This window comes from Adiantum capillus-veneris, chromosome 4 (assembly GCF_014529385.1).
Source record: "Adiantum capillus-veneris isolate H3 chromosome 4, ASM1452938v2, whole genome shotgun sequence".
Taxonomy (NCBI): domain Eukaryota; kingdom Viridiplantae; phylum Streptophyta; class Polypodiopsida; order Polypodiales; family Pteridaceae; genus Adiantum; species Adiantum capillus-veneris.
In genome coordinates, this window is record NC_140934.1 from 45303499 (window position 1) to 45375587 (window position 72089).

At 41.6% G+C, this 72089-nt stretch overlaps 2 protein-coding genes and 1 pseudogene across 2 annotated transcripts; 2 read left to right on the forward strand and 1 right to left on the reverse strand.

The window, feature by feature from the left end:
- The first annotated feature begins 4890 nt into the window (after window positions 1–4890).
- On the forward strand, window positions 4891–6921 carry LOC147459077 (UDP-glycosyltransferase 85A2-like). The gene is made up of 2 exons (XM_086509765.1): window positions 4891–6038; window positions 6393–6921. Exons 1-2 carry the CDS (start codon window positions 5507–5509, stop codon window positions 6782–6784), a joined length of 924 nt encoding a protein of 307 aa, XP_086365891.1. The 5' UTR covers window positions 4891–5506; the 3' UTR covers window positions 6785–6921.
- On the forward strand, window positions 6829–7302 carry LOC147459078 (UDP-glycosyltransferase 73E1-like). Its single transcript, XM_086511539.1, has one exon. It carries the CDS (start codon window positions 6829–6831, stop codon window positions 7300–7302), a length of 474 nt encoding a protein of 157 aa, XP_086367665.1.
- An 8757-nt stretch (window positions 7303–16059) lies between these two features.
- On the reverse strand, window positions 16060–25409 carry LOC147459079 (uncharacterized; annotated as a pseudogene).
- Between the last annotated feature and the right edge of the window lie 46680 nt (window positions 25410–72089).

A 72089-nucleotide genomic window follows, 5' to 3' on the forward strand; every position in this document is an offset into this window, starting at 1 on the left:
CAGGGCAGCAGAGCGAACTCACACCTTGCCCCAAGTAGCTCACTTAATCCACTGTATCAAGCTAGTGCGTTGATTCAAGGTTCAACGAAAGTTGTTCACCCCCTGTCTTATGCATCCATGGCTGGCATGCCTCCACGAAGCCCAAACAGAGGATGTTATTCCGTCTTCGACCATCAAAAGACTGTTGCAGTAGAGCCATTGCTACAGGAGCAAGGAGTAATGGGTGGGCAGCAAGGCATACTCAGAGATATAAATACAGTGGAGAACGTATGCCCTGACTTTAGGGATTTCTCTCAGCGCTTGGAGTTCGAAGCAGGCCTGAAGCATTTTGATCCTCTCCTAGGGAGTAAAATCGGAGGGCCCCAAGATTCTGAGTAGCACGAAGCCTCAGATGAAGCACTTGAGAGGAATAAGAATATGCATAGTGAGAGAAGTGGGGACAAAGATGGTGTCACCATCCCCATAAAAGAACTTGACCAATGGCTCTCTCAACTCCAAGGCAAGGTGATCATAGGCCTTCTGCATGGAGTTAGACCTTCAATTGAAGCTCTTAAGGCCTGGATGAGCCTCAACTGGGGGAACAAAAACATAAAGGTAAGCCATGTTCAGTATCTTCCAAACAATTATTATTTGTTCTTCTGTGAGGATGAAAGTGATGCATTTCAAATCGTTAGCCAAGGGCAGTGGATCATAAGGAAATCTCCACTGTCGGTCTTCAACTGGTTTTTAGGGCTCAACCCTAAAGGTCCAAAACCTACTAAGGCCCCCATTTGGATTGACTTCCCTGACCTGCCAGTGGAGTACTATCCTTGGCTGAAGAACATTGGCTCTTGCATTGGGAGGGTTCTAGGGCAAAGATCAAGGGGGAACATTAACCCCAAGTGGGATCCCCAGCTTCTTATAGAAGTTGACCTTAAGTATGAATTGAAAAGAGTTGTCCCCATTAAGGATTCAGAAGGAAAACTGCTTCATCTTCAATCTGTGGCTTACAAAAATCTCCCCGATGCTTGTTTCCAATGCCTAAAGCAAGGACACTTTATTAAGGACTGTCCTGAGCTCAACCCTCAACCAGTACAAGAAGCTCAAATTCCACCTGAAAAAAAGTATTTTCAGCCTGTAGCCAAGAAGAATAGTGTGAGGAACTTCAAATCAAATAAGCCTTCCTCCTCCAAGAACAGAAACAGCTTCATCCCTCTTCTTGAAGAAGTCTTTGACCCTTTTAGTTATGATAACAGTGAGCAGGCAGAGGGCATTAAAGACCAGAAGTCTGAAGAAGCTGGAAGGAAAGACTCTACCCAGCATAACCCTGGAGTCCCCCATGACCCACCCTCCAAGCCCTTTCAGAACTTAACCTCTCCTCTAGATAGTCCCATGAAAGAGGAGAGAGAGATGCACTCTACCTCATCAGATTCAGATGAAATGGAAATCCCTAACACTCAGATCAGAAATAGGCAGGAGGATGAGGACAAACTTTTTGAAGCCCAACTATTAGAACAAGATACAAGTGCTAAAGGGAAATTTGGTGTGGGTGCTACCAAGTTTGTTGATGCTCAGATGACTCTCTTAGATGAGGAAAGGATACCTCTTCCACCCAATTTCTCAATTAAAAGAAAAAAAGAGGTATCTAAGGATCCTACAAGGGCCTCTCTGACATTGGCCAAACCTACCAAAAATAGCAAGAAATGAAGTGCCCCGACATAAAAATAGTGTCGTTGAACTGTAAAGGATTAACTGATCCTCTCAGAGCCCAAGCTATTAAAAACTGGTTTCTAGACTCTAACCTCAAGCCAGATTTTGTATGTTTGCAGGAAATAAAAGTCAAGGGTCAAGCTTTGATTTCTAATCTGCAGAGACTGGGTGCAGGATATAAGTGGCATGTCACCTCTCACACTCATGGAAAAGGAGGAGCTGCTCTTGGAGTTTCTGGTAAATATGCTAACCTGGTGAAAAATGTTCAAACTGATGCTAGAGGTAGCTGGGTGGCTGTAACTATTGATAAACCTTTTGACTTCACTCTTGTGTCCATCTATGCTTCTAACTCTACTGTGGAAAGGTCTGGCATGTGGGAGGATCTGTCCAAGTTGACAAGTCCCTATGTGTGTGCTGGTGATTATAACATGGTCGAAACTGTCAAGGACAAATGGCAACAGATGGGGCAAGCCCTAAGTGGTAAAGAAAAAGTCAGTTGGGATAATGCAGTATCCAAGCTACATCTTGTAGATATTTCAGAGGAAACTGGTATGACCTGGTCTAATAGGCAGTATGGCAATTGCTTCAGATCAGCTAGGTTGGACAGAATCTATGTAAGTACCGAGGTAATGGATACTATGTGGCAGGTAACTTGCAGTAAGGACAATTCTCTATTACTCTCTGATCATGCTCCTGTCATTGTTGAAATTCAGAAAGAAGCATGCATGTATAAAGCTGGGTGGCCCCATCTTGATCAATCATTGTTTGCTATAGATGTAATCAGAGATTTTTTTGATCATGCTTTTGCTGTCAATGCTTCTGCTTTTAAAGCCTGGGACCAAGCTGTGAAACTCTCTCAAAATCTTTTAACCGAGTATAAAAAAAAAGCTAGAGACCTAAGGAGTAAAAGAAGGATGATGATAAGGAGAAAAATTGATACTTTAGAATCTGGCCAAGTCCCAGGGAGTCCTCCTAGCCCCTTCCTAAATGAGCTTAAAGACAATTTGAAGGAAGAGGAGCTCTTAGCTGCCAAGGCCTCACTCCAGTGGACAAGGGAATTCTGGGCAGGAAAGATTGACAGACCTGATAAAAACATGTTCAATCTGCTAAAGAAAAAAAAACTAAAGACTTTATTCCCTTTTTGAATAATTCTGAAGGGAATGTGGTGGATTCTCACTCTATGAATCTGAAATTTGCTAAAGACTTTTACTCTGACATTTTCTCATCTCCCCCCAAAAGAGGTGTTGATCAGACTTCTGCAAGGGCTAAAATAGCTGGCATAAGGAAGAAATATGTTCCTGTGCAGCTAGCCAAGCAGATGGATCAACCTCTGTCTGAGGGGGAGATAATTGAGGCTATTGATTCTCTTAAAGATGGCAAGTCACCTGGTTCAAATGGTTTACCAAATGAATTTTTTAAAACTTACAAGGACTTTCTGGTGCCACATCTCTTGTCCATTTGGAGTGAGGCCAATAGGGTAGGAGCTCTGGCTACTTCAAGGAACACTGGTATTATTAGGCTCATTCATAAAAGGGGGTGTAAGGAGGACCTTGGGAACTGGAGGCCAATCTCCTGTCTGACATCAGTGTATAAAGTGTTTTCCCTGTCTCTGGCCAAGAGGTTGAGCCTCATTATGCATCAGATCATTTTACCTGAGCAAAAGGGATTCATAAAAGGCAGATTTATCTTAGATGCTATAATCACACTTTGGGAGGCCATTGACTTCTTGCAGGACAGTGAGCTTGATTACATTTTCTTCAAAATAGACTTTGATAAGGCTTATGACAGGATGGAATGGGACTTTGTTTTTCAATCTCTGCATGACATTGGTTTTGGCAAAAGGTTCATAAAATATGTGCAGATTCTTTTTGGCAATGCTTTTGCTAGGGTTTCTATTAATGGAGATCTCTCAGACTCTTTCCCTCTTATGAGATCCATTAGACAGGGCTGTCCTATAGCTCCTTTGTTGTATGCCATAAGCTCTGATTCTTGGGGATGGCTAATGCAGGATGCTCTAGACAAGGGCCAAATAAAAGGCATCAAAATCCCTGGTTCTCATAAGGACTTGGTCCTCCAGCAGTTTGCAGATGACACCAATTCTCTCATGAGTAATGATAGTGAATCAGTTGAGTCCTTTTGGAAATGCTTAGATACTTTTTGCCTGGCAAGTGGCTCTCAGATCAACCATACAAAAACTGGGTACAGATGCTCCACAGATCAGATCCCATAGATCATTATGGATGTTGGATGTATGCAAATAAGAGAAGGGAAAATCTTCAGGCTCCTTGGCATCCCAATGGGGTTCAGAGTCACCTATGCACAGAGATGGGAATGGGTTGTCAATAAATTCAAACAGAAATTGCAATACTGGCAATACCATCAGTCTTCAGTTTCATCTAGAGCTGTTGTGTTTAATCATTATTTATTACCTTCTCTTGTTTTCTTTTTGTCCTGTTGGTTTCCAGCTCAATTTCAATTGAAGCAAATAACTAGTATGGCTAGGAACTTCCTGTGGGGAGGAGGCATAGGTCAGCACAGAGTATCCAAAGTCTCTTGGGACATTTGTTGCCTACCAAAGGTGAAAGGGGGTCTTGGCATTCTCAACCTTAAACATCTTGCTGTAAAAATGGCAGCTAAGTGAGTTAACAACGCAAATGCATGTGGTTTGTTGAAAATCATGTGAGTTCATACTCCTTGCGTTTATAAACTCCCTGGTTACTTCTGCCTCACGTCCTTGTTTATTTTTTGTGTCCTTCTTCACCTTTTCGCATTCAACCCTTTCGTGCACCTTCATTTTTGTGTCCGGACTTCTCAATCATCGATCCCATCGCCTAGACTTCATTTAAGATACAATGTCAAATAGTGTTGAGGAAGGTAACACCCCCAATTTTAGGACAATAAAGATGAGCGCTTTGGATCACAAACGTGGGTGGCTCGTTTCGTGCGCTGAGATATGGCATGCTCCAAAAAGAAAGTCGTGCCACTCTCCGACGAAGGATGCACAAAATGCGGTTGCCTTTCTCAAATGCCTCGCAACAAAATACTAAGGGTATTGCAAGGCGTACCCAAACGGTTATTCGGGACATCTCTCCAACAAGCATCGATCTCGGATCGGAGACGCTAGGACACTTGTATACGCTTGTATAGTGTTAGAAAAAAACTGGGGTCTAGTGTATTTTAATCAGTTGAAATTATAAAATCCCGGTAAGATTTGTAAATGTACACAAGTTTTAGTGTAATTATCGGCAAAAGCTTCAAATTTTGACTTGAAAACCGGGGGAATTTCAAGTTACCCCTTATTTTGTTCGGTTAGAAAAAATGTATTTTTCTAGCCCTGCGCTTGTACTTCTCCCAACTTAAGGCCACCTAAGAAAAGCGATGAATTGCGACCAGTCTGATGCACTGTTTTCAGCTTGGGAGGGTGCAATCAAAAGCTGAGCGCAAGGGCTATTAGCTGTAGAAGCGATGTCGCGAACACTGAAGGCTGCAGGACGCACGAGATGGAACAAAATTCCATGTGTAACAAAAAACGCCATGAATAGGGAGACGACCATGGGGCATAAGTAGAGCCAACGAGCCACCAAGGCTAGAACCCGAGATCCAGCAAGATGCATTCAATCGTTGCTTGCCCTAACCAACCCAACACCCGCTTGATTGTGTCTCAAATCCGGAGCAAAACGGCTTTATTTTAGGCAGTCCACGAGTCCCATTAAAGGGGGCCGGTTTTTTATTGGCCCCTTTACCCTAAAGCTTCGATTTACTTTTTATTGAGAGGGGTGCGATTCGCCCATAGTCCCAGGTGAATGCCACAGTGGAAATGTCAGGCCATCATGGGGGCTCCCCTGCCTCTTCCAAGCCTCACGTGCTGGTGCTCCCATTCCCTTTGCAAGGCCACATCACGCCCTTGATGCAGCTCTCCAAGCTGTTGGCGGCCCGCGGCTTCGACATCACCTTCGTCACCACCCACTTCAATGTGGCCAAAATGCTCAAGGCCAAGAAAGCAGGCCTCACTCACCTCCACATGGGCATCTGCCTGCAAGGCATTCCTAACGGCCTCCCCCCCTCTCATCCGCGCGATTCCTCAGGCGATGCCGAAGCCGCTATGGCATCTTTGCTTGCTCTGCATGCTCCCTTAGATGAGCTTGTGAGGCAGATGGTGCAAGAACAGGGCCTTCACATCACCTGCATCATCTCCGACTCCTTCCTGCTGTGGAGCCAGGATGCGGCCAACAAATGTCGTATCCCACGCATCTCCTTCTGGCCGCAATCGCTCACCGCCTTCACCTGCAGCATCAGCCTTCCCCAAATCAAGGCTGCGTATCCCAATCTCGACCCTTTCAACCATGAAGGTGGTTTACCTACATGCACACATACACATATATGTATTGCTGATCTTGAATTCATGTCCACAACATACCCACATGATGTATATTTATATGATGCACACATACACATACATGTATTGCATGTACATAAGGCAGATCTTGAATTCATGTATATAGATATGATGCACACATACACATAAGGCAGATCTTGAATTCATGCCCACATGATGTATATATATGATGCACATACACATTTACCACATACATACATCTGGTAAATCCCAAGACATACTCATGCACATGCATCTTGTTTGTATGTATGCACATGGATGTTTCTTGTACATATTGATCCCTTTCCGACTTCCTTTTTGTTTTCAGTCTACAGAAATGAAACTTGTAGAGTGCAGAGTTGTATCCCTGGCATATCGGACATTGCTGTATGTAAGCTTCCCTTTTTCTCTCTCGACGGTGACCTGGGTGTCAATTGGCTATGCTGCTATCTTCAAGTGCAAATGGATCGTGTGCACGAGCCCCTTTGCATAATTTGCCACACTTTTCCTGATTTGGAACAAGAGGTTCTCACACAACTCAAGGCACCCCTTCTCTGCAAGCCAATCCTCACTTTGGGCCCCCTCCTACCGTCCGGCTTTTTGGGCGGACAAGACGGCAACGATGACAACGGGACTGGATCCAGCTTGCACGATGAGGACGAGGAGTGTTTACAATGGCTTAATGGCCAAACCCCACGTCAGTCCTCTATATCTCTCTAGGGAGTTATGCTGTCCTTGACAAAAGAGATTTACTTGAGATAGTAATGGGTCTAGAGGCTTGCAATGTGCCATTTTTATGGGTGATTCGATCACTTACTTTTGAACTAAACTTAACCTTACAAAAAGCACGAGGCAAGATCATAGAATGGGCACCTCAATTAAGGGTTCTTTCACATGAGGCGGTGGGTGGCTTTTTCACTCATTGTGGATGGAACTCTACCATAGAGAGTCTAAGTTTGGGAGTGCCAGTAATAGGATGGCCACAAATGATGGATCAAAACCTGAATTGTTGGTTTCAAGTAGAGAAGTTGAAGGTGGGGCTGCAACTAGAATTAGATGCATCAGGAAAAATTGACCATGTGGGTGTGGAAAAAGCTATTCGCATTATTATGCAAGAGAAAGATGGCCATCATATGCGGATGCAAGCCTCCAACTTTGCATCTTTAGCACAACATGCATTTAAAACTTGCCTTGCCTCTAACTTGGACTCCCTTGTTCAAACAATTCTTTCTCCCTAGCCGATCTTCAAGGCTATATCAAGTGAAACAATTCTTCCTCCCTAGCCAATCTTCGAGGCTATATCAAATCGTGATATAAAACGTTTGCTAGTAACTGTGGGTGTTCTAAATGTAGTGTAGTTGAAGGCCATGAGGTGAGGAACCTAGTACCTACCACAATTTCTCAAGATGAAGATTGATGTATTTTTCATGTTGAAGAGTAAACCTTATTTGAGAGTTGATTCAAGAACATATTTATTATACCACCTCCCTAATATAATTATTCCTTGTATTATCAATGCCACTCTCACCGCGCCAACTTTTGCATTTCTCACCTCTTCTAAGAACTGGTGAACTGGTTATGGAAATGTTCACTTCATAAATTGTTATCCTTTTGATTATTCCTTAACATGTCTTTCTAGAGCAATTTTAGTTGCTAACTCTTCTTATGATATATATGCATTTACTCTCATGTTTGCAATGGCCTCCTTTTGGTCCTTTGTAAAAGAGGTAGACACTACTTTTCTATATTATAGGGAGATACCCCTCTTCACCCACAATCCAGAATCACTGGGAATTTTGTATGTGCATAGACTGTCATGGTCTAACTATGGTTAATATTAAGAATAAGTGATCTTGCCAAGGATACATGAGGTGTTTGATAAACTCACACATGCAATAGACATGTGTGAGTATCTTACAAACAATAGACATGTAGTCCGTGCATCATTGAGTAAGAATAAGACTTATAGGTATACCTAAAACCACATGCAATAGACATGTGTGAGTATCTTACAAACAATAGACATGTAGTCCGTGCATCATTGAGTAAGAATAAGACTTATAGGTATACCTAAAACTACTTTCTGAAAAAGTTTTGGACATTATGAGTTTTTGGTTTTGTCTTTTGGTTTAACATGACACTAGTGGGTCCACAGTGTTTTGAAATTGTATATGGCAAGTTTATCGTTGTTTTTCTTTATGAAATTTTAGTCTAAAGTGCATCTAAGGATAACCGCTTACAACATTTGAGGAAGGTTTTTTATCTCTTTAGGCAACACAAATTATATGGCAAAGAGTCCAAATGTGATTCTTTGAAGACAAAACTTCACTATTTGGGGCATATAATTTTTGTTGTTGCAAGCACTTATATAAATCATTTTAAAGTGGAAGCCATCTATAAGTGACCTCATCCTATTTTTCTTTAAAGATCTACATTTTTCTAGGATTTATAGGCTTTTATCACATTTTTGTTAAAAACTATACAAAAATTATTGTTCCCATGATAGACAAATTGAACAAAATAATTTAATTAGGGAGATGCTCTATTAAAAAGTTTTTAAGCAATTAAGGTTGCTCTAGCTACCAATACCCATATTAGCTATTGTGGATCCAATGAAATCTCTGTACTTGAGAAATATGCCCCAACAATCAAGCCACTGAATAATCCAAATAGAATACGGTTACAAAAATGATATTGTAACCCTAATTGCAACATGTCAAAAACATCGCTTAAGATACCCTATGGCTTAAGAATGAAGAGAGCTAGTCTATGCAGCTCAAAATTCATCAATCTGATACCTAAATCTCAAGATATAGCATTAAACAGTTTGTGGATACTCATCAACAACCTTATGAAAAATGCAAGAAACTTGTATAAACTTCAAGAGCCTTCACTTGATAATGCATAGAAGTAATTAGAAGTGAAATGTGACAACTAACAAGAGATTAAAGAGCAGATAGAGTTTACAAATACACAAAAACAGAAACATATGCTCAACACAGTTTTCTCATTCATTAAATTTTATCCAAAATAGTTACAAAATTGATCCTCATACTTGGGTCAAAGTTTAAGGATTCGGTACATGTCCATAAGTGTCTTACACTTGGATTCATATACATACCACTTTATGTGATTATCAACTTTAGTTGGACTCATGAATGCAAAGAGTCATTTCAAAAATTGAAAAATGCATTTGTATGTGCTCTAATACTGAAGACACCGAATTGAAATAAAATATTTTATATATCTGTTGATGTATCAAACTTGATATTGGATGTGTTTAGGCAAAATTGGGTGAAGATACATGGACTTTCTAGTTTTCTATGCAATTAAACAATTGGATACGATAGAGAAAATTTACACCTATACAGAAATTTTTCGTGATGCTTTGGAGTCTATAGAGATGACTCATTGGAGATGGAGTTCTTGTCCAAACTAATACTTACATTGTTGGCATTGTCGTCACACAAGCCACGTTAGACATCAACATATGAGGAAGCAACAATGACGTATGCAAGATGCAGAGAGAATTTCAATATATACCAGAGACATGCATTAGTATGCTAGTATTGATGATGTCACGTTTACGTCTAGCCTTTCCCATGCTTATATGTTTGGAATGGGTGACATTTTCTCTCATTGCTTGGTAGATGAGGGTGCAATCTTCCACATCACACTATGTCATGAGTAGTTTAGCACTTTCTCTAGTGAGACTCTTGGTCAAGTGCACTTGGTCAATGGCTCAATCTTTGAGATTTCAAGAGCAAGAGATATGTGTGTGTCATTGTCCAATGGTGCATCATATACACTATGGCATGTGCATTATATTCCTCAAGTAAGATAGATTTCGATCTCAGTGAGACAATTGACAGATTGTGGGTGCTATATACAACTTACAAAACAATTTTTCAACATGCATTGAAAATCACTAGTAATTGCAAGGGGAGCCCATAGTGGCTTGGTCTATTCTATGCATGTATCTGAGGTACGAGATACCATAGTCTTGATTTTGTTATTGGCATGTGATGAGCAATAGATGAGATATTTCTCATTCGTGAAAGAGCTCCATTATGCTCAAGAGATAGAGATTTCAGTTATGCAAGACGCGCCAATAGACTCTATAAAGGAAAAGGTAAAAAGACAGTGCTCTAATGAGACATAGTAGGTGTCATCAGAGTATATGCGGACAGAGGTAGAGTGGGCTTTCACCCTAGAGACCCACACAGTGATTACAAATATAGAGTCCTTTGATGTGCTCATGCTAGAGGCTGATGAGGTGATGCCAGGACACATATTTCCACATATGGATGATAAGGATGTAGCCATCCTAGTATTGGTGATGGCACATCCATACATGATGAGTAGATTCGATGATGCAGTGTATGCAAATAGCATCAAAGTTGCTAGTGTAACTTTGAATGTGCATATTTTATCAGTATTTGGGAGTTACATAATGACCTAATAGTATTAAGGCATGAGTTAGAAGACCTAAGTTAGCAACTGCAATGGAAGCATTTGTAGTAGTCATACAATGCCTAACACTAGCATGATGCATTGTGAACTTATGCATACCATATAGGGATGTCTGTGGGATTTTCATGTAAGCAATAGCATGGATATGCATGCTCACCTATATGAGCCAATATGGATGCATGCAGATTGAGTGAGTGAGCTAGTGGGCTATATTTCTTATATATATACTAGTAGGTATCTAGTAGGACCCACTTATTGGTTCATTCACCTCTTTAAGTGGGAATATGTTGTGGGATGGGCGTTCGGTGTTTGGTTTCCCACTGACTCATCCCCTTTATATACAAAGAATAAGATGATAGAGCTTGTGACTCTACTCTCTACCTGCACAGGTTGTCCATTTCCCTCATCTTAATTGCATAGCATCACACATCATGCTCTTCCATGTCCTACATAGGCCATGCTGGGAGTAACAAGTTGTATCATCTCCAAGGGGCCTCCAGCTTGCTAGCTAGCCAACAAGAATGGCCAAATCAAAGGAGGTAGCCTAAGTTAACCAAAAATTACTTCTTGTTTCAACAAGGTTATATAAATGAGTTAAATATGTTGATCTGAGTGACTCTCTAGTAGCTTGTCTTTTGAGAGGTTTTGGAGGTCACTACCCTCTTTTTGTTTGCATGATAAGTCACAATTGATAGTTTGATGGAGAGACATTAGAATTTTAAGGAGGAGCTTAATTCATAATAAAGCATCCAATATCTACTTGGTACTACCTTGTGGATACATAGAGAATGTTTTCACATGTTGAGACCTTGGAGTTAAGGTGAGCACGAGTAGAGTGCCAAAGAGTTGGGTCTTCTCTGAGAACCCAGGGAACTACATTTTGGAGTCTCCACCCTATCACCCTCTTATATAGCCCTTGGCCTTATATACATTAGGAAAAATATAAACCCTCTAGGGGCCCTTTGGGATTAAAGTTAATTAGAGGCCAGTCAATGAGAAGAGGGTAGTGGACACACTCTATGCTCTCAAAAATGTATGGGGACAAAGTAGTCTTACACTTCTTAATGGGCTCTTACCTAGTGAGAAGATGGGGTTAGGGGGGGGGGGGGGGGGGGGGGGGGGGGCATATGGAACCTCCAACTTCCCTCCTTTTTTATCCGGTTATGAAAAAATCCCAAAATTTTGAAATTTTTCAAAATTTTTAAAACTCAAATCTTATCTTCTTAAAACCCTCCTAAATCTATTTTATGGTCAAATAAGCATTTTTTTTATCTCAAAAAGTCAAAACGTGTACTTAAAAACCCTAAAAATTTAAAATTTTAAAAAACTTTTAAAAAAACTTTTTTTACTATCCAAAGCCCCCCAAAAGTAGTCCTTAGGCAACAAGTGATTTTCTCTCTCTAGAACCCCTTTTCCAATCCCTCCGTGGTCGCAACCATCACACTCATCGTCTACTCCAACACTCTCTCTCTCTCTCTACACCATCTCCACTTAAGATTTGCTATGCATTTATAGTCATATTTTCATCCACGTGTGGAGGAGCAGCCACTATATAGTCTCTCCGGCACATTCAATGCTATACATGCAGATATTGGAGCAACAATGTTCGCACATCTTTACCCAACCAAACTGGTCCAAAGAAGGATTTTCTTCTATTCTCACTCCTATATTGTGCCTACTTCTACACAAGAGTTTGGAACGCTTAAACCCATCAAAGTAACTTCCTTATTAAGTACGGAGTGGCCGATGCGAGATTTTTGGTCGATAGCATCTTTCAAGCAAAAGATGATAATAGATGTCCAAAACTCTTTGAAATACTCTAAAGCTTCAGGTCTGTGGGCTTGAGTTGGTGTTTGCCTATTCATTGTTTTGTGCACATTTTTAAAGAGTTTGGATTTGTGGAGACTACCACAATGCTTGTATGTAAACATGTGCATTGTGAGGAATTACGAAGGCTTTTAGGAGAGGGCTGGGGTTTTGTGGAGGGCATGCACAATGGGGACCGGTAGTGATGTAAGGTTGGAGCTTCAGGTAATGGAATCTGCTATTTGAAATCCCGCACCTCCTTGTACATACATTTCCACTACGATCGTTGGATGTGCAAGCTTGGAGTGTGGACGCCCTTACAGAGTGTAGACGATGCTACTGCAAGCTTTGACATTGCAGTGAGGATGTCCAACGATGCTTTGGAGGCAGCCCAAGTGAACAAGCATTGAACTCTCCGTAATGTGCAAGAACATTTGGTTATTATGGATTTTGAGGCCCTTCAACAAGCACAATTTTGTTTACAAGGTCACAAGGTGAGAATCCTTCCACCACATTTTCAATACATCATAGTTTGTCGATCATTGGATGCTTATTGTAATGAATGTCTACAAATTGGGAAGAGAATGGAAGACAAATTGAAGGTCGAGGAGGACTAGGTCATGGATGGAAACTATGCTATCGCTCTTATAACTTTGTAACTCTTGCAATTTTGAAAACAATCGCTGATGTAATCAACATGATTTGCTTTTGGCAAATCATGTCTTTGAATATAATTTTCTGCATTGAGATGAGAGATCATTTTTGGTGAAAGTGCCTTTTTTTTAATGTCTTTAAAAAAGGGACCATTATAAAAGGGGGACTGCATAACTCATTCACACTTTTCACTTTTGCAACTCTTGAGCTCCTCCACTCTCTATCTACACCCCAGGCTAGACATGGATGCCTCCACAGCCTCTACATCTGCACTCACATCCACCCCTTTGTCACGCTTCATCCTCTTCCTCGAGGACACCAAATACAAAGGGAAGTTGGACCTCCACACCTTCTTTACTCGTCTCCCTGACCTTGACGCCACAATTTCCCTTCACATGGATGCATTTGTCAAGATCTCTGCGTTCATGGAGGAGCACATCATAAAATATTTTATATCTATCTCCCCACATGCAGGGATCTGGGTGCCTTGCAATCTTTTGCGCTACATACACAAAGATGATTGCCCATTCTCCAAGCGTTTGCAACGATTCCAAGAAATTGCCACCGACGCAGGCCATTTCTTGGACGAGCAAGCCCCAAGGGTGTCAGCGCTCAAGAAGCACAAGTTGGGGGTGGAGTACCTTTCTCGTCTCGCAACATTCATCTTCTTGGTGAGCAAGGAACCTAATTTGGAGAGCTACGCCTACCACACCTTGAGGTTGAGTCCTTCATCAAGGACACCAAGGAGCAGGTGGTTGAGCCGATGAATCTTGCAGATGAAGGACAAACACTTCGGCTCGAGTACCCCAGGGGGCTCGAGGAGGTGGTAGAGAAATCCATCATCGTGGCTGGCCCTAATGACATTATAGTTCCACTACCATCAACGGATGAGACTATCCCAGAGGTGGAAATAAGCCACTTCTCCTTAGTGGTAGTGGATGGGGAGGAGTATGTGTTTGTGCATGATTTGGAGAAATCATTTGGCCTGCGCATGGATGAATGCTTGATCTTGCTATGCAACAACACCAAATGTCCCTTGGAAAATACACCAGATGCCCTTAAAAGCAAGCTCTTGCCACTTGGGGACTCTGTTGTTGACACTATTGCAGTTGTATGTGCGGAGGCCCTGGCAGTAGAGCAGTTGCACATGGTGGAGGAAGAATTTCAAGCCACGCAAGCCAAGGTTGAGGCTTCTAGGATGCGTATGCCACTACGCAATCTCCCATATGATGATCCAAAGCTCGTAGTTGTGGTGCATGCGAGCATTGACTTGGATGGAAAGGGCAACAGGGAGGAGGACGACAAGGAGCAGGATGTAAACTCTATCCTAATTTTCATATTATTATTTTATCCTTCATTGTCTTTTTCTCAACCTTGATTGGTTTATGACAGGACATCGTGGAGGTTAATGATTCTGCAGTAAGGATGGGTGGCAAGCAGACAGGCTTTGGACCTTAGTCTTCCCTTGCGCATTACCTAGGACAACTCCTCCCTGGCGATGTGGCCATTTTCCATAATGAATTTACTCCCCAAGCCCATTTTATGACTTGGTCATTGAAATATTTGAGCAAGGTTTTGTGTTTGAGCACCATTGCTCAAACTACGCATCTTGTGTTCCTAGTGCGTAGATCCCTTGTATGCACAACATTTGGCACTGGCTTCCGTGGTAAAGTGCTTGCCCAGATAGGGATACATGCTTCCACTAACTCAACTAACCCAGAGGCCATAGTGCAGTCCCTCTTGACTAAGGAGTTGTCTTACGCGCAAGAGAGGCACCAAGAAATGGTCAAGAAAATTATGAACTCCTCGAATACATGATGTAAAATCAACTTTTTAGAAGTAATAAAAAATATTTCGAATTGTCTCTCTATCTTGTACATTCTTCTAAATGTGATCTATCAATCTTGAAAATTGTTGTAATTGGTGATATGTTTCAATAAGCTGTGTCTTTTTTGCTTGAAGTAGCAACATAGAGAAAGTTGGCTGCACATGATACTTCTTTCAACTTACCTTAATTTTGGGGAAAGTAAACACATCGGAGTGAAAAGAAGTGGTTTCTCTAAAGTAATTCTGCAAAAACAATTGCTTTCACTTAATCTATATTTTTTAAGTATCCTGAGGGGAAAAGAAGCCTACCAAGTGCAAAAAAAAAGGGTGGCAACAAGGGCATGAAAATGGCCCATCCATCAGTTTTGGCCAATTTGCGCACCCTTGTGGCCACCCTTTTTTTGCATATTGAACCTATGTTTGCACTCAAGGACACTAAAAAAGATGAGATCAACTCAGAATTTAAGTTTTCAAGCACACTATCACCTCCTTCAGCTCTACTTAATACTTCCCTGCACCAAAAGGCCCAATTACATTGGACATTTAATTTAATGCTGCATGGACACTTGGTTTCACAATATGTTAACTTTTTTGGTATCCTATGGGGTAAACAAATCTTGAAAGTGCAAAAAAAATGGTGGCCACAAGGGCGCAAAAATGACCCATCCAAAACTGATGGATGGGCCATTTGTGTGCCCTTGTGGCCACCATTTTTTTTTCATATGGAACCTATGTTTGCACTCAAGGACACTAGAAAAGGTGAGATCAACTCAATATTTTAATTTTCAAGCACATTATCACCTTCTTCAATTGTACCTAATACTTCCCTGCACCAAAAGGCCCAATTACATTGGACATTTGAAAAATCTAATTTAATGTTGCATGGACACTTGGTTGTACAATATGTTAAGTTTTTTGGTATCCTATGGGGTAAACAAAGCTTGAAAGTGCAAAAAAAATGGTGGCCACAAGGGTGCGCAAATAGGTCATCCAAAACTGATGGATGGGCCATTTGCGCGCCCTTGTTGCCACCATTTTTTTTGCACTTTCTAGGCTTGTCTACCACATAGGATACCCAAAAAGTTAATGTCTGTTTTATATTTAACTCTTCATGTTCAAAAACAATAAACTCAAAACACATGGATAATAGACACAATTGTTAATCATATTGCAATTGCAAAGTCATCTCATTACAAAGATAAGGGTGTGCAATACAAAAAGAGGGGTAACTTTGGCTAATGCTTGAAGTCCTGTCGTAATCGATGTGCAAGTTGCATATCTTTTGGTTGTATTGTCACTCGCTTTGCATGAATGGCACAATATAGGTTGGTATCTTCTAACACCCAAATGATGTGGGCTTTTGTAGGTTCTTGAATAGCCTCTAGCGCTATTGCTTGCATTCTATACTGATTTCCATAACTTTGAAGCACTTACTTCACTGTGCGAGCAAATGGGGCGCGTCAAATTAAAAGCTCTGTATTCTTCTGGTAGTGCCGAATTTCTACAAATGCCCTTGCTATTTTCCGGCACCGCTACGGTTGTCTTGGGGACACTTGCACATTTGCTGGCTGGCGGCGTTTATGCTTGTTGAAAAACTTTGACTTGCACATGTTTACATGCTTATGGGATGGATCTGCAACCTCTTATGATTTATCCACTTCCCTTGGATCCCGATCTTGTCGTTTGGGGAGAGCCCCCTAGCCTCGAGGCAGTGTCTTCCCCACAACGAGCACCCGGTGTGTGCGCGGTATATCAGCTCACTGCCATGGTGGATCTGATTCAATGTCTGTATGGACCACTCGAGTCCTGGATGTCCTACTTGTGATTTCTTGCACGATGGAACCTCCCTATCAGACTCTGGTGTTTGCTGGGCCTCTTCGCACTCCATAGCTAAGCGTTTGCTTCATTCTTTGTCTAGGTGTTTCTTCTTGAGGACGGAAAGATTCTACAACCCCTCGATGACTCTTGTGCCCTACTACCATGCCCACTGCTAGAAGAGTGCCTGGAACGGCCAAGTGTTCGTGGCCGTTTTCTTGTGCCTTGAAGCCATGCCGGCTTCTCACATCCTTGGAGGGTGTTTTTGTTGGCAGGCAGATGCTCTTTTGCGGTTTTTTTGGTGTGCGCCATTTGCTATGGTAAGAGCTCACATGTGTTAAAGAAATGAGTGGTTTATGAGAGCATGCAATATTTATAGGGGCCCATTTAAAAAGAGCCATGTTCACACTAATTTTGAAAAAAACTATTATCTTTTAAATCAACATGCCGTTAAGAGTTGGACTATGCGTTCACGTGTAGTGACTCGCACAGAATCCACTTTGACCCTTGTCGCACTCTGCATTGGCTCCATGCAACATGCTTGGCAGGGCCTTGCGACATTTTCCACTTGCTACTATGCTCTTGAAGACTCCATTTCCGCACTTCAATAGCAATCTTGGATTGTTGCGCATGCTCCATTGTGAGCTTACGAGCAAATGTTGTGCGAAAAAACCAGTTAAACATCTCCTCCAAATAATTGGATTGCACCATTCCACCACCATGTCAAGTATTTTTTAAGTACACCCCCCTTGTTCAATAATGGGACTTCTCTATGCCTTGAGTGTGAAAAATTTCAAGCGATCCATATTTGTGCAAACAAGATATGATGTTCACATGAGTAAACGATCCAAATTATTTAATGGAAACAATCCCTTGTAATAAGTTCACCACGTAACATGGATTACCATATAATGTGTGATGTTATTTTCACCCCAAGAAAGGGTGAAGACCTTGGTAAAATCCACCAAAGCTTCTTGAAATGATTGGAGTTGTTCTTCTATTGTGTTGTTAAGGCCCATAAGCTTGACCATTTTATCAAAATGTGCCCAAACTTGCTTGCGCTTGTTTGCAAGCTCGCCATTTGAATCATTGTCAGTAGTAGCTTTGCATAACTCCTTCCAAAGCTCCCAAAGGTTACCTGCCTGCTGGTTGAAGATGTTTTGAGCAACATATCGACCTGGCTTTCCTTGGGAAACTTTCTTCAAAAATTGTCTGGCTTTTGTCCACTCATTGACACTTGTTGAGCAATTTCATGGGCCTCCCTTGTGTTCTTTGCAACAATGATAGACACATTTCCATCGTGACAGCCAATGTAATTTCAAGAGTACCACCACTCTTTCGATCGCTTCCTGGGACTTTTCCAATGGTTTCATTGTGAAATCATAGTCAATGTGGAGCATAGTCAATGTGGATCTTCAATAGCTTATCAAAAATGCGCATGAATGCGTGTAATGTACAAAAATGTACATTTGATAGAGGAAATGGAAAGATTGGATACCAAGCGTGGTCCTTTTGATCACGGTCTGGGGCATTGAGCATGGGACACATCAGAATAGACACTTCCCATTCTCTACCTTCATCTCCGACATCACGACAATCCAACCCTTGTTCTCCATGCCCTTGCCATGGAAGCATGGAACCGACGTTTGTAGTGCTCTTGTGTGATTTTTGTCCGTTAGGTTTGTATCCTCGAGTGAAAAATGGACAAGGCATGAGCAAAGAAGCCCCTTGTTTGCAGCCAAGCAAACACTTTATGGTCTTCAAGTCCCCACCTAAGTGCCACTCCACATCATAGCTACCAAAACCCTCAACCTCCAACTTCTGACCTGCAATTTGGGAGGTGTATTACTGTTGTGATCCATGGAGTTCTCTCAAAAATCCAAGAAATTACTCCATTGGTCTGTTTGGGCACCTCAATAGAACCCAACCACCAAATGTCTTTCTCTGATTTCACGCTAAAAGATGGGGTGGGAGATGCCAAGACCTTATACTTCAAAGTCTATGATAAGAACAAAACCAAAAGAAAAAAGTATAGTGTGTCACCTTCTTCAGGTAACTCGTAAAATCTAAGCATCGCTTGTTGAAGTCTTCTAAGGTCCACAAAAATATTGTTCCACATTGTGTAAGGAAAGCCCTTCTCCGGAAAGTCTTATGAGATTGTTTCTAACCTTTTTCCCTTGCCTTTGTTGTGCACGAAGCATAAAGGGAAGTTGGCATTGTGTCCTCAATGTGTAGGTATGTTCTAATGGGGGAGAACACATCTTCGTTTGTGGCCTTCTTTGCGAGGTTGACCTTGTGCGGAACGGGAAATGGGTTTTCCACAATGCCATGATCTTTGAGGGAATCCTTTAGGAGTTGAAAAATAGCATGATAGGATTTGGTACTGATTCTAGCCTCATCATAAGCTTGTTGCACGTCAGCATCACTAACCACATTTTTCAATTTATGCATAAGGTCCTTGGTGACTGCATCCTTAATATGCTTACCTCTAGGTGATTGTAAGATAGAAATCACATCCTGGGTATTGAGACAATGTGAGAAGGTTAGCTCGATCATCTTGGCTTGTTCCACCGCATGCCTCTTGGATGAAGTTTCTAGCAACCAATAAAAATAAACATTAGAAAATAGTGTGAAGTAAGAATGCATCATGCAAGTAAAGACAAAATCACCTTCTGGCTGTCACTCGTTGTTTGTGTACTCCACCCAAATGTGCAAGAGTTTCAATGGATGAATACGCGCATTTGTGTTCCCTTGCACCAAGGGGTGTTTCTTACAAGTCTGTGATGGTGTTGGCAAGCTTCATAATGTGGGATTTCTTTTCTTGCATTTTTTGTTGAAGAGTTTCAACCACCCTCTCCGAAGAGGCAACATTCTCTTGTAATGCCACCGTCTTGAGGTGAAGAGCTTGACATTTGTGCATCCACATATGCAAAGAAGCACCTGCACCCATACACAAGCCTGCTTCTCCCCTCCCAAGAAATTGAAGAAATGTCAAAAGACTATTAAAGGATGGATGGAAGCGGCTTATAGGATCGTAAGGGTACAAATGGCCGTCCACCCAAATGTCAACATTGGTCTCACCAGTGACGCGACGTTCTTGTGATGACCTTTGATCACCCTCACATACGGTCTTCGATGCAAATGTCGTGGGTAAGTGAATATGTATGTTTTTGGTGTGCGGAGTACGTGGTGGTGGAAGCAAACGATTTGTGATGTCCGTGAGCACCATTGCAGCTGTTGCGTGAGGAAGCAAAGGATGAAAAGATAGAGGGGGAGGGGGGGAGTGAGGAAGATGGGAAGAGAAAAGGAGGGAGGGGGGGGGAGGGAGAGATTGGGGAGGAGGAGGAAGGTAGGGGCAAGGAGGGAGAGGAGAGGGAGGGAGGAGGAGGAGAGAACAAAGTATTTTTTACTTTTTGGGAGAAAAGATTTTTGAAAATTGAACTTTCTAGGCTTGTGGGTTAAAAAATGGGTCCCATGTGCTCTTTTTGGATATATATATATATATATATATGCTGGGAGGGAGTTTTAAGTAAAAAATAAGTGAAAATGAGTTTTTTTTTTAAAGTCAAATTTTGACTCTTAGTGACCCACGTAATATGGTCACACCCCTATACTTTCTTCACTTTAAAAAAGCTAGAGAGAGAAAGTAACCCCTTACATCCACATCCTACATTTGTTTAAAACAAAGGCTAGAAAAGCTTACTCAAACTACCTTCTTCAATGCCCTACACAACATTAGCCTTAATCCCTAAAAATAAAATTCCTTACAAGGCCTATGCAAGGTCCATATTTCTCCTAATGATCTAGAATCCTCTATCCACATCTAGCAATCAGCCCTTGGCTTGGGTCGGTGACCCCCCTGGGTTTTTCCTTGGCCTTACATCACTCCCCCTTGGAGAAGTGCTTTTGTCCTCAGAAACAAAAGTGGAAAACTTCTTCTTAAGAACATTAATGTTTTCCCAAGTGGAACCTTCTTCCGGTCTGTCTTTCCACTTGACTAAAACTTGTTGCCGCAGATGATGACGAGTACGTAAATCATGATAGTCTAAGACGTGTTCAGGCTCATGCAATTGGGATGGAGGCTCAATGAAATCAACCACAATTTTTTGGTCGATGACATTGCCGTACTTATGTAAGCACTTACATAAACAACTCACATAAAATACCAGATGAATATGAGAGTATGCACGTATGAGGGTTTGTAAGCCCTTGCACCAACTCGCTTGAGTATCTTGAAAGGACCATGATAGCTCGGAGATAATTTAGGAGTTGGCCCAGTCTTCAAACTTTTGGAATGCTTTGGGATACGTAAAAATACCTCTTCCCCCTCTGTGAAGGTAACTTGCTAACGTTTTTCATTAGCATACTTCTTATACCAATCTTGTGCTTGTCCGAACATTTTGACAAGCCAGTCTCAACATTTCTATATGATCTTTGAGAAAATCCTTGACCTGTTGGAGCTTTTCCATTGTCAACCCCACCATAATCGTGACCTAGGTTGAAAACCATACATGTGCATGAAAGGACTAAAACCGTTAGCTACATGATTAGCACTATTGTAAGCAAATTCAAGATTAGGGATATAATCTTCTTAATTTGATTGATTCTTGCTAACGTATGCTTGTAGCATATCCGCTAAGCACTTTTGATCGACCCTTTCAATCCAACCATCCGTTTTAGGATGATATGTTGTACCTAGGTTGAGTTTTGTACCAAATTGTTTAAATACATCTCTCCAAAAGTAGCTGTTAAACTTGGGATCACGATCACTCAGGATGTTACTTGAAAATCTATACAAGCGGTATATATTATCCGCAAATAACGTGTTTGACTCTAGAGTCTTAAAGATTGACTTGGTTGGAATAAACTTGCAAAGTTTAGTCAACCGGTCTACTACCACCCATACCGAATCATGACCTCGTATAGTGGTTGGTGAATCCACAATGAAATCCATAGAGATACTTTCCCATTTATTATTAGGAACAAGAGACCTCCTACCTTCAGAGGCTCTGCTTTATTAACTTGACATTTCTAGCAATGTAAGACGTAGTCTTGAACATAGCCATATAAACTTTCCCGATAGAACTATCATTGTATGAGAGTGTAAGTCTCACAGGGTGCACTATGTAAACATGTTAATGTATAGCGTGAGTTCAGTAAGAGGGATTTTTTTAAAAAAAAAGTTTTAGGTGAATTAACAGTGATACATTGACAAAAGGGGGTTTATATTCCATTTGAAAAAGTTTCCTAAAATTAGGACTCTTTTTATTCATTGAGACATGTTTAAAAGGGTTTTTTTTAATACCCTTCGAACTCACATTATATAGGGGGTTCTCAATAGTGCACCCCCCGAGGTGTAAGTCTTCTTAATGCTCGGGTGCCCTGCACTTGGACTATTGTGACATTCATAAAGTTTTTGGTGCCAAATGTCCATGTCTATTGGTACACACACTCTCCCCTTGTGGAGTAAGTACCCATCATCTATGAGAAAATCCTTTCATCTCTGCAGCTCATCACTCAAAAGAGAAGAATCAAGTGTGGAGGTTAAAGAGGCACTATCAGCATTGGAGTGAGAAGGATCCCTCATGTGCACATAGATCCACACTTTCAAGTATTCTTCATCGTGCTCACATTTTCCCTTAAGAGATTTCAGAAACTCGCTTTGTGTCTCAGTAAAGAGAAGAGAGTTGATCTCATGCCTTTGACTAAGATCATCCACTACCACACTATATTTGACCTATACGATGCTGGAGCTTTGTATCATACTCTCAACCCACCTGTCCTTTTGAGCCTTCAAATTGAATTGTTTTGTAAACCATTTTATGCTTTCATGGTCAAACACGATCTCAAACTATCTCCAATAAAAATAATTTTTCCATGTCTTCAAAGTTGATACCATTGCATAAAGTTTTCTCTCATAAGCAGAAGAATTTTGTTGGGCTGAATCAAGCTTCTTGCTTTTGGATGCAATTGGCCTTCCCTTCTCTAGAAGGACTAGTCCAATAGCACAATTACTAGCATCCATTTCTAAAACAAATGGCTTCAAAGAATCTACAATAGCTAAAATAGGAGTTGTATTCCCTTCGGGTTGACCAATGCCCTAGCTACTTTCATAACACTTATAGACAATGTCTTGAGACCATATTTGGGCAAGTTTGTAATTGTTTTTCTTGACTACATTATCGTGTATAGTGTGTCTAAAGAAGAGCATTTACAACATCTGAAGCAGGTGTTTGAATTGTTACAAGAATATAAGTTATACACCAAAGAATCGAAGTGTGATTTTCTCAAGGATAAGATCACAATTTAGGGCATGTTATTTCAGTTGATGGTTTACACATGAATCAATCCAAAGTGGATGCCATTAGGTGTGGCCGTCTCCCAAAAATCTAAAAGAGATTCAGATGTTCTTGGGATTTGCAAGTTTTTATCAACGGTTTGTTAAAAACTATGCTCATAATGTGGTTTTGATGACATACCAACTAAATGCCAAACGCAAAACTTTTCAGTGGGGTACATCTCAACAAAAAAGTTTTGATGCTCTCAAGGACGGGAATGTAGTCTTGGGTTTATCTACAAGACTTATGTATACTTGATAATACTCTGACTGTAAATCTATGTTGGTAAAGATGTGAGCATGGGTGAGCTTATCAAATAGCTCAACCACTCTTGGAAATGGATACTCATTCTTAATAGTAACCGCATTCAATCCTTGAAAGTCTATACACATGTGCATGCTACCATCTTTTTTCTTCACCAATAAGATGTGAGAAGCCCATGGTGAAAAACTGGGTTGTATAAAACCTCTATTAGATAGTCAACAAGCTGACGTTCCACCTCAACAGCCTCAAAATGACCCATTCTATAGGGTGGTTTACTTACTAGTTTATTGCCTACAACCACGTCTATGCCAGGTTGCACAGCCCATGTTAATGATAGCCCTAGTGACAAATCATCTGGAAATACGTCTTTATGTTCCATTAATAATTCTTTTAACTTATTAGCCACATTTTCTTATTTAGGAGAGAGTGAAGTAGCCACATATGGATTATCAGCATTTAGAAAAACATGACACATGGAGGAACACAAAAAAACGTCTTCTATTTCATTATGAGAAGTGAGCTTCATAAACTCTACTATATAAATGAGTGGCAAGGAAGGCACATATTTCTCTCCCAATAGCAGAACGTGTATGCCATTGGATTTGAACATCATATTGTTGTGCTCACAGCTACGCTTAAGTGATGGTCCTAAACTATGTAACCACTCTTGACCCAGTACCACATTTGCCTGCTCCATATTCATAACTTGGAAATTCAAGGACATGCAATACCCCTAAATTTCCAGTGGCACATCTTTCACTTGAGTGTCTCACACCTCGGCAACATGGTCGTGCATCATCGCTGCCTTGTAACAGTGGGAACTCGGATCCTGGGGCAACTTGAGCTGTTTCACTAACTTATAGTTGATGAGGTTATGTGAAATACCATTTTACACCAAGATCTACACCTTGTTCCCTTGGATGGACCAATGCATATGCACCAACTTCATGTGAACTGATGATCGGTTGCCACATGGAGGCCGTGATATAGTGTTAATGCACCACTTTGGTGTCTACTACTTCCACATTGGAGACATAAGAAGAGGACTCAAGAGGCAACAACTGCACCATGTGCACTGCTCTCTCTTTTCCTTGGTTGGCAGATTTTCCCTTGGGACAATGTCGTGCCCACTCCTTAAACATGTGAAACATAGTTTTCCATTTTTTAGCATGTGAGGACCCCTAGACCCCTTGGGTTTTCTGAATGCCTCCAACGTATCTACTATAAGCTTTCTTTTATTGTGCCCATGTTATGTGTGTGTATTTGCATGTGTTGTGGCAAGCAGATGATTATTATGCAGTGTTTTCTTATCGGGATCGTCGTGTTGCACTATAGTCTCCTCAAGCATCTTGGGATCTTGGAGTCTTGACATGCTTCTTAATCCTTGGTGTCAGACCACAAATAAACCCACGCACTTGTTGAAAGGTATATAACCCCTCAAGCTTGAGAATGGCATCATGGTAGTGCGATATATACTCCAACATTGGTTTATGCTGACGCATAGAACATTTATCCCAAGCAGACCAGCTTTTGTCCGCTTCATTTGTGGGCAGAAATTCTTTTCTAAATACGGCCTCAAATGCTTCCCAAGTTTGTGGTATGATGCCCTTCTCCTTGAGAGCCAATCCACCATTTGTAGGCCTTGCCTTCTAGCATCAGACTTGTTTGCAGTGCCTTGACTGCATCCGGGGTGCATCTCAGATCGTGTATCCCATCCCATTTACTAAGAAATATATTCACTGTATCTTTTTTTTTTCTGACTCCTTTCCCCTAAAAATTGGTGGTTTTTTATTTTTCAACAAACCATCCACCATTTTTGGAGTGAGAGAGTGCAAAGAATCTGGATTGGGACCCTACCCTTGATTGGAGCCTTGCTCCTGTATATGCATGCGAATAGAGCTCTTGGTGGGCTACTGCATATTATTGCACTCCTAAGTCTTATAATTTAGTGACATTTTCATTCAAACATGCAAAATTATTCTCTAATATAGACATGGGTGTTGGAAGTGCACGAAACTCTTGTATGTCAAGCAGCTCATAGCATCATCCGGCCCTGGTACCATGCAGGTACCTTCCATGAGAGTATCCGACTGCGGATCAACATCAGGTGGATTTGGTGCAGGATGCTCAAAATCAAGCGTATGATTCATGTTAATGTATGAATCCATGGAGGTATGTGCTATGCTAGAAAGGTAGTAACTTAGCTTAGAATTAGGTGAATAAAAACCAAAGAACACCCACTACTAGTCGATTACTTGGCTGTGCCGATCTCAAAACCACCAATTTGGTGTCGATGTTGAAAACAAGTCCATAGCCTTCATCAAAACACCTTGATGCTATGCAAAAAAACAAGGCCATAGCCTTCGTCAAAAACACCTTGATGCTTTGCCAAATTGCTTTGAAAACTCATCAAATTCTCCATGTTGTCAAATCCTTGGGTGTGTCACTAGGCCGATTTTGGCTTTTGGAAACTTCCTTGAACACACGCAAATGTGAAGAACTTTTATGACTATTGGATCCGTTAAAATTATGTACTTTGTTGAGTTTTTGCATCCAAAGCTATGCACTCTGCCAAGCTTTGTTAGCTTTGTGGCTGCAGGGTGTGTGTCAGGGGTGGGTATGCACCCTTAACTGATTTTTTAGGGTGGCCAAGGTGCCCAAAATTGGGTGCCTTGGTTTGAAAGAAAAGCTTCCCAAAATCTATGGTAACATGCAGGCAACACAAGAGAGTAGGAGAGAGAGAGAACTCACAGGGTGAAGCTCTACTGGCCACACCACAAAGTCGAGAAGTTTTCATCATATCAGCACGAAGCTTGTAGAGGGATTTTGCACTTGGTTTGGTGCGGGTCAACCTACCTCTCTCTGTGTGTGTTAGCCCTCTCTCCCACACCATGCTCGGCCAACTCTTCTTGTCTCCTCTTCTTCTCCTTCTTCCATGGCTTTGCATGCTCATGCAAAGTCATGCAACCACGCTCCCTTTGTTTTTTCCCAAAAAGCTTAAAGCTCTAATACCAGTGTGAGAACCCAGGCAACTGCTTTTTGGATTCTTTTCCCTAACACCCTCTTCTATAGCCCTTCGTTTGGGTGCGTGACCCTCTTGGGTTTGCCCTTGGCCTTACATCTTCCTTCATCTTGGATTTAGCAAAGCACATGTCACATACTAGAGATTTTATAAAAAAATTATGAGTCATTCCAGATGAAAAACTAATGTTTCCATGTGTGCCCTATGGAAGGAAGATACATAGCATAATCAGAAGTCATCATGACACAATTGAAAAATACGCATATCAGAGGTGACTATTTTGCATGCAAGTGTTGATTAGCACAGTATTTGGTTGATCATGCATCATTTGTGTAGTAGAATAGAGGTCAAATCTTCCTTTATGCATGGAGACAATGAACCCTAGCTATGGTGATAGGAATCAAAGAACGAGATGGTAGAAATCAAGTTTTGGTGCAGATTCTCTCTTTGGAAGAGGATTGATGCTGGGAAGCTCCAATTTTTGTGATGATTTCTTTAGTAGTGACCCTTTTTATGATCCATTGTTTACCAAGCCCATGGTTATGGGCATGGGCATGGGCAACGGTTTTATTTGGTAGGGGTGGCTTCTTTGGCTATGAAAATCCTTTTGGCATGGACATGGACATGAAGCGCCTTTTTGATTGCTCAGAATTTCTCACATGTTCTGATGGCACCTTGTTGATCATCAACCCTCTCAACCTCCACCTTCTCAACTTGTAAGTACTTCTTATTAACGCCTAGGTAATTTTTGCCACAATTGAAAAGTGATGTGAGTGAGAACACTGAGCCTACATTTGTATGTATTTGCACTAACGAGATGTGAGCTACTAGAGAGACTGAGTGCATTAATACTCGAATCTCCCTCCCTCATAATCAAGCACCAACCTTTGCATTCCTTGCCTCTTCTACACTACAAGAGGTACTTAATATTAGCGACGCTCGCAGTGCGACGCTCAAATGTGAAAACCCACGGCATTGCTATAGGCGTCACTATGGGTGTCGCTAAGTTATAAGTAACTTAGCGACGCCCATAGCGACGCCGACAAGGGTAAAAAAATAACCGAGAGCGTCCAAAAACTCAGATCGCAGATCTGAGTTTTCGGCGCTCTCTCTCTCTCTCTCTCTCTCTCTCTCTCTCTCTCTCTCTCTCTCTCTTCTCCACACACACACACACGCGCGCGCGAGGAGAGGAAGGAGAGCAAGGTATGCTCCTTCCCTCTCCTCACTCTCATGTTCCCTTCCCCTCTTTCTCTCTCCCTCTCTCTCTCTCACACACACACACATTGTGTTTGTGTGTGTGTGTGTGTGTGTGTGTGTGTGTGTGTGTGTGTGTGTGTGTGTGTGTGTGTGTGTGTGTGTGTGAGATGGAGAGAGAGAGAGAGAATGCATAAACAGAAAGAGAGAGACACATGCATAACAAAAACAAAACGAGAGAGGAGAACACAGAGAGAGAGAGAGAGAGAGAGAAGATAGAGAGAAAGAGAAGAGAGAGAGAGAGAGAGAGAGAGAGAGAGAGAGAGAAGAGAGAGAGAAGAGAGAAGAGAGAGAGAGATATAACGAGAAGAAGAGACAGAGAGAGAGAGACAGAGAGAGAGAGAGAGTTAACGTAGTCGCGAGAAGAAACTATCCCAAGACCTAAAGATCTAGTCGCGACGAGGAGTTGAACTCAAGACCTGTTATTCATGAGGGAAATGGCATAACCAATCTATCACATTTGGGTGATAGAAAAGTTATACCATTTTCCTCCTTTTATTGGTGTGCACACACACCCACACACACACACTCGAGAAGAAGAGAGTTTAATTTAACGTCGTAGGAAACTAATTCAAGAGACCTTAAAGATCTAGCCGACGAGGAGTTGAACTCAAGACCTATTATTCAAGAGGGAAATGGCATAACCAATCTACCACACTTAGGTGATAGAAAGGTTATACCATTTTTCTCTCTTTATTGGCACACAGACACCCACACACACACACGAGAAGAAGAGAGTTTTAACGTCGTAGGAAATTATCCCAAAAGACGCTAAAGATTAGGTTAGATGTAGACTTACGTTAGATTAGATTTAGGTTTATTTAAGTTAGATTAGATTAGATTAGATTTAGGTTTATTTTTAGTTAGATTTATGTTTGATTATATTTAGGTTTATTTACGTTAGATTTAGATTTACGTTATATTAAATTAGATTTAGGTTTATTTTGAGTTTAAGATTAAATTAGATCTAGATTTATGTTCGATGAACTAGCTTTTTTTAGATTTAGGTTAGATTTTAGTGCATGTCAATGAAGGTGCGCTCATGATGGTAAGCATCGTATGAAAAACACTTGCTCATATGAAAAACACTTAAAAAGACTCCATTTTCCTACATGAGAAAATTTATTGCGCTCACAGCCTCGACAGTCCATGCGGACCAGCAATTCCACCTGCATATTTGACTGTTGCTACCATACAATAAGCCATCATGATCAGCCAATGGAAGAGCAAATTTAGCCTAGACAAAAATTAGTGATGCAAGATGACGATTCCAAGGGTCTCTCTCTCTCTCTCACACACACACACCACAGCCCGTCAAATCTAGAGTAAGAATTAAGTGCTTCGAGCAGGCATCAGCTACATTGCAAGAATGGCGTACCTGCATGCTACAGACAAAGATCTACTTTTAAAAGATGTTAAGATGATGTGAAATGCTACAGCTAGTGAAGAGGCAAAGGGGTTTTTTCCACTACATACACTATCATGTAGTGGGTTTTTTCCACTACATGCACTATCACGTCTACATGCACTATCATGTAGACGTGGGTATGTAGATTTCTTGTACCCACAAATATAGGCATTGAACAATAAAGATGAGATTATAACCCGGTGGTTCTGATCTCCGTGCACCTCTAGACCGAGGTGTGCGGGGATTGGATGTAACATTTAATGGCCTAATAACTTTTGTGTAGCGGAAATCAGCATGAACATAGTGGGCATTTCATTAGAATAGCTTCCTAATGAGAATTACAAGAGTGCTTGGGTGGAGAGAGCAACAAAAAGCATAACACCTAATTAGATAGCATCGACAATACTTTCAAAAGAGAGAGAAATTAAGCTATTGACAACAGTTGAGGACCGGATTTGCATGGAGCCGGTCCCCCCTCCAAAAGGCTTTGTATTATAGTTTCTCCCATCAAGAGAGACATTGTACAATACAATTCTTTGTGTTCCTTCAAGACTAGCTAGTGCAATGAAGATGGAAGCTTCATACACTAAGCAAAACACTAAATCAAACACAACTTGAATTATCCCCGTTCTCAGACCCAAGACCTCACACACCTTCGAAGATGGTGAGAGCTAGCAGGGTATGAGAGTAGATTGAGAGGAAGAAGGAGTATCTTACGAGAAAGATGTACATCTCCTCACATTATCACTCATATTAGCATAGCTTAGCTTAGTAATTAGCTTGGTAGAGAAGATGAGCATGCATTGAAGCTTGGCTCTTGGCTGGATTTGCATCCACATGCCAAGAGAGTGTTGATGTAGGCTTCTATCTCACAAGCTTGGAGTAGGTGATGAGCTCTCCATTAAAGCTTGGGAGGAGATAGAGTATTCTTCCTTCACACATGGTCAAGTGTGAGTGTGTGTGTGTCAATGCCAAGCAAAAATCAGCCCTCCCTCTCTCTTGGGCGAGCCCTAGCTGCTAATTAGGTCTGGCTTTTGCCTCATTGGACCTCCCCAGGTCAAACCAATAGGAATTAAGCAGCATAAGTGATAGCCTTCTGACATGTGTCCCCCTTTCCCCTTTTGTGAGAACTTTAGGTAATTAAATAATTAAACAAAACTCTCATTGGACCCCTTTGTCTCCTGGCCAATAGAAATCAGGCAAGCCATGAGGCTTCTGAATGCTCATTGGACCCTTTGGGAGACTGCCCAATAGTCTTCTAGGAGACTTAATTCTCATTGGTTTCTTTTATTAAATGTTTTTAAATTAATTAAACTACATTTACTCTAGCTTAATTCTCATTGGTCCACTTCAAGGGTCTTCCAATAGGAATTGGGCACACCTTGTGGGCATCTGGCCTAGGGAGTTGACATGTGTCCCTCATTCCCTTTGTGTAAAGGGAGCTGTGTGTGTGTGTGTGGCTTTCTCTCTCATCCCCTACCTTTGGGGCTCGCCCCCTCCCATGTAGGGATGTGAAAAGACTTTTAGGGCACACACTAAGCATCCAATTTTCCCTAGGGTTGACCTTTGGACACAACCTTTGAATTTTGGAACCTTAGCATTTTGGAAGTCTTAATGGGCTGAACCTTAGGGTCTTTTTGGCCCATTGTTTCACATGGCTCTTTTGCAGATGGCCCCCCTTTGGATCCCTATTTTCCCTCCTTTGGATCCCTACTGTGGCCAGTCTGCTAGCTTAACCAATATTCTAGCTTTTTCTCCCTTGGCACTTCCCCACATTAAATGATCAGTTTAATATGAGAAAATCATTTAGGAGAATTAGATATTGATTATTATGACATTACCTCTCTCTTGAAATCATAGTCGTCCTCGACTATGGTGTAGAGAAGATAAAGCATATGCATGAGTCCTTTTCTTAGCGGGTAGAGGATCCCTATGTTACCCTATGACATCATTCCATAATGGATGACTAGTCCATTTGGCGCTTGAGAGCCTGAGGCTGCCGCAAGCATGTCTGCACATTAGTCCTATCAATCTTCCATAGTAGAGTGACAAGCTCTACTTGGTGTTTGGGAGACGTCGTCTCCACAAACTTGATCTAAGCATGCATACTACTTCATTTTTGTGCACAGAAAAAGAGAAAGAGAGTCTTATAAGACAAAAATTTTGTTCATTTTTAACATTTTGTACATTTGCTTACTCTTGGGAAGCATTGTAAGCATTGACAAGGTTTAGGTTATCCTTTAATTGTATGCCTTGCATCCATCTAGCATCTTCAAAAGGATAATTCTTAAACTTAATAAGATATCGTCGGATAGTCTTACCGCCTCTTAATACCTTGTCTTCATGTCGGAGAATGGACTCGGGCTGCAGCACCTCCTCGTGGTCCTCGATCTCCGGTGGGTCTTCAATAGTTGGTTCTTGAGGTGGCTCTCCTTTGTAAGGCTTTAATAGGCTCACATGAAAAGCATTGTGTATGAGCCAATGATTGGGCAACTTAAGTTGATAGTCCATCTCATTGATTGGCCTAAGAATCTGGAAGGGACCATAATACCTTTTTGCTAGTTTAGCATAGTACTTTTGGTGGCCCGTAGGATTCTTGCCCGTCGTGTGCCTTAATGGAGCCTTGGGAAACTTTAACAAGACCCAATCGTTTTCTTTAAAGGCTTGGGCTCTTCTGTGCTTGTCAGCAGCAGCCTTTTGCCTTTGCTGTGAGATAGAGATAGCATCCTTAATCTTTTGGAAAGATTCTTGTAGGTCTCGGCTATACTCATCTGCAGCGAAGATCTTCCCATGTACCTTAAGTAGCAAGGGACTTTTTGATCTTCCCTCAATTACCTCAAAAGGTGCTTTTCCTGTGGAAGTATGTACAGTGTTATTGTAAGCATACTCTACTAAAGGTAAGTACTTCTCCCATTGGGATCTTTGATCTACTTCCGTTACATAGGCTTTCAGTAGATCAAGAATGGTTAGGTTAGCTATTTCACTTTGGCCATCAGTTTGTGGATGATAGGCCGAAGAGAAGTTTAGCCTTGTTCCTAAATTCTCAAAGAGACCCTTCCAGAAATTACTGGTCATTCTAGGATCTCTATCCGACACTATGGACATTGGCAAGCCATGGTACTTGAAAATTTGTGAAATGAAGAGGGTTGCCATTTGATGGGCTTTGATAGTCTTTTTGACAGGTATAAAATGAGCTTGTTTACTGAACCTGTCTACTATCGTCCATATTCCCGTATTCCCATGGATAGACTTAGGCAATCCAAAGATAAAATCCATGGATATGCTCTCCCAAGGTGAATTAGGGATTGGCAAGGGTTGAAGCAATCCAAGTTGCTTCCCTCTATCAAATTTTGTCTTTTGACATACCACACATTTGGAAACATACTCATGTATGTTCACTTTCATGGTAGGCCAATAGAAATATGTTTCAATTCCCTTTAGGGTAGACTGAATCCCTCTATGCCCCGCATATGGGGGAGCATGAGATTCATACATTACTTTCTCACGTAGTGAGTTAGTAACGCATAGTCTATTGCCATAGAGAAGATAACCATCTTGTAAAGTAAATGGTTCTTCTTTCTTCCCTAATACAAGGGCTGAAATCACATCTCTAAAATCGGGATCAATAGCATACTCATCTATCATTGAAGATAGATCATTGTGAGTTGCTATGGAAACCGCATTCACTCTCGGTCGTCTTGAGAGTGCATCGGCTACTTGATTATGCTTGCCAGCAATGTGAGCAATATGAAAATGAAATTGCGAAAGGAAATTTGCCCACCTCATTTGTTTGTCGGAAAGCTTGGTCTGCGTCATGAAGTACTTAAGACTTTGGTGATCCGTTCGCAGAATGAAAGGAGTCCCCAATAAATAGTGCTTCCATGAGTCTAAGGCATGTAGAACTGCAAGGAGTTCTTTTTTGTATATGCCTAGAGCTTGCTCAACAGGGTCGAGCCTTCGACTCTCATAGCCTATGGCGTGCCCTTCTTGGAGCAGAACAGCCCCAAGGCAATCACCACAAGCATCACATTGGACCTCAAATGGTTTTGAGAGATCCGGTAGTGTAAGCACAGGTTGAGAGATAAGCTTTTCTTTAAGCTTTTCGAAAGCATTGTTCTCCTTAGCAGACCACGTATACCTAACATTTTTCTTTGTTAGGTCATGTAATGGTCCCGCAATTTGTGAGAACTTTTCTATGAAACGTCTATAGTATGCACACATACCTATAAAGCTTCTTAGTTCATGAAGATTCCTTGGTTTAGGCCATCCTTTTATTACCTCTAACTTGGATGGATCCATTTGGATTCCATCTTGAGAGATAATGTGACCTAAATATTGAATCTCTTGCAAGAAAAATTCACTTTTCTTTCGATTAACATAAAGTTTATTCTCTCTTAAAACTTGAAATATTACCTGGAGGTGTTGCTTGTGTTCCTCCAATGAATTAGAGTAGATGATAATATCATCAAAGAACACTCCAGTGAAGATTCGATGAGGCCTGAACAGCTTCTCCATCAAGCGGTTGAATGTGGCTGGTGCATTAGTCAAGCCAAAAGGCATGACAATGTATTCGTAAAGACCAAATGTAGTACGAAATGCGGTCTTTACAATGTCTTGATCAACTATCCTTATTTGATGATAGCCACTTTTTAGGTCAATCCTACTGAAGTAGGTCGATCCTTGTAGCTTATCAAATAGGTCTTCTACCCGTGGAACGGGAAACCTATTCTTGATAGTGATCCTATTTAGTGCTCTATAGTCGACACACATACGATATGTGCCGTCTTTCTTTTGCACTAATAGCACAGGTGAGCAAAATGGAGATGAGCTAGGCCTAACCATGCCCTTCTCAACTAACTCATGCACTTGCCGCATAATCTCCTCTTGTTGAGCTTGAGAAACTCTATAAGGAGGTTTGTTAGGCGGTGAACTTCTTGGAAGAAGTTCAATTGCATGGTCGTCATTACCTCGTTTAGGAGGTAGCTCACAAGGGATGTCGTCAATAAAAACATCTTGAAACCCCTTGAGAAAATTGGATAACTCTAATTCCTTTTGGTTGCTTTTATTTTCTTTTGCTAAAGCATTAGGTTCATTTTGAGAATCTTTAACAAAAATCATGTACACGGAAATAGAGCTCTTTATTGACTTGTTGAAAGCTGGTGTATGTACAATGGGATGGTGTTACCCATCTCCTTAGCATCTATATACATGTCCTTTTCCCTGAAGTTAAAGGAGATTCTCCTTTCAGGAAATTTAACATCGGCAGCCAGGCGGTCAAACCATGGTGCCCCTAGGATTACATCCTCATGCTTGAGAGGAGAGATAAAGAAGTCCTCTTTGTCCACATAGCCTTGGACATGAAGCCTCAATTTCCCGATTAAGGGAGTGACTGAAGCTTCTTGCCCCTTGAAGGCACTGTCTGCGGGTAGTATATCTCCCATCTCGTAGGATTGTATGCCTAGCTTGGTGGCTAACTCCATAGATATGAAATTGTGAGTAGAACCAGGGTCAAAGAGAATAAAAGCATCATGTTCTCTACCTTTCCCCAAGCATGGCATAGAGGAGATCCTTTGTGGTGAGTTTGGTGAATCTCCTCCTCTTGGATTTCAACCAAAGAAGCTCTAGGAGTATCTTGGCGGTTGTTCTTTTGGGGACAAGCGCGGTACGCATGCCCTTGTTCGCCGCACTTGAAACACCGGTTATCCTTACGATAACGCTCAAGCTCTTCAGGAGAGAGTTTATTCTTTCCTTTGTAAACTCCCTTCTCTTTAGCTTTGTTGGAATTGCCCTTAGGAGACTTTTGGACATTGTCCTTCCCCTTAGGCTCATTGGAACCCTTGTTTTCCGAGGGCTTATTATTTCTTTTACCCCCCGTTTGGAAATTGATTCGCGAGGCCACCATAGTATGGTGTATTACCGCCGATATGGTACGTGGCCTTTGGGAGTTGACATACTCCGCCATTTCTTCGGTTAAGCCCGCACAAAATTGTTGCTTTTGCTCTCCAAAATCCAACTTTTTGAAGACAGTGGCTTTGAGTTGTAGGTCCCAAAACTTGTCTACATATTTGTGGATGGATTCATTGGGAGAGAGCTTTAAGCTTCGCCATTCGGTGAGTACTTTGTCTTTGGCATCGGTGGCCAAAAACTGCTTCATAATGGAAGCTCTTAAAGCCTTCCATGTTCGTGGAGCTTCACCGTTGGCTCGTAGGCTAGACCACCATTGTCTGGCAGACTTTTGAAAGTGCATAGCTACATGGCGTAGCTTAGAGGACTCCGTGAAGCCCTCATCTCCAAACGCCGCATCGAATTGCTGGATAAAGGCCAAAACTTTGTCTGTAGCACCGAAGGTGCCATCATAGGTAAGGAAAGAGATGCTCTTCCCTCCCTCTTTGAATTTCTTCAGCTTGGACGACCTCTTCCATGCGGCATAGGATTTCCTATGGCCTCTTCTTTTTGATGGTTCAAAAGTTGCACCATCACTTTCTTCAGAAGGTGAAGAATTTGAAGAAGGTGGAGAAGAGGGTGACCTCTTTCTCGCCTTTTTCTTGTCTTGATCTTTGTCATCTTCACCATAGCTTTCATAAGAGGAAGAGGATGAAGAGGATGGAGAAGAGGGTGTCCTCTTTCTCGCCTTTTTCTTCTCTTGTTTTTTATCATCCCTCTTTGAATTATGGCGTGGACAAGAGTGTGATGGTCTTCTCCACTTTGGTGGTGATGGAGAGCGTTTAGCCCGCCGTCTTCGTGGAGCCATCTCCGCCGAGGTGGCGGGAGACTCGCTTCTTTCTCGTTCCTTCGATGGAGGCTCTTGAGTTCTCCTTTGAGAAGGAGATACATCATCAAGAAGTAAATTCTTGAGCCCTTCATATGGATTCTCTTCTTCTTCCCAAATCGGAGAGAGACCTCTTTTGGTAGTCTCACAAGGAGGCTTCCTAGGTGTTCTCTCGTCATGGTGATGAGCTTGGAGAATCCCGTGAGCACGGAGCTGCCGTTGCACTTCACTTTGGAGAGATGGATTGCCCATGGCTTGTTGAAGCCTAGAAACAAGATAGTTAACAAGCATTGAAGCATCATTAGTAGCTTGCTCATGAGCAAAATCAAAGTTATCAACATTAATTTCACTCTCTTTACTATTGTCAGCCATTCTAACAACTTTTAGGTGTAAACTTTTTAGGTGTACTTTGGCACTTAAAGCCCTAGTTGCTACTCCTCTTTACCCCTTTAGAAAAAGCACTCAAGCTACTGTACCCGCAGCTCGAATACCATTAATTGCAAGAAATAGAAGAGAGGGTCTTTCAACACCAAGACAGCACCGGCTCCTGTCAAGCTTCTAATAGCTCAATAGTGGTTAAGCCGTAGGCAAGCCCCGTAGGACTCCACTATTAAGACCATAGCTCTCGACGGTGATGCCCCGTTAACTGCACAAAGGCAGGCGCACTGCAAGGCTGAAAAATCCCTATTCTACTTACTCACAGGCAATTAATAATACCAACCATTTGTAGCTAGCTTGAGGACCTCCCTTCTTGAGCAAGAAAAGAGAAACCTTGTGCTCTGATACCAATGTAACATTTAATGGCCTAATAACTTTTGTGTAGCAGAAATCAGCATGAACATAGTGGGCATTTCATTAGAATAGCTTCCTAATGAGAATTACAAGAGTGCTTGGGTGGAGAGAGCAACAAAAAGCATAACACCTAATTAGATAGCATCGACAATACTTTCAAAAGAGAGAGAAATTAAGCTATTGACAACAGTTGAGGACCGGATTTGCATGGAGCCGGTCCCCCCTCCAAAAGGCTTTGTATTATAGTTTCTCCCATCAAGAGAGACATTGTACAATACAATTCTTTGTGTTCCTTCAAGACTAGCTAGTGCAATGAAGATGGAAGCTTCATACACTAAGCAAAACACTAAATCAAACACAACTTGAATTATCCCCGTTCTCAGACCCAAGACCTCACACACCTTCGAAGATGGTGAGAGCTAGCAGGGTATGAGAGTAGATTGAGAGGAAGAAGGAGTATCTTACGAGAAAGATGTACATCTCCTCAGATTATCACTCATATTAGCATAGCTTAGCTTAGTAATTAGCTTGGTAGAGAAGATGAGTATGCATTGAAGCTTGGCTCTTGGTTGGATTTGCATCCACATGCCAAGAGAGTGTTGATGTAGGCTTCTATCTCACAAGCTTGGAGTAGGTGATGAGCTCTCCATTAAAACTTGGGAGGAGATAGAGTATTCTTCCTTCACACATGGTCAAGTGTGAGTGTGTGTGTGTCAATGCCAAGCAAAAATCAGCCCTCCCTCTCTCTTGGGCGAGCCCTAGCTGCTAATTAGGTCTGGCTTTTGCCTCATTGGACCTCCCCAGGTCAAACCAATAGGAATTAAGCAGCATAAGTGATAGCTTTCTGACATGTGTCCCCCTTTCCCCTTTTGTGAGAACTTTAGGTAATTAAATAATTAAACAAAACTCTCATTGGACCCCTTTGTCTCCTGGCCAATAGAAATCAGGCAAGCCATGAGGCTTCTGAATGCTCATTGGACCCTTTGGGAGACTGCCCAATAGTCTTCTAGGAGACTTAATTCTCATTGGTTTCTTTTATTAAATGTTTTTAAATTAATTAAACTACATTTACTCTAGCTTAATTCTCATTGGTCCACTTCAAGGGTCTTCCAATAGGAATTGGGCACACCTTGTGGGCATCTGGCCTAGGGAGTTGACATGTGTCCCTCATTCCCTTTGTGTAAAGGGAGCCTGTGTGTGTGTGTGTGGCTTTCTCTCTCATCCCCTACCTTTGGGGCTCGCCCCCTCCCATGTAGGGATGTGAAAAGACTTTTAGGGCACACACTAAGCATCCAATTTTCCCTAGGGTTGACCTTTGGACACAACCTTTGAATTTTGGAACCTTAGCATTTTGGAAGTCTTAATGGGCTGAACCTTAGGGTCTTTTTGGCCCATTGTTTCACATGGCTCTTTTGCAGATGGCCCCCCCTTTGGATCCCTATTTTCCCTCCTTTGGATCCCTACTGTGGCCAGTCTGCTAGCTTAACCAATATTCTAGCTTTTTCTCCCTTGGCACTTCCCCACATTAAATGATCAGTTTAATATGAGAAAATCATTTAGGAGAATTAGATATTGATTATTATGACATTGGACATGACTAGAGAATGTGAGGTAGTTTACAGTGTGAACAGAGAGAGAGAGAGAGAGAGAGAGAGAAGATGAAGAATGCCAATAGAAGATTAAGTTTGTTGTCTAGGTTATAAGATTTGTACCCTCATTATGAGTAGTGACGAGGATGTGGGGCCGTCCAACCGAAACACCTATCCCTCAACGAGGATCTTATGTCCTTGTAATCAATGCAAGCATGTTGTGCGACGGACAAGACGTGTTTCTTTGCAGCACGTTCGCAAATTTGGCGAGTTCGATCCATCTATTATAGATCGAGTTATTGCCAATTATAACTCGTTGGACTCTGACGCTGGCTAACAGGCAGCAATCTTGCAACCCAATAGACGTGTTCGCAGGTGCTTTGGTCAAGCAGCATATGTGAGGCCACAAGATGTAGCCTCTGACAACTCGAGGGATGATCATGCAGACCACATTCCCAACGAGGCAATGTTTGAGCCCGAGATTGATGAAATGATCGAGACAATCATGGATTCAGAAAGGCTTATCTATGATGATATGAAAAGTGAAGCCGATACGCCATTGTATAATGGAGCACGTGTTTCTAGATTGAAAGTGCTCCTGGTTCTTCTCAACATGCAGGCAAAGTTTGGATGGAGTGACACTAGCGTCACAGCGCTTTTCAGGTGATCTATTACAATTAGTTTACTTTAATAAAACTCTAGATGTATAATGATCTGATAGATTTTTACACAATTGTACCGTATTTTTAGGTTGTGTAGATTGCTCAAAGAGCACATACTACCAGCTGATAATGTGATGTCAAATTCCTGAGAGGAAGCAAGAAAGATTTTGCGAAACTTTGTCAGGGAAGCTCAAAATTTGCGCTTAAGCCTGGCTATGGATGGCGTAAATCCATTTGTTCAAAGATCAACATCTTACAGTGTATGGCCCGTTGTCATCGTTAACTACAACATTCCCCCGTTTGACTACGAAGAAGGGGCACCTATGGCTAAGCTTGATTTTGTCGGGGCCATATAAAGTGAAGAATATGGATGTGTATCTTCGTCCACTATTGGAAGAGCTACAACAATTGTGGATTGGCATAGAAGTGGTGGATATGAGCCGACACACAGGTCGACGGAATGCTTTGATTAGAGGCACTCTAATGTGGACCATGCATGACTATCCCAGACTAACAAAATGCTCAGGTGATTTATCGGTTTCCATTGAGGGATGTTTGTCTCTTAACGTCCGTAACACAATCTACAAACTTGCAAAGTTGGTGCAATGGATCTCACAAAAGGAGATCAACGTAGACTCCATACCATTCGCCAAACTAAACACTGCGGAGGTTGTGTGCATGTTTGAGAAACATTTTCCTACTACCATGCTAACCATTCAAGTGCATCTTCTTGTTCACATAGTTGATGAGGTGGAAATAGCTGGCACATTACATTCCAGATAGATGTTCTTTTTAGAACGTTTCATAAAAACGTTCGTTCTGGATCTGTTTTGTAATTTTGTAGTTGGCTGGTTGTTTCATCCAGCTACTACGGATTGCCTAGGTGTACCCACCTTTCGGGTCCACCCCAATGTAGCAAACATCCCCTTCTCCAGGTTGAGAGGATTTATGCTTTTGTACGGATATTTTGGTCCCATAGGTCATATGTGACCTCCTGAGAATGAATTCTCTCTCTCTCTCTCTCTCTCTCTCTCTCTCTCTCTCTCTCTCTCTCTCTCTCTCTTCCCCCCCTGTCCCTCTTTCCCTCTTCCTCTCTCCCCGTGCCATTCTCTCTCCCTCCATATCTCCCTCTCCCTCTAGTTCTCTCCATATCTCCCTCTCCCTCTCCCTCTCCCTCTCTCTCTCTCTCTCCAACCCTACTTAACACCCATTAGTGCTGGTGGAAGAGAGGGAGAGGGAGAGAAAAAGAAACAAAGAGAGAGAGCAAGAGATAGTGAGAGATTTGTTAATTTATGTTTTGTAATTTATATATTTATTTCTCTCTATATCTCTCTCATCCTTCTCTCTCTCTCTCACACTAGAACTATTGGGCACTTAATCTCCCTTCCTTTGTGTGTGTGTGTGTGTGTGTGTGTGTGTGTGTGTGTGTGTGTGTGTGTGTGTGTGTGTCCTTTTCTCTCTTCCTCTGTAAGAAACGCAAACTCGTCATAGAGAGAGGTAATTATAAAAAATGCAAAAGTTTTTGTTTGGAATTCTATTTCTCATAGTACATACATAAAAGTTTACTCAATCACTTAAATGCATGCTCGTACAAAATGCTTTTCGAGAGCCCAACTTAAGTGTACACAAAAATCCATGCCTGTGAATCTTAATGAGTGATGTGATGTGCGATGAGAGAAAATACATAAGGGCCTCTATTCGCTTGGTACTGACCTCATGAGGCCCTAGGCTTAAAAATGCTATGTCTTGAGCTAGAGACATCAGATTTCAACGTTTTAAAGAGCTATCCTAAGGTTTTTGGACGTTCCGGATGCATCCGTGGGCTTGAAAAATGCTATATCTTAATCCTAGGGCCTCATGAGGTCAAAAACAAGCGAATAAAGGTCCCAGAGACCACTCAAGGGCCTCTATTTGCTTGGTTCTGACTCCTTCATAGTCTTAAATAGTACCTATCAATCACTATCAGGTACGATCTGTTCGAATTTAAATTGCGAGTACTTCATACAAAGGTGATTGATACTTGTGCGAGATGCACAAGTACAAGTACTTCACTTTATAGGATAGCAACAATGGGTCATAAAAAGGCGTTCGACGCTTGTGCAAGATGTCATTATCAAGCACCTAGCTTTTCTGATGACAGTGGCAATTTCACCAAAATGGTTTTCATGGACTTTTTAAAATAAGAAAAAAGTTTTTTCAACGTAACGTTAGCCTTCTTCCTATTGGCTAAGGAGCATTCTCTCACTAGAGCTAAAAGACCCGAAAATGAGTCCATTTCTTTCCTAATGCTAGTGGGAGAGAGGGAGAGGGAGAGAGAAAGGCGTAGATTGGGGAGAGAGATTATGAGAGAGGGGAGAGAGGGATGGGGAGAGTGAGAGTAAAAAAGAGGGAGGTAGACAGGAACAAAATGCAAGAGAGAGAGAGAGAGAGAGAGAGAGAGAGAGAGAGAGAGAGAGAGAGAGAGAGAGAGGAAGGGAGGGAGAGACGAAAAAAATGCAAGAGATAGATAGATAGATAGATTTTATTATCGTCCTCGGAGGTCAAATATGTTAGGAATTGGATCGTGCTAGCTATGGTGGATGAAAGAGAAACATAGCTTCAATGTGTGAATGTGTGTGTAAGCAAGGTTATCACTCAAGTGAATTAGGTTCCAAGATAGAATTAGCTTGGACTCATAAACACAATCTTGAGTATTGACTTAGCTTAGTATAAGCTCACCATAGACAATCATGTAGTGCAAAATAAATTTGTGTTTATTTATTCATGAAATGAGCTTTAAGTAGCTCTATAGCCTTGCTCCATAGCATGTGGGATAAATCCACTCTCTTCTCCTTGACCCACACTTTAGGACAAAGCTCACACTTTACAATCCTCCCCTTGAGGTTTGGACTATGACAAGATACTGAAGATGCAGAATCCACACAGGATGACAAGTTGCTATCCACAAAGGATGGTAATATCCACACATGCTAACAAAATCCACATAGGATGGTGATATCCACATAGGATGATAAAATCCACACAGGAAAAATCCACAAAGGATGGTGATATCCACACAGGAGGATAAAACCCACATAGGAAAAATTCCTCCCCTACAAGTAGAGAGGTTGCATCTTCAAAATGGGTCTTCATAAAAAACAATGGTTCTCTCGTCTTCATCCTTTTTGTCTTCTACTATGTGAGTTGATCCTCTGTCAGCTCTCTTGCCTTCGTTGCTTCTGTTGTTGCTTCTCCTGCTGCTGCTTTCTCCACTGCTACTGCCTCCATTTGAGTAGCACTGAGAAGGAGGGTGTCCCTTCCTACCACATTTGTTGCAAGGTTTGTTTGTGTAGCAGACTTTCGCTACATGTCCCATTCTTCCACATTCATAACACTTTCTTCCATTTTTCAATGTTGATTGGCGAATGCCTTCCCCTTGAGGATGTTGCAATAAAAACTCCTCCTGATGAGGTTAATGAACCTCTTTGCTTTCTTTCTTCTGCTTGGACTGAGTTAATGACATCTTGAAATGGTGGCACTGGTTCTTTTTCTTCAAAAATTGTGACTAAGTGGTCATAAGAAGGTGGAAGTGCACTTAATAGTATGGCCACTTTGACATCTTCTGGTACTTCAACCTGGATGTAAGTGAGTTGCATGATAATGCTCTTAAGCCTGTTTACTAGGCTAGAAATGTCCTCCCCTTCAATCATAGTGATCTTGTAAAGTTGTCTTTTGAGACTAACTTTACTTCTTTTGGCCCTGGCTCTAAAATTGCTTTCTAGAACATGCCAAGCATCATGTGCATGTGTACATTCGTCTATGAAGTGCACATAATTGTCATGCAAGGAGGTGATGATGATTCCTAATGCTTGTCTTTGGCCAAATTCAGTGCACTTGCTATGAGTGTAGATGCCCTAGTGTGCACTCCATCGGGTTCGGCTTGTTGCTCTAAGGCAGTGTTGACGACATACTACAAACATTTTTTCATAAGGTAATCGCTTAACTTCGTTTGCCAGGTGTGAAACCCTTCCCCGTTGAATTTTTCTATTCCCTTGTCCCCCATTTGTGCTAATAGAGGGGTCTTAGCTTAGGAGACTCTCCTAGCCAGTGTCTACCTCTTTACACGGTGCACCAGTAAAGAAAAACGATATTTGCTTGCAAGTTATTGTGCTTGGCTGCAAGATTTCAATTTTATTGTCTTCTTAATAAAACTTTCTTAATGTGAAGTACCTCTTCACTCGAGGTGAAGTCACCCTTCACAGCCTTGAGTTCTTCTTTGATGAGAGTGGAATGAGCCTTTGAAGTTGGCTTTGGATACCTTTGGAGCTCCTTTTTAAATGCTTGAAGATGCTTTGTTTTTAATGCTCAAAGAAGCCGTTGATGAAGATCTTCTACCTTTCTCTTTAGTGCTTGAGGCCGCCTTTGAATGTCAAAGAGAATGGTTGCCTTTGTGGGCTTGGGAGAACTAGTCCTTTGATACCTTTTGTGTTTATTCATTCATGAAATGAGCTTTAAGTAGCTCTACAGCCTTCCTCCCCAGCATGTGGGATAAATCCACTCTCTTCTCCTTGACTCACACTTTAGGACAAAGCTCACACTTTCAAAATATGACCTATGGGACCAAAGTTATATGTGATGTAGTATGTGTATGGATGATGAGTGACTCTTGATGCTCCAAACTTGTGGTGATGAGAGTCGCAATGGAGAGCCCACACTGTGGCTGGGAGAGGAGAGTGTGTAGGTCTAAGTCATGGTTGAAAATGTGAGAGAAGCAAGTTCGGATGTGACCAAAAGTTGAGCACTCTAGTAGTATGTGGTACTCAGACTCTTGAACTTGCAGTGAGCATAATATGTACAATCGATTTGACTCTTCTCCTTTGCCCCAACGCCTTGTCTTGCATCGAAGGAAATGGGAGCTAAGCCGAATGGCTGCAATAGTGCGTACCGTTGACAAGGGGATAAACTCAAGCATGTAAGTGTGAGTATGGTTTCCTTTTTCAGTGAAGAACATGGTTTTGTAGTTGGGGGCAATATGGGTGGTGTAATCTATGAAGCGTGACCCATCGGATTTCTCCCAAACCGTAATACATTGGCGTTGTAGAAAAGCTTCATTCACTTGTGAGTCAATTGAAGCATCATGTAGCAAGTGTAATGCATCCCATCTCCCAAACCACTTCTTTGTGTCTTGCATCCATCACGTGCTCAAGATCTTGCTTTTATACGTCTTTTGAACTTTTTTTCTTGCTTCCCATGCAATTGTAGGAAGTTGATGTGAGGGGTTTTGACACATCTTTATCATGTACTCCACAACCCTTTCCATGCCCATAACCTCAATTGGAAGAGATCCCGACTCAAGAAGTATGAGCATATATGGTGTTTGTGTCTTAACTTGGAGAAATTTTGTAAGAAAACACTTTTGGACATTCTCAAACTCTTTCCAAGTAGACTTTGAGATGCTCCCATCCCACACTTCAACTCCATAAAGAAGAACCGGTGTCACCAATGCATCCAAAAGATACTTCTTGAGAACCCAACACTTGATGTTTCCCACATTACACATGTTCTCAAATGAATAATATGCTCTCTTTCTCGCTTCCAAATGACGCATAGCACATTCATGCCACTTGTGGTTGGACGAAACCTCAAGGACAAGGTATTTTAAGCTCTGAGCAACTTCAAGTGTCTCATTATTGTACACAATGCATGGCTTCTCCTTATGGTTGGTTTTCACACGCATAACCTTTGTTTTGGATTCATTCACAATCAGCCCACTATTCAAGCAAAAGTTCTCAAGGACAGTTGTAAGATTTTGTGCATCTTCTAAAGTGTGTGCTAGAATCACTACATCATCCGCATACGACAAAAGCATGATTATCGCATTGCAAATAGTGACCTCTTTAATGCCTTCTTCTTGCATAAAGTAAAGTACCATTTGTTTCGATTGATGGATGCATAGACCAAAGAGAGTTGGTGACAATGGACATCCTTGTTTAACCCCAATAGTGCTTACAAAAATTTCTAAAATTTCTCTTCCCATGCGCAATTGACAAATCACCTTCTCATAGATTCAAGAAATTGCAAGCGTAAACTCACTTGGCACTTGGAGTTCTTCCATCCTTCTCCAAAAATTGTTATGTGGAATCATATCAAAGGCTTTCTTAAAGTCCACAAAACAACAATACAATCGCTTGCCTTTCAACCGACTTTCCTCCATGAGAACACGAAGAGTGACAAGATGATCAATGGTGCTATGACATCGACAAAAACCCGCTTGTCCTTTTGCATGCTTGTCATTCTCTTCAGCCCAATCACTCAATTTCATCTCCATTATGCACCAAAACAACTTTGCCAGAAGAGACCCAATCATTATAGTCCAGTAGTTGTTTACATTCTTTACATCCCCTTCTTTATGCAAAGGCTTAACCCAATTAGTACTCCAATCATAAGGCATACCATGTTGAAGTGCAAGGTTGAACATATCACACATCCACTCATGGGTAAAATCTCCCGTCCATTTGATCATCTCCGGCTTGATACCTTGAAGATCTACTGCTTTACAAGTGGCCAACTTTTCAAGCCCACCGCATACATCCTCAACATAAAAAAAAAGAGGGCATACATGGGAGTGAACCATAAAATGGCATTTTTCAGCATTTGCTTTCTCATATAATTGCCTACAACGTGTGTGCATATCCACAAGACTCAAGTTACTAAAATTCTCAACCCGCTTGCCCCTCAGGTTTTCCCAAAATCTTCCACATACATGTGCCTTTTCTTGGACTTGAAAAAGTTCTTGCTTTACTTCCCATCTTCTTCTCTTCTTTTGAATCAATGCCTTTTATGTATGCAAATGACTTTGATAGTTGTCTTTGTCCATAGTTGCATCAAGATTTATCAAGGACTTTCGAGCATCTTGACATTATTCGTCAAACCACCTTTTGCGTGATCTATCTTTGTTGATACCATGGAGATGCTTAATGGCAAAGCATTCTTTGGCACAAGAACAAATAACTTTCTTGAAAGCTTCCCATTTAGTTTCCAATGGTGCATCATATTGAAGTTTGTCATCCATAACTTTTGCTCAACCATTTCAATGTGCATTGTTGCCCGTTTGAATTCCATACAAAGTGATAATTTCTCTTTTCTTTGGCTGACTTATCATTCTTAGTTGCTTCTCCACATGAAAGGTCAATACATAAGGTCTGATGGTTGGATTCTGGGGTCCATTTTCCAAACATAAAGTTATTTATGTGATACATGATGGCTTCGGAGAGTAGCATATAGTCAATCACATTGTCCCCATTATGTCTCCTACATGTAAATCCATTGGTTCCAATCCACAAATATACACCATTGGCAATGAGCATACCCATGCTATTACACATGTGTAAAAGTAACTTTTCATAGTGGCCTGGCTCTTTCTCATCCATTAAAGTAGGATCATACAAGTGAACTTCCTCCAACTCCCTTGAAGTGTATGGCATTTTAAATTGTTGAGTATCATGTTGCAATGTTTTTGTGCGAGCATTCATATCCCAAATACAGTAACATCACCTTTGCCTTTGAAATAAGCAATTTTCTCTTCTTAATAAAAAAATGGCTGATCTCTATCTATGCAAGTATAAAAGGGGGAATCATGATGAGGAATGTAGCAACCGGATATAAAAATGGGTGCTCTTTTTGGTGTCATAATTTTCAGCCATACATAACGTTTGTATTTGTCAACTTTCTTGATACAAAATCTTCCAATCCTTTCTTAATCATACATGCTACCCCTCCTTTCCCTCTTTGTTGCTTGAGATTCTTTGACCACACTAATGAATGTACATTGTAATCCTCCAAGTCGTTAATCCTCTATGTATCATGCTCCCAAGTTTCAACAAGAAGTACAAGATCGGCTTTGTTTGTTAGTTCATCAATACCAACCCCCACATCCCATGGATATCCATTACAATTTTAAAAGCATATTTTCAATTGTAACTCGGTCTCATAGGTCACACATCCCTATTTGCTTGAGGGACTTGCCTGCTTCTTGGGCACATTTTCTTCGTGAGAGATCTCCTTGTTTTTCTTATTCTTTTCCTCATATGCTTGCGATGTATATTTTGTTGCTTAATAATGGAATCTTCACATACAAAACATTTTGCATCCCTCCAATAGATCTACTATTATCAAGGATAATCTTTTGTTTGGTCTCATCCGGCATGGTGCATACAATTGGCCGTTCTCCCGAGCGACGAGCTCCTTGCTTTCCCACTCTATGTGCTCCATAGACCATAACTCTAGACATGCCAAAGTGGGTTTTGAAGAAATCTTCAATAACAATGGCAAGAGAAGGAGGTGTGTCTAACTTCTCTTTGGGAATTCCACAAATAACAATGTTTTTGGAACGTCACTCCCGTTCCTTCAACTCCTCCACATCCACATTCTCAGCATTCTTTGTTTGAACCATAGCTTGCAAGAGTGAGGAATTAGAAACCACATTGCTACCGCATACATCAGCTCAAGACTTATTTGTGCGTACATTTTTTATCTCGCATACATCCCGGCTCATGGTGTCAAATTTCTCCTCTTTCAATACATGGTCATGCTCTACTTTGCTCATCCACTCCTTCAAAGCATTCAAGTCCACAAGAGAGTGTTTACATTCTTTGACTTCTTCTTCATGTTGCATCAAACGTGTTGTTTGCATCTCAAGTGTCCTCTTGAGATTCTCATTCTCAACCACCACAAGTATCCTTAGTGTGTCATTATCCATTGCAAGTGCTCATAAGTCTTCGCCTTGTTTGTTTACGATCTCTTGCAATGATACCAAGTATGCCATGATCTTAGTTTTTGATGTCGTTGGTTGGGTGGCTGTGTTGCTGTTGGACGGATACGCCGCGACGGACGTCAGCACAGCAAGAACTCACCTAACATATAATGTCAGCTAAGGACGAAGCTCTACCTGTAGGTGCGTGGAAGCAAGCATAAGGTGTCAACCTACACTCGACCAACTCCTAACTAATTCCTACAGAGGTCTCTACCAATTGTCTAAGTCACAGCCTTCAAGAGTGCATAAGAGGAAACTTCCTATGATGCTTTCTAGAGTCGAACACCCATCAAACAATCTCGAAACACCATAGAACTTGAAGGAGACCCTACTAACACCAATAGGTCGCTTTCCCTAAGGTCTATGAACCAAAACCCCAACCCAAAACACTCGGTGAAAAATCACGTAGGATGTCTGGCCGAAATTTGTAGGTCTTCGTTTCCAAAATCTAAAGTGCCTAATGTGTAGCTCTACTCAATGTGAACGTGTGGATATGCTGCAATGCAAAATCGGACAACGTATGCTCACCCAAACACCAGATGCAGCTCGTAGAAGGAGTTCGCAAAACTGGACCGTACGTGTGCAATGTAGGTATCGGTGCGTAGCTCTTGTCGGGGGCAACACGCTGCACTTCTCCGCACTTGATTCCGACCACCGGTGCACACATAACATCAAGATGAAGCTCACACTCTCTCTCGTACACAGTACGCTCACTCACACAGACTTCAAAACTTGTTTTTAAAATGACAAAAGGTTTTTCATTAAGGTCAAAAAGTGGTATATATACCTTACAATTCTCAAACCCTAAAGTTCCAAAATCAACCAACTACTCAATCTAACTATCAAAACTGGGATACAATGTAGAAACTTCTGTAAGTCCCAATATTTACGAGGTGAAAAATCAGGTTTTCCTCAATGAATGAATAATTACAAAAATAATAATCTTCCGAGTAGTTAGTTGCCATGGGGTGTGTCCAGCTTTTAACACTCCCCCCCTCCTTGCTCATGTCGTCCTCGACATGGCCGCTTATCCGCTTCTTCATCATATGGTCTCGCACATCTTGATTAGTGATTCGTATCTTGCATGCAGGTTCATCATTGTTGGGCCAAAAATATCTGTGTTTATTGTGAAGAAGCCTGTGTCGGAACGCTTCTTCAAAGGCCTGGAGGTGATAGGATGGTAGAAACATTTATCCTCTGATACATTGCATGTATTACCTCCTTGGAAGTCTGACCAGACAGATCATAAGCGCATCTGTAAGTATCTTGGAAGAAAAATATATTGTCTGTCACGTGGCCTGGCTTGAAAGTCTCAAATACTGCGAAGATGGTTTTGCAAATTTTTTTCATCATGATGCAAGTAAGGTCAGGTGAGCCAGTGAGCAATTTGATGGCGCCCGTAAGGGTTTTCACCATGTATTGGACTCTTATCCTCTCACCTGCCTTCAAGCCCGACACCTTAGGGTAATTCAGCCAAGTGGGTTGGCTCCTTTGCAAGATCTCCTGCGCTTTCCACGTCCTAATCCTTGGTAGAGGACAAAAGCTGAGGTTGTCTCTAATATTTTTCGGTGCCTCTACCAAGTGGATTAGGTATTGTGGGTACTTTGTGAGCCAGGCCTTTCTCCATTTTAGCTGAGAGTCATCAATTAGCCTAACCCCTTCTGGTTGTGAGGTATCTGCATTGTAAAGTGGTACGGTCGGCTCTTCCCTAATCCGCTTATTGATGGTTGTTGCTTCATATTTCAGCAATGGATATGGGAGAGAGGATTGAAGCCATTCGCGCCTGAGGTTGTTGGCGTCGATCTTATGAATGGTCATAGACTTGAAAACCCTCTGCTCCCACTCCAAGGCTTCCTTTGATGTCTCTCTGATCTCCACCTCGATTGCTTTACGCAACTCTTCTTCCTCTTCCTGTGTTAGGTCCTGTGGCTCTTGAGAGGATCCTTCTAGGATTTCCTCTTGCATAGGCGTGTCCACCGGATCTGCCACATTTTCTAAATCAATGCCCTCATTGGCTGTTGGCTCTGTGCCCTCTTGCTCTCTTGCTTACTGTCCTTTCAACTCCTCTATCTGCCTTAGGAGTTTCTATTTTTCCGTTCCCGCTTCTCCGCCCATATTCACAAGGAGGTCATTTAATTCGGCGTTTATTCTTTCCGCCTCCTTGAGCTTTCTTTTCATACTTTCTACTTCCTCTTGCAGGGCTTTTTGGCCTTCTTCCATTCTTGTTTGCATGGCGATAGACCCTTCTGCCATCATCAATCTCTGCTTTTTCTCTAGAGTCAGCTCCTTCTAAAGTTCTTGCATATGTTCTTCATAGAGTTGACTCTCCGTAGTGATGTGAGTCGAGCTAGTAGCTCTGACTCTGGCAGGTGATGCTCGCAGCCTCTGGATGGTCTAATCTTTTACCTTGAGTTGGTCCTTGAGCTCAAGGACCTCATCTCCACCTTTTCTTTGGCGTTTCTCATTGCTTCTACTTCTTTAGACTCTTCCGCCAGCTGTAGGGTCAGGTTATCTCTTTCCCTCTGGGCATCTAGCAGTGATTTGTTGAGCTGCTGACATTCTTCTTCAACTCCTTGCATTATTTTTGTTGTTGCTTGATTTTCTTCCTCCCTTGCCTGGCATCTTTGCGGTGCCCTTGCTAGGCTGGCATGTAGCTCACCTTCCCTCTCCTTTTGCCTTTGGCTTTGTCCTTGTAGAGTGTCTACTTCCATCTTAATCTTCACTTCAGTGGCCTTGAGAGCTTCCATCTCGCTTTCCGAAGCCATGGACTACGCTCTCAACCCGGTTAGCTTCTTCATCCCCACATCCCAGTCATTGGAGGGTGGGTGCAGATCAGCTGTATCTGTGGCAATTTCTTTTAATTCCACTAGCCTGATGCCTTGCATTTGTTCTTTCGGCCCTGTGCTCGCCAAGTCGAGTGCGACTGTGGCGGCTTCTTCCTTCGTGTATCCTGCGGCTAGTAGGTCCAAAAATGTGTGATAAGAATCATCTGACTCTTGTTGCTCACTTTGAGGCTTAGCCTCTTCTTCTGGCTCCGGCTCCTGGCTCTGCTCCTTCTTGGCAGCCTCTTTCTCTTCTTGTGGAGGGCTGCGATGGTGGTGAGGGCGGTGGTGAGGGATGTGGGCTGGGTTTAGGGCTGGCTCGTAGAGATGTAGGCTTGCCCTTTAAATCTCTGTCTGCTTTAGTTTTTCTTTCTCTCTCTTGGCTCTCTTGCTCATCTAGCAGTTTCTGCCGTATTTGCTCCGTTCCTCCTCTGTGAAAGGGACATGCGGTATATTCTCTAACGCGGCATCAAGAATCTCAAAATTCTTGATATAATCCTCGAATCTGTCCCTTTGCACTCTTTGGGATGATCCCGACATTGACTCTAGAGATGGCTTCCAGAGTTCACTTAAATCACCCTTAAGGGCTGTCTCTGCTCTGAAGCTCTCCATCAGCCTCTTTAATCTTGCCGCTTTTTGTGACCTCGTTTCTTTTGTAGGCACTTGGGCAAATTCCTTCTTTCCTTTCTTTTGCTCTGGCTGCTCCTCTTAAACAGGCTCTAGCCGTCTTTTCAGTCTTGTAGCAACCCTTGGTGCTCTTTGTGGCTCGTCCTCTTTGTCTTCTTTTAGCTTCAGCCAGTCATTCTGGGACGGGGGATCAGGCCATCTTCCTTTTGCGTGCAATGCCCCATAAATCACCTTTGTGATTAGTTCTCCTGGCACAATATATGTTGGCTTCTTGTTACCCATCTTTACTATGTTTTTATGTATATACGTTGCATAATTGATTATCTTTGGGGTGCCTTTCGTCATTGCCCAAGTGAATGTTGTGGCAATTGCACCTGGCAGCATTCTGTACTTCTATGGCCTCTTCGTACACATGTGGTAGTATTGATTGTACAACTGGCTCATGATTGCCACTCTTGGGTTGGCAATATCTTCAAAGGTGTAGTTTCCTTTCTTCTCATTGTACACCTTAACCTCATCCCTTCTTTTCGTTACACTATCCCCCTTGTTGGAGAGGTCTAGTGCATCTGCTACAACCTGCTCAGTGATGATTATTTCCGTTTCTGGCCTGCCTTGTAGATCTGTTACTTTGGACACTCCATCTTCTTTGATGGTTGTCACAAACTCCCAGACTCTCTTTATGTCCACCCCTGCCGGTATTGCTTCAAAGTAGTTGTGGAGATCAATCTTCTCCAAGCACCCGACCATCTTGCTTCTTACGAACTCATTGAGTTCTCGCGGCAGCATTGGTAGCTCGATCACATTGCCTTCAGTGTCTTTGAACACTCCTTGGTAGATCTTTAGGTCGTTGGACTCTAACAGATCTTCTTAGATCCATGTGCTGGTGGGCTTTGGTGTTCGTTCTGGTATGACGAAGGGTTCCACTTCTTCTAGCTAGTCCTTGATGGTCATTCTTGTCTTCTTTGCCGGTGACTTAGCGGCTGCCATAGATCCTCTTGCACTCAGTAGTCCGAAGTTAGCGTTTTTTCCATATTAGCTGAGAAACTGAGTTTTAACTATCCAAATGACTTGGAAATTGAAAATAAAGCTTAAAAGGAACTTGTGAAGCTGTGCATGTGCTCATAGTGCAAATCTCGCTAAAATTTTCCATTTAGACATCCTACGCGTAGGATGTCTTTTTCATCAGAATTGGTTCTTGCTGGTAGTGCATGGCTCATGGAACATGGCTACATGCCTGGATTTGGATTTGGATATCAAAAAGTGGATTTTTGGGCTGATTCAGGCTTTATGTCACAAATTGGGTAGAAAGTCCATCATAGATAGCAATTGATGTCCAAATGGGTTGAAAATTGGTATATGGGCTCATTGCACCATGGTCTTGGCTCCCATGATGTCAATCTTTGCACAAAAGGCCTAAATTATGATGGAGACATCCTACGCGTAGGATGTCTATTTCATCAAAATGACATGAAATTTGTTCTGTGGGTAGTCCTTGGCCTATGGAACATGGCTATACTCTTGGATTTGGATTTGGACAAGGATTGATGCTTGTAAGAGCGTGGGTGGTGTTTTTGGGCTCCAAAAGTGTATCTTGAAGGTGTTGGGGGTCAAAATTGATGAGAATGGCTTCAAAATTGATATATGAGCTCCTGATGATGAGGTGATTGGATCTGGAATGAACAAACATCCTCTGCAGGCCAAAAAAAGTCAAATAGACATCCTACGCGTAGGATGTCTACTTTACCAATTTTTGCTTCTAACCACACAGATTGGTTGTTGATGTGTTGGTGAATGTGTTGTGCAAGTTTCATGTGATTTGGACAAGATTTGGTAGGTCTATGGTCCATTATTGCCTCTATGCCCTAACTTTGCGTTTTTTTCATGCATATGAGATCAATTTTGGTCCAAATGTGATGAGACATGGTGGATAGCATGTGAAGGTCATTCAGAAAATGTGTATGATGAAAAATGTTGGAGTTTGTGCCCATAAGTGTCCTTGAGACATCCTACGTGTAGGATGTCTCTTGATGATTTTTTCATGGATGGTGCTCCTAGTGCCTGCCCTTGGTCCCCCTGAGTCCCTTTTAAGCCTAATTTCAACAAAAAAGTCAAATGGATAGAGAATAACTCCCTGTGTGGACTTCAGAGCCTCCGAGTCGTTTTTTGACTTTTGGAGTGCTTTTTGGCGATGAAATTTCTTGATGTTGGTCTCCATAGTTGCCCGACCCCTTGGGGATCCTTGCCGTATGGTTTTTGTCGACTTTGGCTTCACCGGAGCTTCATTTGGCAATTTGTCACTCTAGAAGCACCCGTGGTTGCATTTACATACCTTCAATGATTTGTGGTGGTCTACCACCATAGGACTTGGTTGTTGATGGTCTAGGAAATCCGCTCGTGAAGTTTGGTGGCAAACGGGCATGCGGTTTGGCCGCAAGAGCAATTTGACGCTTTGTGTGTCTGATTCCGTTTCTGAAGTTTAGTGCCGCCTCGGGTCACTTTTTGGTCATGTGGGTCACATAGACTTGTTGAGCATGTCGAGATGCTCCTACCCATGAATTTTGGTAGCATTTGGTCGCCGTTTCGCCGATTTCCCATTTGGTGGCCTCTTGCGGGTTTCTAGGAATTAGGGTTTTTCCCAATGGTTTTCTACTACCTTTGGACATCCATGAATGGTCTCCTAGGCTAGGGTAAGCTGTCGATGAAGTCTTGTTGCTTTTGGGTTAGCCATTAGGCCGCCGGCTCTACTTGTAGGTCTCTACCGCCCGCTTTGTGTGTGAACCCTACGCTAGTTTTCGCGACAAAACGACAAACATGCGCGAAAAACTCAAGGTGGTGAGCCTACCTCTCATGTCTGGAGCTTGTTGGGTAGTCGTGCGCGTCGTAGAAGCTGCTAGAAGGTCCGTCCGCTCTAGGTGGCAGAAGCTCTCTCCACAAAGTCAATAATGAGAATGAGGTGAAAATTTCTTATAATGGAGGTCCCCGAACCACTTTTCATGAAATTTGACATGTGCTCCTATCTTTCTTCGAGATGCGGTTTAGGCTCAAAAATTTCTTGATTTGAACTCCATTTGCTCTGTTTACCAGAAATTTGGTATTTCGGTCAAAACCTGGTCAAAACCTGGCCAAAACACGCTTTCCGCTCCAGTCTCATAATTGCACCTCCACTGTACCATAGGTTGTCCTATAGGCATTGATAATCCCCATATTTCTTGTTTTTCATTACGACCGTTTTTCACCTGCTTTTTGTATTTTTGAAGTTTTTCTATCAAAAATTAGCAAAATTAAAAAGGAAAATAGCAAATCAAACCTGGAAAATCCCCAAAAATCATAATAAATCACAAACATCACCGCAAAACATTATATACACTCACATGCAATTTTTATGGCCGGATTTCTCCGTTTTACCAATATTTTGCTCGAAAAATGGCTATTTCTACTCATATACACACACGTAGGGGCTTGATTTGGCGTTTGGCCCCATATACCTATAGATACATGCTGTATAAGGGCATCTGTACTTGGGTTATTCCAAAAAAAATTACAATCAAACAACAACCCTTAAAATAGTCAAAAATCATGCCCTTTTTTGCTCTTTCTGTTATTGGTTCCGCATTTGAGAATGCCTCCCCCCCTCCTAGCCGGAGTCCTCCCGGACAACAAGGTATCACCTCGGAGTATGTGTCGTGCATAGGTTGAAAAATTTGTGCTAATGCTTGGCCGATTAATGTGGCCCTATTTTATGTATACTCGGTCAATGCATGGAAAAATTAATGTTGTGCAAGAGAAGGGAATAAGCAAGATACTTATTGGCATTCGCCGTCGAGGTTTCCTGTTTTCTTTGCAAGTAACAGTCGTAGCTCTACTACTCTCTGTTTAATTGTCTTTTTTGCAAAAGGCAATTGCTTTGCTGACACTGTTGATAGAGCCGTAGCTATTTCTATGGAGAGGATTGGCTTGGCCGCAATGGCTATGGGCCGTATTGCCTTTGCTTTCCATTGGTATTTTGCTTCTGCCGGTTTTTGTAGATGTTTTGGTACTTCCTTGGTTGCCACTGGTTTGTTGCTGATTGGCATCCACATAAGTCGGCTGTCCTTTTTCAAATGCAGTTGTCTCCCTTCCGATGTTGCTTGTACTGAAGGGAGTTCCTTTTGCTTTGGTTTTATCCAAATGCGAGTGACATTTGGGTTATTGCTAAGCATTTTCTTTGGGATCCATACCTGTTTTATGCTCTTGGTTTTTGGTTGAACTATCTGCTTCGTTGGAATTCTTTTGTTGCATTGTTGTTTGTCTACCATGTCATTTGTATCCTTCGGCATCCATACTTGCTTCGGTTGTTTTGGTAACCTAGAACTTTGCATTGCGGTCGGTGACTTCGTATGTCTGTAATTAGCATGGTTGGCCTTTACCTGATTGTTGGTCTCGAGTATCATGTTGTTCTTTGGTGGCATTTTTGCTTTTGGCTCTTTTTCCAGTGATTGCATGGCTTGCAGCTGATTATTTTGGTATTGATGAGCAAAGGCTATCACCTGTTGTTCATGTGCATGCTGAATTTTGGTTGCCTTTGCCTTCCAATCTATCTACACATTGTACTCTTTTTGCCAAGGTTGCCCCAACATCATTGGGTGTTGTGTGCTTTCATCCTCCACCACATAGAATGTGTGTGGGTAAATATATTGATGTATTTGTACATGCAATATAGTCCATCCCAATGTTTTCAACGGGTGTGATGTACTACTTTCCAGCACTTGAGGAGTAGGATGAAGTTGACCTGTGGATTTGAGCTGTTGGTATAATCCATAAGAGATCAAATTTGGTTGAGCTCCCGAATCAAGCAATGCTATCGATTCAACTTGATTGTTGTCCACTTTGACTGCAATTATTGGCTCCATTGTGTCTTCATCCCACTTCATCAGTCAAATGGCATTGATTCGCAATGGTGCTCCACTTTGTTGTTGTCACAGAAGTCTTCTTTTTGCAATGCGTTCCTTTGCTTTTGTCTGAGCTTCCTCTCGTACTCGCTGTTTTTCCTTCATTCGTTGTTTTTCTTGATGCATTTGTTGGAGCATCTCCTGTGTGAGTGGTAGATGATATTTCTTCAGTCAACATCCACTAATCCAGTTTGGCATTTCTTTACCTGCTAATGTAGCAAGCTTGACAGCTCCACTTTGTGATAGATCACTAATCACAAATGGTCCCATCCCTTGCTTTTTAAGTTTCTTGGCATGTTGCTTCAAAGTATAAACAAGTACGTAATCACCTGTTTTGAACTTTTTAGTGCGCACATGTTTGTCAAAAAACTCTTTTTGTCTTCTCTTTTTAGCATAGATTGAAGCTACAGCTCTCAAGCGGAGTTCATCTAGCTTTTCAAGATCATCAATTTTTGAAGAGAGCTCATGCCCTGTCCATTCTAAGCGTTTTGCCACTCGTAGAGTTGGAATTAAAGACTCTATGGGTAGTATAGCATTTAGGCCAAACACCATGTTGTACGGTGTTGTTCCTATCAATTTTTTGTAAGCTACTCTGTATGCCCATAGTGTTGAGTGTAGCTGTTGATCCCAATCTATTCTTGATTCTAACACTATTTTAGTGAGAACCTTGCATAGTGTTTTATTTGTGGCCTCAACTTGTCCATTGGCCTGTGGATGGTATGGAGCAGATTTCCTATGTATGACCATGAATTCCTCTAGTAGATATTCAATGATTTCATTAAGAAAATGTGTTCCATGATCACTGATAATTTCTATTGGCAACCCGTATCGTACAAAAACATTCTCATACAAAAATTGTGCAGTGGTGCGTGCATCTGCTTTTTGCGTTGCCTTGGCTTTGACCCATTTTGTGAGATAGTCTGTAGCCACAATGATATATTGGGTATGGGTACGATATGCAGGGGGTGAGATAGGTCCCACAAAATCAATGCCCCATTTTGCAAATGCTCTTGCTCCCATCATTGGCCGTAGTGGCATCTCATCTCTTTTTATTGGCACCTTGGTGCACTGACATGTGTCACAACGCTTTACAAACTCTTCAGCATCCATGTGCAATGTAGGCCACCATATACCTGCGGTTAAGACAATTTTTGTCATCTTATCGCCCGAAAAATGGCCTCCACTTATTCCGCTATGTGCATGTTCTAGAATCAGCAAGTATGCGCTTTCACTTGCACGGATTCTAAGTTGATTGTCCTTTTCTCGCTTATAGATTTGGTTCCCAATGAACTGAAAGTCGCGAGCTTCCAGCTCTATAGCTTTTTTCTGTGCTCTTGTGATGTTCTCAGGGAACGTCCTGGTGGTTAAAAAATCAATGATATATTGACTCCATGCAGGTGCAATGTTTACCTGAAACAATGTCGTGTGATCCACTGGTCGTTTTTGGCACTACATATAGCACAATTGGTAACATAAGAATGTGAGTCCGCATACATAGTTGGCCAATAAACCCCTAACTGTTTCAGTCTCTGGTGTGTTTTCACTTTTGAACAATGAAATGCACAATCCTGGACATGTGCTTCTTCAAGGTAGCACTCGAATTCTTCCGGACTTATACATAATCGTAGGATTTGGTCCGATCCTAGATGATACAGCCGTCCTGCTATCAACTGGAAGTTTTTTGTTTGTCGAATTGTTTATTGTTTGGATCTCTATTCCATATTATCAAACCCACTTCCAAAGGAAAGAATGCTAACAATTTCCTGAGACCATTTGGGTACCATTTCAATATTGAAAAGATAAGCATGTGGTCTGTCATCATCAACTCCTTCAGGGGCTTCCCCATGTGTATCCTTGAAAGATGATCCGCTCGTAGATGGGTTTTACCCTTTTTGACCACCACTGTGAAGTCAAACTCTAGAAATATAATAAACCAGCATACAATTCTCCGTGTATTGCATGGTTTATTTACCAGATACAAAAGAGCTTGATGATCTGTGAAGAACACAAATTTGTTTGCGAGTAAATAATGCTGAAATTTCTTTACAACATAAATCATTCCTAACCCTTCCTGCTCGGTGGTTGTGTAGTTCTTTTTTGCACTGTTTAGCTGTTGACTCGCATAACAAATTGAAAAATCCATTGTTCCGTCTCCAGGTTGAGCCAGAATACTTCCAATGGCATATGCAGAAGCATCGATGTGAACATGGAATATCTTTTCCCAATCTGGTGCTTTCAGTACAGGTGTTGATATAAGGTTTTCCTTCAGCTTTTGGAATGAAGTTTCACACTCCTCGGTCCAATCGAAATTGACTATCAAACGATACAGAGGTTGTGTGATAACCGCATACATGTATATGAATCTTCGATAATATCCGCAGTGTCCCATGAAGGATTGCACTTGTTTCGCATTAGTAGGCCTGGGTAGATCTACAATTACTTTGACTTTGTCTAGGTCAGTTGTTATGCCATTTCTTGAGACAATGTGTCCTAAGATGCGGCCTTGCTTAACCATGAATACACACTTTTCCGGGTTAAGACAGATTCGATATGTCCTACATTTTTCAAAGACCTTTTGCAAATGGTCGATATGTTCCTCTCGTAGAAGAGAGTGTACACACAGATCATCCATGTAAATTTCTAAGAATATTCTTAGGTATTCCTTGAATACGTGCGTCATTAAACTTTGGAAGGTAGCGGGGACATTAGTTAAGTCAAACAGCATAACTCGATATGCATAAACTCCCCATTCTGTGGCAAATGCTGTTTTGTGTTGATCCTCCCTTGCTATTGCCAGTTGGTTGTATCCTGAAAACCCATCCAGAAAGGAATAAGCCCGTTTCCCGGCCACCCGCTCGAGTACATGTTCTGTGATTGGCAAGGGATAATTATCCCTTATGGTGGCTGCATTTACCTTTTTGATGTTTACACACACTCGTAGTTTTCCATTCTTTTTGGGAACTACCACAATGGGTGACACCCAGTCTGTATGTTCGATTTCATAGATGAATTCAGCTTCCATCAGTTTATCAATCTCTTCTTTGATTCGTTTAGCAAATGTTTCATTATATGTATAAGGACGTTGTTTGCTAGGTTTTGCATCTGATTTCAAAGGAAATGTATGTTGGCATATCGATGGATCAACTCCCTTGAGGTCTTTATAGGACCATGCAAACACATCTTTATACCTCTTGAGAAGTTGTGTTAGCCGTTCTTCTTCTTCAGGCTCTAAATTGTTTGCTATATAGACCGGCTGAGGCTTTTCACCTGGTTCTGCAAGGTCTATCCTTTTTGCATTTTATGGCCCATCGTAAGATTCTTGGTTGGTTCTTTCTCTAACTGGTGGTGTCATGATGATTTTTCTATCTTGGATGGTAAATTTCCGATAGTGTGATGGTACATTCATGTTTCCCTTTTCTGACTCCCCTTTACCATCACTATCTTCTTCGGTAGTCCATATCTCGCGTAACGACCGTTTCAGTTCTTGGTATTTTTGTTTACGCTCCAATTTGGTCCACTCTTGGTCTTTTGTTGTTTCTTTTTTTATTTTTGAGATTTTTGTGATTTTGTTTCTGTTTTAGCTTTTCGTTCTTGTTTTATTTCCTTTCGCGTTCTTTCTTTTCGATCTTTTGAGAATCTTCCTGATATGTGATCTTTTACACAATCCTCTGCTTTTACAAGCATCAAATAGTAAGTTTTACCTTTTATCCTGGGCATCAGGTTCTCTCTCGCTTTGTTTCTTGCTCATTTCCTCCTATAGCGTTCCTGGCGTATAGGGTGTTGATTAGCAAAATCATAAAACTTGATATTCTCGGTTTCCCTTCCATGCTTGCTTGAGTTGTCTGAAAACTCATTATTTGCATCATCATTTACTTCTAGATGTTCAAAGGAGTTATAAAACTCTTCTTGTTCTGGTGGTTCTACTCTCTCATCTTATCCTAGTATAATATTTACCATGTAGTAGGGTAGCACATCATAGCCATCCTTATCGTAAAATTTTGTTGTTGGACTATCTGTAATGGTATAGACATCCAATGTTGCTAGTATGTGTTCCCATTCTAGAGGTTCCAAGGCATCTTCAGGGAAAGGTTCAAGAATATACTCCTTGTCCTCAATTGCTCTCTCTAAGAAGCATTCCTCTCTTCTTAGGCTTCCACAATGTGAATCTCCGTACATCCATAGCTCTTTTTGTTTCCCTAACCATGCCGGGAGTTCTAATCCTGCTACTGTAGCTGAATCAAACTCTTCCACGGGTGTTTGGTTCACATCTTTGTAACTATGGTCTTTCAGGTGTATTTTAGTTGTTGTCTCACCATGTCTGAGGTATATATGGTCGTAACCCCAATCTTGGACCATCTTCAATTGTCGCATGAATGGTCGTCCCAAGATGATCTCATAATTGTTCTTTTTGTCGAAATCGACTATTGCAAATGTATGCTCATACTCGATTCCGCACGAAGTGACAATCACTTTTTCTAAGAGTCCTAGAGGCTTCTCCATGAACCCATCTGTCAATTGCAATTTCATTCTAGTAGCCCTCAAAGCTGGTTTTTCCCATTTTTTTCAGATTTCCTTGGTGGCGATAGCAACTCCCGCTCCACTGTCAAGAATAGCTTTGGACACTACTCCTTGGAATTCTACTGGTAGCGTGGTGTTTCCATCTTCTCCCTCGCAATACTCTCCAACCTTGTTTAATGGTACTGGCCTAGTGTTTAATTGAGGCCTGTCCAACTCTCCGATCCCTTCTTGTGGCTTCAAGGTGGGGTCTTTCACTCCAAATTTTTCTAGGCATTTACCTACTGTGGTCCACATGTTTGGTCGTAACCTTAGGATTTCTGCTAATGTGATTGTGCATGCCACCGGGGTGGACAATAACTCAATCAATCCTTGTGAATCCATCACTTTGTTAGAAGAAAGTCTTTGAGATGGGATTGCTCTCACTTCCGACTTGGCTTCATACTCTCCTAGGTAAGAGAGTAAAGTTCTCAGCGAGTCTGGTTGGCTATGCCTCGAACTAATTGATCCTTGGTCTCCCCCTTGTGAATGTATCTCAAAGTTCATTTGTGACCTTGCCTCAAATTCTTCAATAGGAGGTAAGGCTACATTCTCTTCTTTTCTCGTGCTATTCATGTGGTTACTCATCCTATTAGCCTCGTTGGCCTCACGGATTTCCTTCCATAGATCGTCTAGACCGTTACAGTCCTTACCCATTTTTGTCAATATTTTAAGCTGGAACTTGTCACTTGCCTCATCTGTTGTATTTGGCACTATGATAGGCTCTCCTCTGGACTCATAGGCATTAGTGAGTCTTTCCTTTGTTTCTACTTGTTCCTCTAAAGTTGGTTGGATAGGGGTTGGAGCTGGTGCCTCATGTCAATTTGCAGGTTTACCCAACGGGTCTTCCATCAATGATTGAGCTGTTTCAATCATCCTTTTACACATTTCCAACCTTTGTTTTTCTATTTCTGCATATGGATTAGTCATCCACCTTTCTTCCTGGGTTTGGTTCTTTTTAAGTCTAGCTTCATAAGCCTTTAGAAGCGCATCCAACTGCTCATTTACCTTGTCTACCAGTACAGATCCTCCTGATCCCGCACTTTTGGGCTCTGCTATTTCCTTGGGTGCTATGGTTGTCGTGGTGTGTGAGCTTAAGCTAGCTAGATCCTCTAACCGCTCTAATCTATCCTTTGTATGTTTCAACTCCTCGGATAGAGTTGTTTGCTCACGTTCCTTCCTGGCTTCCATACGCGCCTTTCTAGCTTTCCAAGTGCTTCTCTGATCTTTCGTTTCTGAACTTTGGGCATCGGTTTTTGGCTCTTCAACTATGGGTTGGTTCGTCATTCTTTGAGCTTGGGCTCGTGTTACTGCCTGAATTGGTATGATTGTTTCATTTTCCGACCCTCCACTGGAAGGTACTATTTCTAGCATGTTCAAGGTGGTTTTTGCTCCTTTGCTATGGTTTTTAGGGCAATCGAGAATCAAATGAGTAACCCCACACTCGGTGCAATACGCATTAACTCTAATGATTTTGTCATGAGGACAGTCTCTTAGCCAATGGTCTCCACCACATTGTAGCAGGGTCCCTTGGGTTGTTGAGGTGCTCCTTGAGCTCCCCTTTGTTGGTATGCATGTCTCTATCCACCCATGCCTCCATTGGCTATGAACAACAATGTTCGTTCATCTAGGCTATATCTTCCTTCTCCAGCTGCCTGTGCAGCAATTGGTGGTCCTGTATTTCTTTTCATGCTCCATGGTTCTGGTGTCGAGGGTTCTTCCGTTGGATAATAGGCAGGGTTTGTCGCATATCCATTGGGATCTTCATAATATGCATGCATAGGCACCAAAGCCTTATCCTCTGATTCGGTTATGGTTGGAGTGTATCTTATACCGACTGGTCGTAATCCTGGTAGGGGTGGTTGTTGCCCCAACACTGGTTGTGGTCTCTCCACACCTACAGGTCCTGGTCCTGGTAGGTTGCCTGCTTGATATCTAGGCATCGGTGGAGCTTGGGGAGCGTAAGGTCTCTCTCTTACATATCCCTTGTTAAAATAACATTCCTCGGTCCCATGGTTTGTCCATTTTTGTTCAATAGCACACCACTTGGGCTATTTAGCCTGGGGTTTGGCGTACAAGTTAATCTTTTTTAGCACTTCATCTACAAGCAGCTCTTGGTTTACAGCTACTTCTCCTTTCGGTGCTGTTTTAGAAGACTTGATTCCACTTTGTTGTGAAGACTAATCGTCATCAAGGTCCTTGAACTCCCCCTCTTTGTAGACCGCACAATTGTCCACAAGGTAAAGAGCCTCCTTGGTCAACTCATTCAACGTCGTGCTCCTCTTCATATGTAAGTCTTTATCCCCATTCCTTAGTCCCTCGATGAATATCAGCATGAGCCTGGACTGAGTTGGCAGTTCTTCCATAGGACAGAACTTAACATATCTTTTTAGTCTTAGGGATTCCTTTCGTACAGATTCTCCATCTTTCTGTTTGAATTTATGGATTTGTGAGACGGTATTATGAGCTATCCTCCTTTGTGAGAATTCCTCAATAAATTCATCAAACACTTCCTCCATAGACTCAAAGTCTCTACTCTCTACAGAGTCAAACCAAGTGGCATCATCATCCTCTAGGGTTAGTCCAAACCCTGCAAATTGGGTAGGGAAGTCTAACACCTCTTCGGCTCTAATTACACGCACAAAGAATGCTACATGATCTCTTGGGGGCTTGATAACCTTCTCAGTTTCAGTCTTGTTCCAATGTTGCACTCTGTCGGAGCCATGCCTGCAATGATGGCTGGTTTACTGGTTGGTTTTGGTTGTTGAATGCTTGCGGTCGGGTGGAATGTGAGGTAGCGTCATACTCATCAGAAAAGGGATTTGTCGACTTACTTGGGGTGTAGGTGGCTCTTGGCACTTCTTCAGGGGCATATGCTGATGCTCCTGGACCTGTTGCCCTTTCTACCTCCTCTGGGAGAATACATTGGTATTCTCGCCCGTATCTATCAACAAAAACTATACCCTTCCCCATGGTAGTTTCATAAGAGAATAAGTAAAGAACCTTGTCTTTGCTTAATTCATTTACGTATGGTTCTTTGCTGCAAAAGTAAGCAACTATACCCTCACTCTCATGCTTGTAGATTCCCACGTTCTCGTTATAAGTTGGAACCCTTGTTGTTTTCTTATCATACATAAAAATAGCTCCAGGCCGATCAATGTTTGGTGGCGGTTCTTGAGCTTCTGAAACCATTTTCCCTTTCACCACATTATCTCCATATCTGTTGTAATCTTCAGGGTTACTAACTATCAGATAGTGGTTCCCCTTTTCGTTTCGGAATCTATCTCCATCATCATAGACTCGGATTATCTCCAATTTCTGAGCTGGCCTCTCTTCGATACAAATGCACTTGCATCCTCGATACTCAGAATAGACTAGGGCTCCCCTCGAGTTTGTTCCCTCTAAGAAGATCACAGTGAGTTTGGAATCATTCAAAGGATTCGGGGAGGTGCTTTCTCCTGGCATCGGTCCGTCATAGGTGAAACCTCCTGGCTGTTGACTACCCATCATGAAGAAAGATTTGTCTGACAAAGTGTCAGTATCACTTCCTTCCTCAATAATCGGTGCTAGCGGATCTAACCTTGCCTGAGTCACACTCTCTTCGGTGGACACTAAGCTACCTTGGTCACCTGCCACCTTCTAGTCTCTAACAATGTATCTTCCTGATCTTAAATTCATCAAACTTATCAATGCAATTTATCACAAATCCAACCACTCACCTGGCAAAGGATCAGTCTCCGCACAACTTCTTGCTTTGTTGTTGCTGAAGATACCTGCGCACAAGCGTTTAATTTCGGCAATCGAATCAAAGCATTTATCTGCTAGAGGTTATCTTAGTAATGATTGGTATAACTGGAGAGTTAATCTCAACCACTACTGTATTTTATACACTGCTGATGTTCTAGATTAGGTCTGCTAATCTGAAACTGCACTTCCCTCGGATGTTGGTCAATTTATGCGGAAAAGTTTGAATTCAGTCTTTGCTCCGTCAAATGGACAAACAAGGTCCAAATTCACTTCTAAAAGAATTTCTGGAACCCTTAAGCCAAATGGAATCTCACTGTCTAAGCTCAGTCAAATTTTCTCGTCAGTCAGCCCCAATAGACATCCTACGCGTAGGATCTCTCCTGCTTAGTTTTGCCTGGATTTTTGCACTATGGTTTTCCCTTGATGTGCTAAGTCTACAGCTGTTTTTACTTTTTGATTTGGACATCTATTGGCTGGTCAAAGAGTCAGAAATCTGTTTCGATAGCCTGTTGTTGATCCTGATCAGTCCAATCAACTCCAATTTGGACCAGAATTGACTAGGAGACTTGCCTTAGGCTATACAACACCTTGCTATGCCCATTGTCAATGTCTGGCTTCAATTTCTTACTTTAGACATCCTACGCGTAGGATGTCTTTTCCATCAGAATGGCTTCAAACTCAAAGCACAGGCTCCCCTTGAGTTGCTAGTCACTTTGGTATACTCAAAATTTGGTTTGGAGTCCAAAATCATACATAAGACATCCTACGCGTAGCATGTCTTTTTGTCCTGTTTGACCCCAGACTTGTCCCACAGCTTCCCCTTAATGTCAGTAACCTAGTGGTATGCTTAGATTTTGGTTTGGATTTCAAAAGTCTCCAATTTTAGCTGTTCTTGCCTTTTTTCAATCAAAAGTGCTAAAGTCTACTTTGAACCCAATTTTCTCACCCAAATGAGGTGAAACCCCTCTCAGTCACTCAATATATCATGCAAGACATGCTCATGCAGCCATTTTATGGTTTTGGTCTCAAAATAATGTTTTGGCACAATTTGGGTAGGATGTCTGGCAATTTCAGTCTATCTGGCCTTATCCTGTCAAGATATGGTCAAATTTCCACTTTCCAGTTGAAATTAGGGTAAAGCCCACCTTCTGAACACACTGGTCAACTCAAAATCCCAAAATTCCCACCAGATTTTTTCCCTGACATAAATGCTCCTGATGCTCTGTAGCTCTATCAGAAACACTCACAGTAACTTTTGGATTTCTCTTAGGCTTTCAAACACACTTTTGCGTCTTTTAAAACTTGTGATGACTTTACCAAGCAAGTATACATGCATTAAATGCTCTAGATCCTGAATCATGATGTCCTACTTACTCTACTCCTACTTATCATGTGAAATGGTGATAATGGTGTTTTGGTTGCTTTCTGGCCTCTCCGGACTCTCAAGCTCTCCTCTCACCGCTTCTACCACTCCAACTCCTATTCAAGAACTCGACTACTACCTAAAACTATCTTGATCTACCTAATCTACCTAAGTCGAAGGATCTAGGCCAGACACACGCTTCCTAGACTCCCTCTAAGACCTAGAGAGTCCTCCACCCTCTGATCCTATCTAAATGTAAAACGAAACTCTTGGCAAGCCAAAAATCCCAATCCTCAAGGATTAGTCTCGGTCACCTACCTAAGGTTTTCGTCCCCGGCAGCGGCGCCAATGTTGGACGGATACGCTGCGACGGACGTCAACAGAGCGAGAACTCACCTAACATATAATGTCAGCTAAGGACGAAGCTCGACCCGTAGGCACGTGGAAGCAAGCATAAGGTGTCAACCTACACTTGACCGACTCCTAACTAATTCCTACAGAGGCCTCTACCAATTGTCTAAGTCACAGCCTTCAAGAGTGCATAAGAGGAAACTTCCTATGATGCTTTCTAGAGTCGAACACCCATCAAACAATCTCGAAACACCATAGAACTTGAAGGAGACCCTACTAACACCAGTAGGTCGCTTTCCCTAAGGTCTATGAACCAAAACCCCAACCCAAAACACCCGGTGCAAAATCACGTAGGATGTTTGGCCGAAATCTGCAGGTCTTCGTTTCCAAAATCTAAAGTGCCTAATGTGTAGCTCTACTCAATGTGAATGCGTGGATATGATGCAATGCAAAATTGGACAACGTATGCTCACCCAAACACCAAATGAAGCTCGTAGAAGGAGCTCACAAATTGGACCGTACGCGTGCAATGTAGGTATCGGCACGTAGCTCTCGTCGGGGGCAACACGCTGCACTTCTCCGCACTCGATTCCGACCACCGGTGCACACGTACTGTCAAGATGAAGCTCACACTCTCTCTCGTACACAGTACGCTCACTCACACAGACTTCAAAAGTTTTTTTTAAAATGACAAAAGGTTTTTCATTAAGGTCAAAAAGTGGTATATATACCTTACAATTCTCAAACCCTAAAGTTCCAAAATCAACCAACTACTCAATCTAACTATCAAAACTGGGATACAATCTGGAAACTTCTGTAAGTCCCAATATTTACGAGGTGAAAAATCAGGTTTTCCTCAATGAATGAATAATTACAAAAATAATAATCTTCCGAGTAGTTAGTTGCCGTGGGGTGTGTCCAGCTTCTAACAGTTGCTATCTCCACACTTAGGAGACTTTGGATCATTTTCCACAATGGTTGTGGACCTTTTTGAAGAAGAAGAATCCTTGCGAGTGCAGGAAGACATTATATGTAAAAGAAGAGATGATAGTCAATTTTCCTGAACCTGTTCACTTCAAAAATGCTGCTCATTGCCAATGGTGTATCTTAAGGATTTGTAAAATTAAAGAGAGAGAGAGAGAGAGAGAGAGAGGTAAAATTTTAAGTTTTGTAATTTGTTGATTTCTTTCTCTCTTACCCTCTCTCTTCCCCTACATCTCCCTCTCTCTCTCTCTCCTTATCTCTCTCTCTCTCTCTCTCTCTCTCTCTCTCTCTCTCTCTCTCTATGTCCCTCCCTCTTTTGCTCTCCCTATAGTGCCACTGGCGTGGAGCTCTCTCTCTCTCTCTCTATGTCCCTCCCTCTTTTGATCTCCCTATAGTGCCACTGGCCTGGAGCTAGAGAGAGAGAGAGAGAGAGAGAGAGAGAGAGAGAGTAGAGGACAGAGAGAAATTAGGGGAGAGGAATGGAGAGGGTAGTTCTAAAAAGTCTATATAAAGGCAGGGGGAGGGAACAATTAGGGTCTACTATTTAAAGTGAAGAAATAAAGACTTCCCCTCTCAAAGGTCTCTATCTCTCCCTCTCTCTCTCTCTCTCTCTTGCATTATCTCCCCCCCCCCCTTCCCTCTAGTGCAACTCGGCACTTAGAGAGAGAGAGAGAGAGAGAGAGAGAGAGAGAGAGAGAGAGACATAGATTTTATTATTGTCCTCAAAGGTCAAATATGACCTATGGGACCAAAGTTACATGTGATGTAGTATGTGTGTGGCTGAACTGTGGTTCTCAATGCTCCAAGATTAGAGTTGCAATGGAGAGCCCACTGTATGGCTAGGACAAAAAAGTGTGCACATCTAAGCCATGGATAAAAATGTGAGGGAAGAAAGGTCGGTGTGACCAAAAGCTGAGCACTCTAATAGTGTGTGGTACTTAGACACTCGAACTTGTAGTGAGCATAATGTGCACAATCAATTTGACTCTTCTCCATTGCCCCAATGCCTTGTCTTGCATTGAAGGAAGTGGGATCTAAGCCAATGGCTATGATAGTATGTGTTGTCGCTGATGACAAGGGGATATGCTCAAGCATGTAAGGGTGAATATTGTTTCCTCTTTTAGTGGAGAACATGGTTTTGTACTTAGGGGAAATATGGGTGGTGTAATGTATGAAGTGTGACCCACCAAATTCCTCCCAAACCTAATACATTGGCATTGTACAGAAGATTCATTCACTTTGGAGTCTATTGAGGCATCATGTAGAAAGTGTAATGCATCCCATCTCCCAAACCACTTCTTTATGTCATGCATCCATCCCGTGCTTAAGATCTTGCTTTTTTGTGTCTTTTGAATTTTTTTTCTTGCTTCCCATGCAATTGTAGGAAGTCAATGTGAGGGGTTTTTGTGCATCTTTATCATGTACTCCACAAGCCTTTCCATGCCCATAACCTCAAGTGGAAGAGATCTCCACTCAAGAAGTAGGAGCATATATGGTGTTTGAGTCTTAACTTGGTGAAAGTTTTTAAGCAAACACTTTTGGACATTTTCAAACTCTTTCCTCGTTGAGTTTGAGATGCTCCTGTCCCACACTTCAACTCCATAAAGAAGAACCAGTGTCATCAATGTGTCAAAAATATACTTCTTGAGAACACAACATTTGATGTTTCCAACATTACACATATTCTCAAATGCATTGTACACTCTCTTTCCGGATTTCAAATGATGCATAGCACATTCATGCTAGTTGTGATTGGTTGGAACCTCAAGGACAAGGCACCTAAAGCTCTCAACAACTTAATGTGTCTCATTATTGTACACAAGGCATAGCTTCTCCTTATGGTTTCTTTTCACAAGTATAACCTTTGTTTTGGATTCATTCACAATCAACCCACTAAGCAAGCAAGAGTTCTCAAGGACAACCATAAGCTATTGTGCATCCTCTAATGTGTGTGCTAGAAGGACTACACCATCTGCATACAAAAAAGCATGATTACTAGCATTGCAAATAGTGACCTCTTTAGTGCCTTCTTCTTGCATAAAGTCAAGTACCATTTGTTCCAATTGATCGATGCATAGACCAAAAAGAGTTGGTGGCAACATACATCCTTGTTTAACCCAAATAGTGCTTGCAAACTTTTTTGAATTCCTCTTTCCATGTGAAATTTGCACATCACCTTCTCATAGATTTGAGAAACCGTAAGCATAAACTCACTTGACACTTGGAGTTCTTCCATGCTTCTCCACAAACTGGTATGTGGAATCATATCAAAGGCTTTCTTAAAGTCCACAATGCGTGACAAGATGATCAATGGTACTATGAGATCGACGAAAAACCGCTTGTCCTTTTGCACGCTTGCCATTCTTTAGCCCAATCACTCAATTTTATCTCCATTATGCACCCAAAAAAAAAAATCATAAGAGACCCAATCATTATAGTATGGTAGTTATTTACATTCTTTACATCCCCTCTTTTATGCAAAGACTTGATCCAATTAGTACTCCAATCACAAGGCATACCATGTTGAAGTGCAAGGTTGAACATATCACACATCCAATCATGCATAAAGTCTCTCATCCATTTAATCATTCTTGGCTTAATACCTTGAAGATCGTCCACTTTGCAAGTGCCAACTTTTCAAGACCACCGCACACATCCTCAATAGTAAAAAAAGTGGGCATGCATGAAAGGAAACCATAAAATGGGAGCATTTTTCTAGCATTTGGTTGCTCATATAGTTTCCTAAAATGTGTGTACATATTCACAAGACTCAAGTTAGCAAAACTCTCAACTTGCTTGCCCCTCAAGTTTCTCCAAAATCTTCCACATGCACGTTGGATGTGTGCGGTTTAGCTGGGAAGGTGAGAAATCTATGACTGTGAGAGTTCGTGATGAAAATCATAAACACTTTGTAAAAATTTCTTTATGGAGAGTCACCAACCCTCTTCCTAAATCTGGTTTAAATTCTAAGAGCATCCCTGACAGAAAAGTCACAAACCCTCTTTCCTATTGTGCTTGGAATTTATTTGTTTTCGTACTCAAGATTATGATGAAAGGATCACCAAATCACATTCAATTTCACTTGAAAAGAGAAATTAAGAACACTAAAATTTCAACCATGAAAACTCAATTCTCATACAAGCACAAATCCCAACAATCAAAACCCAAACCTCTTTTGTGGAATCATATAGCCTCGCCCCCAATTGCATAGTCGTAACATCAAACGGTTGAAAGGAATACATGAGCTTCCACCTTCACGACGACCATTTTTTAATTTTTCAAAGATGTAAGAGCTTCTAATTGAATCCCACACACCATTTTGATAAGGGAAAACTCTAATTCACTCACTCACAAGCTCAGAAACAAGATTGTGAAGAGGCGAGACTGCATTATACATAGATCGAGCAATCATGGAAGCAAATGCACAATAGTGAGAAAATTGTACGTTTTCCACTAAAAAGCAGTCCTCTCTCTTTTCCCCACGGCATTTTTAGCTAATGTGTCAATATTGGGCCATTTTTCCACGTTGGACAAAAACTAGGCCATTTTCGGCTCATTTTTTACCCAAAAAAGAGTGAGAAAAATCCCTAATTTGTGGGATCACTCGCATAAGCATAAAAAGCATAGATTACATCAGTTTTCATCAATATTCATTTTGGGTCACTTTTCATGAAATTTTGCAACAATGCCTGTTAGCTGCTATTTTTGACATTTTTTTCCTGCATCAATCTTTATAGGCGAGATGATTGTGCCACCATGAAATGCTTGATATACATACATCACAAACCAAATTAGGCATCTTATCAAGTGGGAAAATACGCAAAGGTGCAACAATATATCAACACATATCACAATATGTACATGATTGCTTGTATTTCCATGCATCAAAAGGTGTCAATAGTGAGGCGAATGTTTTTATTTCACACTATATATGTGCCACCGCATGGCATCCAATATCAGAATGTGTACGATTTAGCTGGGAAGGTGTGAAACCTATGGCTGTGAGAGTTCGTGATGAGAATCACAAACTCTATGTGAAAAAGTGTTTATGGAGAATCACCAACCCTCTTCCTAAATATGGTTTAAATTCTAAGAGTGTTTGTGATAGAAAAGTCACAAACCCTCTTTCCTATCGCGCTTGGAATTTGCTTGTTTCCGTAGTCGAGATTATGATGAGAGGATCATCAAATCACATTCAATTTCATTTTAAAAGGTAAATTAAGAACACTAAACTTTCAGCCATGAAAAATCAATGCTCATACAAGCACAAATTTCAATAAAAACCCAAACCTCTTTCATGGAATCATGTAGCCTCGCCCCCAATTGCATAGTCGTAACATCAAACAGTTGAAAGGAGTACATGAGCTTCCACCTTCATGAAGACCATTTATTAAATTTTCAAATATGTAAGAGCTTATAATTGAATCCCACACACCATTTTGATAAGGGGAAACCCTAATTCACTCACTCATAAGCTCAGATACAAGATTGTGAAGAGGCGGGACTGCACTATACATAGATTGAGCAATCATGGAAGCAATTGCACAGTAGTGAGCAAATTGCAGGTTTTTCATTAAAAAGCAGCCCTCCCTCTTTTCCCCACGGATGTTTCAGCTAATGTATCAATATTGGGCCATTTTTCCACTTTGGACCAAAACTAGGCCATTTTCAGCTCATTTTTGACCCAAAAAGGACCATTTTTTATGCAAAAAATCCCAAATGGAGTCCCCAAAATCCCTAAATTTATGGGTTCACTCATATAAGAATTAAAAGCATAGATATGCATCATTTTTATTGATAATCCATTTTGGGTCACTTTTTATGTAATTTTATGACGACGTTGTTAGCTGCTATTTTCGACAGTTTTGACCTGCATCAATCTTTGTAGGCAAGATCAGTGTGCCGCCATGAAATTCTTGGAATATGTAAATCATTAAACCAAATGATGAATCTTAGCAAGTAACACACAATGATGCCACATCCAGGGCCACAACTCCCCATCTAGGTATGCACATGACAACTACCATAGTAGACGCTTTAGCATATATCACAAAATGTATAATATTGTTTTGATTCCCATGCACTGAGAAGTGTCAAAAGTGAGGTGAATGCTTTTATTTCACATTATGTATGTGCCACAACACAACATCCACCTCTCTAGTATTCCTAAGACAATTTATGGCTT

Excerpts from the sequence above, each read along its gene's own strand:
- LOC147459077 (XM_086509765.1), top strand. The coding sequence starts at position 5,507 with ATGTCAGGCCATCATGGGGGCTCCCCTGCCTCTTCCAAGCCTCACGTG. Across the intron at positions 6,039-6,392 it reads CGACCCTTTCAACCATGAAG|TCTACAGAAATGAAACTTGT; the intron begins GTGGTTTACCTA and ends TTTTGTTTTCAG.
- LOC147459078 (XM_086511539.1), top strand. The coding sequence starts at position 6,829 with ATGGGTCTAGAGGCTTGCAATGTGCCATTTTTATGGGTGATTCGATCA.